This window comes from Pongo abelii, chromosome 11, assembly GCF_028885655.2.
Source record: "Pongo abelii isolate AG06213 chromosome 11, NHGRI_mPonAbe1-v2.0_pri, whole genome shotgun sequence".
Taxonomy (NCBI): domain Eukaryota; kingdom Metazoa; phylum Chordata; class Mammalia; order Primates; family Hominidae; genus Pongo; species Pongo abelii.
Genome location: NC_071996.2, coordinates 145,629,897 through 145,701,985, shown reverse-complemented (window position 1 = coordinate 145,701,985; position 72,089 = coordinate 145,629,897). Strand labels below are relative to the sequence as shown.

The 72,089-nt window shown below is 49.4% G+C and overlaps 2 long non-coding RNA genes across 10 annotated transcripts; both read right to left on the bottom strand.

The window, feature by feature from the left end:
• Positions 1-28,090: 28,090 nt before the first annotated feature.
• Positions 28,091-41,117, bottom strand: LOC129058201 (uncharacterized). Of its 9 annotated transcripts, none has more exons than XR_008523175.2 (9): positions 40,369-41,117; positions 39,952-40,117; positions 39,670-39,765; positions 39,276-39,355; positions 38,196-38,828; positions 36,877-37,000; positions 36,633-36,771; positions 36,160-36,376; positions 28,091-28,628 (listed from the first exon to the last, which is right to left on the bottom strand). It is a non-coding gene; the product is annotated as an uncharacterized LOC129058201 (long non-coding RNA). The 9 variants fall into 9 exon arrangements; XR_008523173.2 differs by having other exon boundaries at positions 38,607-38,828; XR_008523172.2 differs by lacking the exon at positions 28,091-28,628 and adding an exon at positions 32,466-32,911 and having other exon boundaries at positions 38,607-38,828; positions 39,983-40,117.
• Positions 41,118-41,636: 519 nt separating this feature from the next.
• Positions 41,637-57,815, bottom strand: LOC129058200 (uncharacterized). Its single transcript, XR_010136141.1, has 3 exons — positions 57,062-57,815; positions 44,517-44,637; positions 41,637-44,378 (listed from the first exon to the last, which is right to left on the bottom strand). It is a non-coding gene; the product is annotated as an uncharacterized LOC129058200 (long non-coding RNA).
• Between the last annotated feature and the right edge of the window lie 14,274 nt (positions 57,816-72,089).

Here is a 72,089-nt window from a genome sequence, read left to right as displayed (position 1 = left end):
TGCGTGGCCCAGCCCGAGGCGGTGAGATGCAGCCGTCATTCCTGTTTCAAAACAGTTTTCTGTTCGTTTTGCTTTAATCAGTCTCAGTCCAACAACTGACGGGAATGTTGTAGACGTGTTAGAAGTAGAGCCTGACTGACGCTGAAGACGGCTTTTCACTCCCCCCAAAACTCCCCCCAAAACTGCGATTCTGAGGTTAAAATTAGGTATAAAACGTTCTACTGCCCCATGACGATCTCAGAAGAGGAAGGTCATGCTAATGCAATGTTGGCAGGAGAGTTGGAATGATTTAGATGAGAAAGCTACATAAATAAAGAATATTTCACCAACAGCTCAGTGTAAGAAACATGGAAATGGAAGGGCTGGGCGTGGTGCCTCACACCTGTAATCCCAGCACTTTGGGAGGCTGAGGCGGGCGGATCACGAGCTCAGGAGATCGAGACCATCCCGGCTATCACGGTGAAACTCCGTTTCTACTAAAAATACAAAAAATTAGCCGGGCCTGGTAGCGGGCACCTGTAACCCTGGCTACTTGGGAGGCTGAGGCGGGAGAATCGCTTCAACTCGGGAGGCGGAGCTTGCAGTGAGCTGAGATCGGGCCACTGCTCTCCAGCCTGGGCGACAGTGCGAGACTCCATCTCAAGAAAATAAATAAATAAATAAATAAATAAATAAATAAATAAGAAAGATGGAAATGGGCCGTAACCAGCAACGTGGGAGCCACGAAGAGCAGAACTGAAAAACACCCACTTCTTATGCATTCCTCACTTTCAACAGAAGTTTTTGAAATCATCGTTTCTCAACACCCCGGCGGCTGTTCCTCTTCACCGCATCTCCCCGCACAGCCCTTCGCAGAGGCCAAGCTCTCTTCGGTGACACCACCCCAAACCCGGAGCTCGGAGCAGAGCGGTGGCGGCTGTGACCCCCTGTCCCACCATTGCCATCGCCCACCCCGACTCTCCACGGAATGACCCCCTGTCCCACCATTGCCATCGCTGGGAAGCTGTTGGTCAACAGCATGAAGACGTCGGTCCAGCATTCAATCGCCTCGTTCACACCCAAAGTCACCTCGATGTGGGGCACGGGCGTGGAGCTGGGATTATCCACTCCAGCACAACCTCTGCATGGCATCCAAGGACAAAATCCCAAAAGTAGAAAACACCAGACATTAAGAACAAAAGTCAACCATATGCAAGAAGCTGCTAGTAATTTCCACCCACTGGAGCGCCAGCGACGGAAGGCTGCTTTCATTTGCTTTGGGTTGGGCTGGGTTTTGCTCACCAAGTGATTGTTCTTATTCATTAGCTTCCCCAGCCTCGTGGGCCTCCCGCCCAGGGAAGGGGCCCCGGTGAATTAAGCACCTGTTCACCCCGTACCAACCTTGCACCCACAGTACATTCTCAGCAAGAAACAAACCCAGACTGGAAGCCGCCCTCTCTCTGAGCCGGTCAGGACCTGAAACCCAGCCTCCTGCCTCACTTTGCTGGGCTGGACGGAGCTCCTGGTGTTGTCGGCTTCTGAGGCGTCCCCAGCACCTCGGTGTGGACTTTCTGCCTAGTGGCTTGTGTTTTAAAGAGTTTCGTTATTATCCACCGGAAGGTTTAAATAGATAACTGTAAATTTTCTTTTACAAATGTAAACATGGGTTTTGAGTATGAAAGAGACTCCACGGAAAGGCTGGTTATAGAACTTAAAACACAGGGCCCACGATGATGACGAAAACATACCCCATGTAGGAACCTGTGGTCAGAGCATCAGAGAACCGGCTGCACCCCCAGGAAACCATGGTTATAACATGAGGAAACCCACAGCCCCCACACCCTTTCTTTCCGTTGGCATCAGCACTGGTGTCCAGCATCTCCGACGAGTCTCACCAAACCACAGCCCCAAGTCCTTTCGGGACGTTGTTTTATCCCATAATTATCTACCTGGTTGATATTTTCAAAAGTAGACAATCTTGACTGTGGTCCTATTAACTTGCTACCTGAGTAGATAACTAGTAAAAACTTACAGTAACTTAAAAACCTGTGTGCATCTTTAGAGTGATGACATCTATTTATGACGTGTTTGTCATGCGTCTATTTTCATACAGGTATACATACCTTAAAATGTTCTAATTCAAAGAAAAAAAACCTACAAACATAGAAGGCATTTAAGATAAACAGAATTCCAAAACGCCTGACGAATACACTGATAGTAATTAAAGGTGAAATTTTCTGCGTTAGTGATCATTTATGAAAGATATGAAACTCCCTTCAATACACACATTCCATTTTCAGGTTTTGAAAACTTCAACTTTGTATTGTATAACTTTGACTTTTGCTTTTCCTTTTTTTGTGATTTCTGCTTTTTTTTGTTTAATAAAAAGGTTTAAAATGGTTTTAAATGACCATTCATGGTTCCTCCCCTCGATCAGTCGGTCCTTCCCAAAGCACAGTTGTGTGTTCCCCACGTGTGCACTGGCAATCACGCAGCCACACTGTGTGTCCCCCCTGTGTGCACTGGCAATCACGTGGTCACCCTGTGTTCCTTCCATGCACCGTGCACATTGGTAATCAGACGGTCACACTGTGTGTCCCCTCCGTGTGCACTGGCAATCACGCAGTCACACTGTGTGTTCCTTCTGTGTGCCGTGTACACTGGTAATCAGACGGTCACACTATCATGCCCCATTGGCCCCCACGGCCTCTTGCATAAGTACTGCCCGGAGTCCACGGACATCTCGGGCATCAACAGGAGGCGACTCTCCTGGGCCTGGCGTTGGATCTGCTCTGTTCCCAGGGGCGTTCCGTGGTGCCAACAACAGTGCCTGCCCGTGGTACTTGGGAGAAGCAATCGGGAAAGCGTTTGGAGACTCTGATGTGTATGTGGACCACGGATGATAAACGGCTTAGAGGAGACAGGCCACACCTCTCAGGTTCCGAGGCCCCAGCAGGGGTATAGGTTTTTACGGCATTTTTCACTAATGGCAAGTGCAAACTCGGTGGATTTCATCTGAGAAACAAGTATGTTTTCAACTTGAGAAATGCATTTATTTGCACTCTCATTCCAGAAAATAACTGGATTAGATATTATAAATATACAATAATGAAAATCATTTGGTTACCTGTAGAAGCTAAACTAATGTAGCAAGAATAGTAATGGTAAAACATAGCACTCATCCATCTAAAAATAGACACGCAAATTCATTCTATGAAGTAACTGATCTATCTGAATCAATAGAGGCATAGTATGTGGGTATTATACACACGAGCTCTACGGAGACCTATAACTACCCCTAAAGTAATGGGACCATCTTTCTACATCACACGTGAGCATTATATGTAGGTATTATATGGAGATATCTAACTACCCCTAAAGTAATGGGACCATCTTTCTACATCACACGTGAGCATTATATGTAGGCATTATATGGAGATATCTAACTACCCCTAAAGTAATGGGACCACCATTCTATATCGCATGAGTATTATATACATAGTGTACTACCTCTAAAATAACGGGACCATCTTTCTATATCACGTAGGAGTTATTATATACAGGCATTATACAGAGATATCTAACTACCTCTAAAATAACGGGACCATCTTTCTATATCACATAGGAGTTATTATATACAGGCATTATACGGAGATATCTAACTACCTCTAAAATAATGGGACCATCTTTCTATACCACATTAAATCACTTCACAGAGACATCAAAGTGACAAACCTTCTATGGATGATTATTTTATGCCCACTTCTGTGTGTTTCTGTCGTCCCTGTAGAATTGTGACTCCCTGGACTCTGAGACTCAGGGGAGGTGCCGGCACCCCAATCTGTCACCTGGGTGGGGGCACAGCAGCCACCTCCTCCTGGTTAATCGAGGCCCCGGAAGAGGCTGCTCCAGGCTTGTCCCTTGGTCAGTTTAAAAACACTAAGTGCCATTTTGTTTGTCGATGTTCCGTTCAAAGCACAGAGCAAAGGACTTCTCAGCGGGTCGCCTTTTGTTAAAGGTTGAAGGTGGCCTTTTGTTAAAGAGGGAGAGGCAGAGAGAGATTTATGTTTAGGGAACATAAATATATTAGGCTTGCGTGACCGTGGAAGCCGGCAGGTCCAAGGTCTGCAGGGTAGGCCCTCAGCTGGAGACCCGGGGAAGAGCCAGCACTGCGGGTCTAGTCTGAAGCCATCGGACGCCGAGTTCCTTCCTGGTGCGGGGCGTTATCTCTGTTCTAGTCAGGCCTTCAACGGATCGGAGGAGACCCACCCACACTATGCAGGCTCATCTTCTTTCCTCACAGCCCACCCATCCAACGCCTTCCAGAGGCCTCCAGAGTAATGTCCCATCAGACCTGGGCGCCATGGCCCAGCCGAGTGGAGGAACACAGCTAACCATCAACACGCTCAACTCTGTGAAAATCCAGCCGAGTGGAGGAACACAGCTAACCATCAACACGCTCAACTCTGTGAAAATCCAGCCGAGTGGAGGAACACAGCTAACCATCAACACGCTCAACTCTGTGAAAATCCAGCCGAGTGGAGGAACACAGCTAACCATCAACACGCTCAACTCTGAAAATCCAGCCGAGTGGAGGAACACAGCTAACCATCAACATGCTCAACTCTGTGAAAATCCAGCCGAGTGGAGGAACACAGCTAACCATCAACACGCTCAACTCTGTGAAAATCCTCAGGGATTCCAAATGTTCTTTACTACCCATTTTCTCAAGTGTTTCAGCTCTGTGAAATTAGCAGAATTGGTCATTGAATCATTAGAAACAAAAAATAAAACCTATTGAGTGACTGTCAAAATTTACAAAAGCACAGTCAGGCCTCCAGAGCGAGTGCTCCTAATCTGAGCTGGGCCGAGGACACTGTGTGCAGACGTCCCCACGGAGGGCAGTGCTGAGGACATTCTGTGGGTACAGACGTCCCCACGGAGGGCAGTGCTGAAGTCCTGATGAGCGAGTCTGAAGGGAATGGTGCCACTGTTGCAGCACCCCCTCGCCCCAGGCCCTCAGACGTGTGAGGGCTGGGAAATCCCCTCTCTCTCTCTGGAAGTGCACGGGGTCTCCTCCCCTAAGGAGTCACCAGGAAGCCTCAACGGGTTCTCTTCCGCTCTCACCCAGCTCCAGCCTTGGGGGTCCTCTCACGCTGGGACCCTCTGTTGCCAGGGCCTGGGATGTGTCTTCTGCCCTCTTGCTGACTGTCTCCCACGCTGTCTGCCACCTCCACCTTCCCAGGCCCTTCTCAAATGTTAGAACTTCCTACCTGATCCTTTGATCACTCACTGCATTTCTCATTCTTTTTTCTCTCAGGAAGAGCTCTGTATGAGTCCAGTCTCACATTGCTATAAAGAAATACCCCAGACTGGGTAATTTATAGAGAAAAGAGGTTTAGTTGGCTCACAGTTTTGCAGACTTCACAGGAAGCACGGCAGCTTCTGCTTCTGGGGAGGCCTCAGGAAGCTTCCAATCATGGAAGGCAAAGCAGGAGCAGGCGTCTCACACGGTCAGAGCAGGAGCAAGAGTGAGGTGGGAGCTGCCACACACTTTTAAATGACCAGATCTCGTGAGAACGCACTCACTATCTCGAGGACAGTGCCAAGGGATGGTGCCAGCTCATTCATGAGAATCCACCCTGAGATCCAAGCACCTCCCGCCAGGCCCCACCTCCAACACTGAGGACTAGGAGTCAACAGGAGATTTTGTGGGGACACGGAGCCAAGCCTTATCAAGCTCCTACACTTAATACTTGGATAATTATTCTCAGCAATCTGTTCTTGTTCCATGAATGCATATTCCCATCATCTCTTGGAGGGTAGTCATTATATTTTTTGGAAATTATCCATATTGATTATTTGTTTCCTCTGGGCTTTTTTGATTTCTTTATTTTGGTTTTTATCTTGACCGCTACGTGTCTGTACTCATTTAAAAAAGGAAGACTTCGAGTGTGGCTCTACCAAGTAACCCCATACCACCCTCCAACAGAAAACAACTAAAAGTCTGGAAAAAGATGGATGTGAGAAAACATCCTTGAAGATGCGAGAGGGCTGATAGTAAGGAAGGGGCTGCTGAGTCAGAATGTACAGTAGAAAAGGGCCCTGGTGGGGAGAGCTCACTCGGGGACAATCCTCCCCTGGGGCTGTTTCCCAGCTGTAGAGCCGGAGAGGCTGAGCGTTGGTGAGGGGCTTGGGGCCGAGCCCAGATCCACATGACCCCAGGCTGGTCCGCCCCGTGAGCACAGCTCCCCATAAGTCAACTCGGTCTCTGGAACTGGAGCAAGATTACCCCAAAGTTTTAGTAGAATGTGCAGATGCCCTACAGAGAAAATGTTACTTCTTTCTTTCTTCTTATCCCACTTGAGTAAGAAAAATTACCTCTTTGATTTTTCTACTAAAATGCTTGACACTTAATTGATGATAATCAGATACCCAGGAGGAAGGAAGATATCAGCAGAATCTCCTTAGAATAAAAGAAATGAACAGTTTAAGCAGATCCAGTGAGGCTCAATTCATGGAACTATCTCAGATGGACCAACTATGACCATTGGGGCAGCCTGGCATTGGAGGGTGGCCTGGACACAGAGGTCCCCATGGCATTGGAGGGTGGCCTGGACACAGGGGTCCCCATGGCCTTGGAGGGTGGCCTGGACACAGGGGTCCCCATGGCATTGGAGGGTGGCCTGGACACAGGGGTCCCCATGGCCTTGGAGGGTGGCCTGGACACAGGGGTCCCTATGGCCTTGGAGGGTGGCCTGGACACAGAGGCCCCCATGGCCTTGGAGGGTAGCCTGGACACAGGGGTCCCCATGGCCTTGGAGGGTGGCCTGGACACAGGGGTCCCCAGAGCAGGACAGGAGTTCAGAAGTAAACCCAGGTACATATGGTCAATGGATTTTGAACAAAGGTCCCAAGGAAATTCAGTGGGGAATGAATAACCTTTTTAATAAGCTGCACTGGAACAGTTGAAAACTTGAATTCTGAAAGGAAACTTTGATCATAACCTCACATCCTATATAAAATTAAAATATTAGAAAATGAGACATAAACTCATTTTGTTCAAAGATGGCATGATTGTGTTTGTAGAAAACCACAAGGAACTTATGGAAAGATTATGAGAATTAATATGTTGTGTAAGTGTGTTAGATACAAGGTAATGAAACAAAAACACAATTTTTATCAGAAAAAACAAAATGAAATTGGAAAACTGTAAATAGGTAGGAAAAAATCTAAGCAGGATATGTAAGAGCCTTACACAGAAAATCATGAGATGTTTTTGACAGAAATTAAGTCAATCCTAAACACACGAGCGCTATACTCTGTTTTTACATTGAAAGACTCCACTTTAGTCTGTCCACCTCGAGCTGACTGGTAACTCAATCGACTCCTTTCAAAACTCCAGTAGGTTTTGTTGTGTTTCTGAGAAAATTTCCATCCTTTTCTACAATTTTTTCAGGGACACCAAGGAGGATGAATTGCACAGCTCGGGATGAGGTTTACCAAAAAGCTAAACTAATAGGAAAATAGGCCTTGAGAAGATTAAAAAGCGACCGTTTGTATTTTGGGTAAAGAAGAGTTGATGAGAATTTGTTCTTCCCAAGTCTAAAGTAAATGGAGCATCCTTTTTAAAATTCTATTAATGCATTTCACTAAGAAGCATTAACGAGAAGACGATCGGCCGAGAGAAGTGGCCAGGGGATTGTCAGTGCCTCGGTTTGGCGGGTACAACGTTTCACGGTTGTGTTTTCTCACACACCTCTTTTCTCAGGAATGATTCAGAAAGCTGATTTCATCTCTCTACCCTGGAGGTGTTAAGATATCACATAGATATTCACTGTGGAAGGGGAAACAGAGGAAGAGAATGAGGTTTTTAATGACATGTCAAGCTGTCTGACTTTGCTGCTGAGTGCGTCTTTACTTCTCATGAAATGAATTTGAGGTCCATTAAAAATAGGATGAATATAATCCTCGGAATATTAACATAAGGAGAATATAAATCTCAAAAATGTTTCTGAGGCATAAACAATTATCACAACTGTTTTTGAAGGTAGCTAGACTTATGAGAGATTCTTAAAGTGCTACATAAGGAAATCCAACTTTAAGCTTAAATTATTTAATTTGGCAGAGTAAAATATACTCCTAATATTGGAGAAAAGGCTAAAATAAAAAATTGTATTTTTTGAAACTCAGGAGACACTGTTGTCTTTAAAGGTTGAATAATTTACATATAATTACACTAACATGAGCTATCACTTTTACTCCATAATGCAATAGAAATTTTAATGTTTCTATTAAAACAGTCATAAAATACAGTTTTTTAGAAAAAAAGGAAACTAAATGTGACCATAAGATAATTTTTCAGGGTCAGCTTTTTTCAGATGTCTTATATTTTATGTTTGTTATAAAAAGGGGCGTCTTTCTCTGAGGCAAACCTATGCAGTTTCTGATTCTATATGCTCTGTGTTTAGCATTTTTTGACTCAAAAAATGACACTCTTAGGATAATAATTATGAGCCCAAGCAGGTAAATACTTGCCTTTAGAAGACTGACAATTATGAGGTTTTCCATCCAAAATGGATCTAAGGATGATACTTTGGTGTTTATTTGGTTTATATGCCAATTTAGGTACAATGTATAGGTAATCGGCGTGTAGGAAGAACAAGAGCTGGGTCTGGAGTGTGGACTCACCTTTAAAGCACTTTACACATGTGTTCAATATTACATTACACCCTGGTAGAGATGTTAATTTATCCTGAGTCTAGAATTTACATTAAGATATCAACATAGACTATTCTAACACAATTCTGCATACAGGATGTGCTACTACACGGAGCCAGGGGGCTGGCGGCAGGCTCAGCGTCCCCTCCCCGCCACCCCCTGGTAGCACACATGAAGATCCACCATCTGGGACTGGGCGGGGAGACCATGGAACAGGGCGGCAGAAGACTGGGGTCTTCACATCCAGCCCGAGGGTCTGTGCCCAGCGGCTACAAGACTAGGGTCAGCCTCCCAGGGTCAGAGAACGTTGTGGCCACCACACCTGCAGAAGCCTCTTTCATGAGCGTCTCATCCTGTCTGCAGCTGGCGAGCGGGCTCACCTGGACCACACCTGGACCACAGAGCAGGACAGCCCCTGTGCAGCTGTGTTCTCACCACGCTGAGATTGCCAGCCTGCCCAGGGAGAAAATCCACAACGGGATGGGTCAGGGGCCGAGCGCTGGCCTGACCCCTGGGAACCCTGATTCCGGTGTCTCCCAGGGCATGTCCCGCCCAGGCCTCCCAGGGGAAAACAGCAGACACTGAGCAATGTTGAGCAAACCCCAGTGTCATGAACTGGGCTCCAGCTTCCTGAATGCTGCTTCCCATCGACAACCCAGGAAGAAAGCACTGAGAGCTGAGTGTGCACTGCCCGTCACTCAGGAGGAGGCAGCGCAGCCAAAGGAACAGGACTCGTGTGGTGGGTGTACACCAGCCATTATCTCTGGGTTATTTCTGATAGCTGAGTGTAGATTTATACGTACTATCATTTGTAATATTGTTTGTAATATTCAGGACAGATTGGAGAAAGAGGGTTCCTTTTGCTTTCTTAACACCTTTCTGCCTGTTCGTTTCATATATGATTTAATGATCTGAAAGCATTCTCATTGATTGAAAAAATAGTACTCATAATATTATTTTGTGCAAGAGTTTCAAGGCAGTTATGGATACAGTCACATGGAGGATACTACATAATTTTTAACAAATTTGTAAACTTTAAGTTTTGGGTGATGTGTGCGATTCAAGATCTGCGATTTTTGATGAAAGCAGAGTGCTTGTTAAATAAAACTGAGGAAATTTCCTCTAATTGATGCAAAGTGCCATAAAAGAAAAATGACACAGCATTGAGTCACTGAGTATTAAATAACTTTATTCTCACCAAAAAAGTTTAGAAATAAGCAACTCATAGATGTGAAAGCAGGATTTTTGGACAACAGTCACATGGCCAAGTTTTCAGTGTCAAAGGCCTCTTGCAAAGGATTTATAATGCTACTTTCAGTGACTCTTGCAAGGATTGGATTTAGACAAAACTCAGCACTCACTCCCTTCATCCGGGGCCCTGCATTGAGGAGCAGGGAGGCACAGACACATGGGAATCAGAGTGCAGACGTATTGATCTGGCCGCAGTTGATCAAAGTGAAGACGTATTGATCTGGCCGCAGTTGACAACCCCCAACATGGCGCCACATTCTTTCAAAGAAGATACCATCTGATCGGGGGGTTCTGAGCTCCTTCCTCTGAACGCTGTCTCTTCAGGCCTTGTATATTCACAGGAGGGGCTCAGACCCAGGATCGGGCAGGGGTCTTGGGGGGTCCTGCGGATGCTGTGACGCTGTGTCTTCAGGCCTTGTGCATTCAGAGGAAGGGGCTCAGACCCAGGATTGGGCAGGGGTTTTGGAGGCTCCTGCAGATGCTGTGAGAGCTGAGCAGCTTCCTCTGCCCTCTGGCCTTGTGCCTTCAGAGGAGGGACTCAGACCCAGGATCGGGCAGGGGTTTTGGGGTGTCCTGTGGATGCTATGGGAGCTGTGCAGCTTCCTCTGTACTCTGGGAGAGCAGTGGTCTCATAAGACTTCCTTCTGGAGAGGAGCACAGGGTGTCTGGACAGCCACCCACCCCGAGCCCCTGGTCGATAGACTCCAAGAAGAGGTGAATCAATCAATCTATGGAAAGTGACCCAGAAAAGAACAGACAATAGAAATAGAAGATACAGACTTTAAAATAGTGTTCCAGATGTTCAGGAAGGGAGAGGGAAGACAGGACGCATTAAATACAGCCAGGGAAAATCAGAAAGGCCAAAATCAAAGTTCGAAGATCACAACATCAGTGTCAGAAATAAAAACACAACAAATCTGGTGGGGTGGAGAGTGAGTGAACATTGCAAAAGAAGAAATCGATTGACTTGAAGATGGCCACAGAGACCCCTCAAACAGAGACAGAGGACCTGTGAGCTGTGGGAAGCTTCACAAAGCCTCATATACTCAAAGTTGATGTCCACAAAGGAGAGTGGATTTGGGGAAAAATAAGAAAGTGTGTAGGAAAAAACTAGCCAAAACATCAAAATTTCATAAAAACGATCAACACAGATCCAGGAAGCTCCAGCAACCCCAAGCACAAGAAACATGAAGAAAAGCACGTCACGGAACATTCTAATGAAATGGCAAAATCTCCTGCTACGCAGACCCAGAAAAAGGGCACGTTGCAGAGAGAAACAGCCAAGAAACCCAGCAAACGGGCAGAGCGGGAGGCCTCAACTAATGAGAGAATACACGGTGAAATTGGAATATTTTTTCAGTAGGTTTATCTTTCCAAAATGAGGGTGCTACGAAGACATTTTCACAAGCAGAAAAGATGACGACATCTGTGACCAGCGTTGGCAGCGCGCACTTATGGGGGTCGTCCACCGAGCAAAGTCAAGGGCGCTGGGTAAGGAGCTGGCCCTCCAGCAAGAGAAAAGAATACGAGAGATGGCTCCTGCACACTTCGCAGAAAACACTTCTTGTTATTTTAATCTACTTAAAAGATACTTGACCTCCTAAAACAAGTTTAGTATCAGCGCATCGTTGGGTTTATAGTACGCATAGAATGAAACGTACGTTGGTAATAGCATCGTGGCTGCGGGGAGATAATGGAAGGGGATCCTTCCCGGGCCTTTAACTGCCATGAAATGGCACAGCATTGCTCGGAGGAAGACTGTGGTATGTTAACCATGTGTATCAGAAGCCCAAAGCAACCACAAAATTAACGCAGCAATGAGTTTAGCTAGTAAGTTAAAAAAATAAAGTAAAATGTAATGATAAAAATAATTAGCAATTCTAGTGTTAGCTCCAACGCATAAACAGTGTGCCCTCTGTCGCTTCCAAACTCACAGGCAGAAGCAGGAAAAAGCTGAGCGGTCAGTGAACAGGCACAAACGTACAGTGAGATGGAAGAAATATGTTCTAGCCTTCAGGAGCAGGTGAACGGACGCAAACGTATGGTGAGATAGAAGGAATACGTTCCAGCCTTCAGGAGCAGGTGAACTGATGCAAACGTATGTTGAGATGGAAGGAATACGTTGCAGCCTTCAGGAGCACAGTAAGGTGACTAGAGTTCACAGTAACTTATTGTGTATTTCGGAGAGCTGGAAGAGAAAGTCATGTTCCCAACACAAAGAAATCATGTCTGAAGCGGTGGGCATCCCAGTGACCTTGATTTGAACATCACACATTGCATGCGTGTATGAAAACTTCCCATAAATACGGACAACGCGCTGGACAGGTGAGCAATGCTGCCTGGGCTCTGCAGCTTCTGGCCTGGTGCCTACTTGGCTGTGACAAGCAGGCCACGACGTGCGCCTCCTCCGACCAGCTCTGCCTGCAACGAAGGCCACCACCCACTCCCCAGGACGAAGGAGGTCTCACAGTGTCCACCGCAGCTGTGCCATGGGAACCCTGGGGGTCCTGCAAAAGAATATTGTCAAGAAATACAGTGTGAATTCCTCTGAGAAGCAAATTCTGTTTATGACCAGTGTGTCAATTGTTAGACAAGATTCAAAAAATGCTTGTGAGCAAGTTTTACAAAGCACATTGAGAAGGAAGCTGGTGGGCTGGGCGCAGTGGCTCACACCTGTAATCCCAGCACTGTGGGAGGCCAAGGTGGGTGGATCACTTGAGGTCAGGAGTTCAAGACCGGCCTGGCCAACATGGTGAAACCCTGTCTCTGCTAAAAATACAAAAATTAGCCAGATATGGTAGCGCATGCCTGTAATCCCAGCCACTCGGGAGGCTGAGGCAGGAGAATCGCTTGAACCCAGGAGGCAGAGGTTGCAGTGAGCCAAGATCACCATAGAGACCCCCAGGTGTCAGACGCCACATTAGGAGTGCCCTGGATACCAGTTACTGTGTCCTCCTAGGACGGATGCGATCACCAGCTGCATCCTGGGAACACCGTGCAGGCTGAGCTTTGACAGAAGCCAAGGTGAGACCCATGCCCTGCACACAGGGACTCCTCTCCAGCACCCGCCCTTCCCACACAACAGAACTTAGGCCCCACGTGGCCCAGGTAAGCCTGGCTTTGTCCTGCTGCTCTCCCCTAGTAAAGCTGTGGGGCGGGAGGAGGGGATGCTGACCCAGCAACTGCACCTGCTGCACGTGCCCCAGGAAGCGGTTTCACTGCTGACTTATCTGTTTAGATTCTGTCCAGCCTCCCTTAGACGAGGCTTTTTCTCCTCAGGCAAGCAGGGGAGAAGGGAAGGATAGGAAGGCAGTGTCTGCAGGCTGGCTCCGTCCCTATTTTCAACTTTTCCCTGCTTTCTCTTGTTTTTACCCAGAGTCAATCTTGTCCATGTAGAAGCAGCCGGATCAGCAGTAGCTTCATTCTTTGCACCAGACTTGTCAGTGTCTTTGGTTTTATTTTTTAAAAATACTAGAGAAAGACTGTTCATTCCAAGGCAAACATTTGAAAAGACTACTTTGTGTAAACTGAGATCAGCGCTATGTATACTTGCATACACCAATGTGCCTGTGTGTATGTGTATGTATGTGTGTACATGTATGTGTGTATGTGTGTGTGTGTGCATGTATGTGCATGTGTGTGTATACATGTGTGTATGCATGTATGTGTGTGTATATATGTATGTGTATGTGTGTATGAATTTCTCCCCCGACCCTTTTCTAATTTGCTCACGACATTGCCTTTCCTCCTCTGAGGTTTGGCTGCACCAGGTCTTTGCCCAGCCCTGGGCACGCGGGTGGTTCAGAGTGAGCCTGAGTCCTGGCATCCCAGCTGGTTTTGAGAGCCAGGGCGCCTGCATGGCCTTGGCAGGTTTGCAGAATGAGAAAGTGGGCATGAGTCCAGTTGCGGGAAAATACAAAGCAAGGACCCATGGAAGGTGCGATCTGGAGGTGTAGGCCTCAGAGGTGTCAGAGCACGTGGCCAGCAGCTGCAGGTGAAGCTAAAGAAGGCTCTGCCACTCCCGCTCTCAGCCTCACATCTGAGCATCTTGGACACAGAGTGTGGGAGCAGCCGACTCTGAAATAAAAGGAACAGGCGGAGGCACTTTGCAGGTTAACTCTCACAGTTATCACTCTGGTTAAAGTTCCAATTCCAACCGTTTCCCATTGTGCAGGGCACCTTCGGCCCCTGTAGATGGAATCCAATGATGAGGGTGGGCGGTCAGTCCAGGAGACACTTCCACACTTGCGCCACCGCCTCCCCGGGGGGAAATGTTGTCAGGTCAAGCAGATGAGGTGGCGTCAGAGGACCTCGGTGGTGGCGAAGGTCCCTCCTGGACCAGCCTTCCTTCCCTCGGGCTCCTCTGAGCCTCTCCGACACACCTGGACCTTGACCTTCTGTGTCCACCCTGAGCTTGCTGGGCCTGCCCAGCCTTAGCAAGAATCCCGTGACATCCAATTATCCAGAACACTCCACTCCTGGTGTCTGACCAAATTCCCCATCCTCACTCTTCCTGTCTGATCCCGCTGCCCCGCCCTCAACAAGAAACCTGTGCCTCGACATCTCCTCCTGATCATTTTCTGTCTCCCAACGCCCCCACTGTGCTCATTGGCACAAGTTTCAGCTGCCTTTGCTCTATTCAGAGTTGAGTGTGAAGTTTCAGCTGCCTTTGCTCCATTCAGAGTTCAGTGTGACCTTCTCCCCTATTGCAGAGGTACCAAGTGAAGCCTTAGTCACCACCTCAGCAAGAATCAGAATATGAGGAGAACGGTGGGCCCCTCCCCACCCCATCTCCTTCTGCAACTGCCAGTGGCCAAGAGCCCAGCAGGCAGAGTTGGCTCCAGGGGAAGGAGTGGACCCAGCAGAGGCCGCCAGGAGTTCTGTCCTGAAAGGAGATATTCATTGTTCTCAAGAATCCTTGACAGACTCAGAAACCAATTGGATAACTTGGGAAATGTCCAGCAGAGCCCCAGACCCCAGGGGGATGTGTCAGTACCCGGCGTGGTGGTGGGGTGACCGTGGTGCCACGTAAGGGACAGACGCCATAAGCGTGGCCCAGAGCAGGGTCGTGCCGGCTGAGCTGGGACCCTCCAAAAAGACATGCTGGAGGCTGAACCTCCTGGACCTCAGACTGTGACTGTTTGAAGATGGGGTCTTCACAGAGGTCAAATTACAGTGAGTTCATTAGGGTGCACCCTGATCCAGTGTGACTGGGGTCCTCATGGAAAGGGGAAATTTGGGCACAGAGACACACACAGGGGAAAGACAAGGTGAGGACACAGGGGAAGATGGTCAAGCACAGGCCTCCCTTGCAGCCTTGGAAGCAACAAGCCCTTGGGCATCTTGGCCTTGGATGTCCAGCCTCAGGAACTGGGGATGGGGTTTCTGTGGTCTGAGCCGCCTCGGGGGCTGGGGACGGGGTTTCTGTCGTCTGAGCCACCTCGGGAGCTGGGGACGGGGGTTTCTGTGGTCTGAGCCGCCTTGGGAGCTGAGGACAGGGGTTTCTGTCGTCTGAGCCGCCTCGGGAGCTGGGGACAGGGGTTTCTGTCGTCTGAGCCACCTCGGGAGCTGGGGACGGGGGTTTCTGCGGTCTGAGCCGCCTCGGGAGCTGGGGACAGGGGCTTCTGTCGTCTGAGCCACCCTGGGAGCTGGGGACAGGGGTTTCTGTGGTCTGAGCCGCCTCAGGAGCTGGGGACGGGGTTTCTGTTGTCTGAGCCACCTCGGGAGCTGGGGACGGGGGTTTCTGTGGTCTGAGCCGCCTCCGGAGCTGGGGACAGGGGTTTCTGCAGTCTGAGCCGCCTCAGGAGCTGGGGACGGGGGTTTCTGTTGTCTGAGCCACCTCGGGAGCTGGGGACGGGGTTTCTGTGGTCTGAGCCGCCTCAGGAGCTGGGGACGGCAGTGTCTGTGGTCTGAGCCACCTCGGGAGCTGGGGGATGGGGGTGTCTGTGGTCTGAGCCACCTCAGGAGCTGGGGACAGGGGTGTTTGTCATCTGAGCTGCTCCGTCAGTGGTTCATGCAGCGGGTGGCCATCGAGTACAGGGAGCGCGATCTCGATCTCCGTGATGAGAGCAGGAACTTTACACAGGAAGGGCCTCTCATTTGACACTAGGGGAGACTCAAGGGAATAAGCTGGCCTTCTGCTAACTAGGCTTGGGACTAAGCCTTGAGTTGGGAACTGGTCCCAGCTGGGGCAGCAGGGGCGGAGGCTGGGAGAGGCTGAATCCGCCCACAGGTCCTGGGGAGACCCAGCACCCCGGGTGTAAACATCACCAGCGCCAAACACCCTGCCCTCCTCAAACCCCAGAGAGAAGTGTTTTTTCCATCTCAGGTAAGCTGAGTATAAACATTTCCATCCAGAAAAGTTCAAATACAAATGGACAACACAAATCATTTAAGTAATTGTTACACAGCTACGTGATACTAGAGCAATGTGTTTTCAGTATACATAGGATAACTAAAACACTTATTTTATTTTAATAATCCAAATATATCAAATAATTAACCATGTAAAATGATATCCAGCATTTCTTAGATAAAGAGCAAAGATGCTTTTAAAAATATGCATTTTGAAACCATTAGGCAATTCCTAGTACACGTTCAAAAGCCACTTCCACGCACAAAAATACTAAAATATCTAACATATAATTAAAATATTATTTAAAACAGATAAAAGAAAGTGTAGGGTTTTTTTAAAATTATATGCTAGGCATGGTGGTGTGTGCTTGGAGTCCCAGCTACTCAGGAGGCTGAGGTAGGAGGAGCCCTAAGGCCAGGAGGTCCAGGCTGCAGTGCGACGTGACTGACCGTGCCACTGCACTCCAGCCTGGGTGACAGAGCGAGATCCTGTCTTTAAAAGAAATCACATTACATTATATTACATTCAAAATTAAAAATATGATACCTTCTATAGAGCTGGCACTTCCATTTCAGCACAGTGTTAAAAATCCCCCACTCAAGAAGTGTCTTGCTGGCCGGGGTCTTCCTCACCCTTTGCATGTGTGAGGGAAGGTCGTGAACCCTGCGCTGCTTGTTACACATCACGGTTGCAAGTGGAAGAGAAATGTCTTTAATAGAGTTTCATCTATCCCATTTCCTTCTTTTAATGGAAGTTGCATCTATCCCATTTCCTTCTTTTAATAGAGGTTGCATCTATCCCATTTCCTTCTTTTAATAGAGGTTGCATCTATCTCATTTCCTTCTTTTAATACAGGTTCATCTATCCCATTTCCTTTTAATAGAGTTTCATCTATCCCATTTCCTTCTTTTAACAGAGTTTCATCTATCCCATTTCCTTCTTTTAATAGAGTTTCATCTATCCCATTTCCTTCTTTTAATAGAGGTTGCATCTATCCCATTTCCTTCTTTTAATAGAGTTTCATCTATCCCATTTCCTTCTTTTAATATAGTTTGCATCTATCCCATTTCCTTCTTTTAATAGAGGTTGCATCTATCCCATTTCCTTTTAATAGAGTTTCATCTATCCCATTTCCTTCTTTTAATAGAGTTTGCATCTATCCCATTTCCTTTTAATAGAGGTTGCATCTATCCCATTTCCTTTTTTTCTACCAAATGCAAAATAAAAATATTTTAACTTCTCCACATTGGGCACATTGTATATAATATCTCTCTATAGTATCGCACATAATATCTCTCTGTAGTATTGCACATAATATCTCTCTATAGTATTGCACATAATATCTCTCTATAGTATTGCACATAATATCTCTCTATAGTATTGCACATAATATCTCTCTATAGTATTGCACATAATATCTCTCTATAGTATTGCACATAATATCTCTCTATAGTATTGCACATAATATCTCTCTATAGTATTGCACATAATATCTCTCTATAGTAGTGCACATCTCTCTCTATAGTAGTGCACATAATATCTCTCTATAGTAGTGCACATAATATCTCTCTATGGTATTGCACATAATATCTCTCTATGGTATTGCACATAATATCTCTCTATGGTATTGCACATAATATCTCTCTATGGTATTGCACATAGTATCTCTCTATGGTATTGCACATAGTATCTCTCTATGGTATTGCACATAGTATCTCTCTATGGTATTGCACATAGTATCTCTCTATGGTATTGCACATAGTATCTCTCTATAGTAGTGCACATAGTATCTCTCTATAGTAGTGCACATAGTATCTCTCTATAGTAGTGCACATAGTATCTCTCTATAGTATTGCACATAGTATCTCTCTATAGTATTGCACAAAATATCTCTCTATAGTATTGCACAAAATATCTCTCTATAGTATTGCACATAATATCTCTCTATAGTAGTGCACATAATCTCTCTCTATAGTATTGCACATATCTATAGTATTGCACATAATATCTATAGTATTGCACATAATATCTCTCTATAGTATTGCACATAATATCTCTCTATAGTATTGCACATAATATCTCTCTATAGTATTGCACATAATATCTCTCTATAGTATTGCACATAATATCTCTCTATAGTATTGCACATAATATCTCTCTATAGTATTGCACATAATATCTGTCTATAGTATTGCACATAATATCTGTCTATAGTATTGTATATAATCTCTCTCTATAGTATTGTATATAATCTCTATAGTATTGTATATAATCTCTATTGTATATAATCTCTATAGTATTGTATATAATCTCTCTCTATAGTATTGTATATAATCTCTCTCTATAGTATTGTATATAATCTCTCTCTATAGTATTGTATATAATATCTCTCTATAGTATTGTATATAATATCTCTCTATAGTATTGTATATAATATCTCTCTATAGTATTGTATATAATATCTCTCTATAGTATTGTATATATCTCTCTATAGTATTGTATATAATATCTCTAGTATTGTATATAATATCTCTCTATAGTATTGTATATAATATCTATAGTATTGTATATAATATCTTTCTATAGAATTGTATATCTCTCTATAGTATTGTATATAATATCTCTCTATAGTATTGTATATAATATCTCTCTATAGTATTGTATATATCTCTCTATAGTATTGTATATAATATCTCTCTATAGTATTGTATATAACATTTGTATACAAAGTTTAAAAAACCTATTTTGTTACGACACTCATTGGAAAACTCAATGTTTTCATCAAATATAAGAAGAACCAAGGACATATCTAATTTATAAAAATAAAAATTGCCAAAGAATTTAAAATGCACTTATAAATTAATACGCATTATCACAAAGTTAATATACAGCGAGGGTAGGTTTTGTGAGACCAGCGGACAAGTTATTATACTAATACTTAGAATGGTATATTCATTTGTTCTCACCCTGCTATAAAGAAATGCCTGAGACAGGTCATTTATCAAGCAAAGAGGTTTAATTGGCTCATGGTTCTGCAGGCTCTGCAGGAAGTGTGGCGACTTCTGCTCGGCCTCTGGGGAGTTCAGGGAACTTTCAATCCTGGAGGTGAAGGAAGCAGGCTCTTCGGGAGGGAGAGACGGGCTGCGTTAGGGACAAGCGCCTAAGCGTGGCCCAGAGCAGGGTCGTGCCCGCTGAGTTGGGCCCCTCCAACTCAGTTTCAAGCAACCAGGCCTCACAATAACTTGCTCACTCAGTGTCACGAGGGCGTCACGGAGGCGATGGTGCGAAATCGTTCTTGGGAACGCCGGCCTCGTGATCCAATCACCTCCCACCAGGCCCCGCCTTCAACGCTGGAGATTCCACGTCCACAGGGGATACGATCCAAACCGTATCAAATGGCAAAGATCTCATTTAGGTCTGAATTTCAAAACGTGAAACTAACTAAAGCCCAAAGCCACTGGCAGAGGAGCGTTCACTTTCCCTTTCAGTGTTTTACAGCTTGACGATTTCTTACTTCATCTTCCTTTCCCGGATTGATGCTGAATATAGGGGGGATGGAACGTGTCCCCTCAAAACCCACGTGTTGAAGCCCTAACCCCAACGTGATGGGATTAGGAGTGGAGCCTCTCTGGGGTGATTGTAGGACGAGAAAGAGGCCACAGCTGCCTCTCTCCCTGCCATGTGAGGACACACGGAGAAGGGGGCCATCCTCAAGCCACAGAGAGAGACCAAACGTGGCACCTGCCAGTCCTGACCCTTCCAGCCTCCGGACTGTGACAGATGAATTCCTGTCAGATAAGCCCCAGTCTAGGAGATTTCGTTACAGCATCTGAAGCTAATACAGGGCGACTCTGGTCACTTGAGTGCCAAGGTTGCCTCTGTGGAAAACCTTTCAGAGTTTTTTTTTTTGTTTTTTTTTTTAATCTATAGCACTAACCTTGCCCAGCAGTGCCAGATCATGTCTTGATGTGTATAAATAGCTGGACAGAGATGACAGATGGACGGAGGTGGGTGACTTAATGGATGGATAGAAGAACAGAGTGATAGATGCATAGATGGATGGATGGATGGCTGGTGGATGGATGCATGGTGGATGGTGGATGGATGGATGGATGGATGGATGGATGGATGGATGGATGGATGGATGGATGGATGGGTGGATGGTGGGTGGATGGTGGATGGATCATGGATGGATGGTGGATGGATCATGGATGGATGGTGGATGGTGGATGGATAGATGGATGCATGGATGGATGACGGATGGATGGTGGATGGGTGGATGGATGGATGGTGGATGGTGGTGGATGGTGGATGGATGCATGGATGGTGGATGCATGCATGGATGGTGGATGCATGCATGGATGGTGGATGCATGCATGGATGGTGGATGCATGCATGGATGGATGGATGCATGCATGGATGGATGGATGATGGATGAATGGATGGTGGATGGATGGGTGGTGGATGGATGCATGGATTGATGGGTGGATGGTGGATGAATGGATGGATGGATGGTGGATGAATGGATGGATGGTGGATGAATGGATGGCTGGTGGATAGATGGATGGATGGATGGTGGATGGATGCATGGATGGTGGATAGATGGATGCACGGATGGATGGTGAATGGTGGATGGATGGATGGTGGATGATGGATGGATGGATGGATGGATGGTGGATGAATGGATGGCTGGTGGATGAATGGATGGCTGGTGGATAGATGGATGGATGGATGGATGGTGGATGGATGCATGGATGGTGGATGGATGGATGGTGGATGGTGGGTGGATGCTGGATGGATGGATGGTGGATGATGGATGGATGGATGAATGGATGATGGATGGATGGATGGATGGGTAGTTTAATATAGAGTGAGGTGAGTGGAGAGAAGGACAGATGAATAGATGGAGAAGGAAGTTTAGACAAATTCAGAGGTGAGAAATGGTGAACTAGGTCACAAGGTATGGAACTTTCTCCACTGCAGCAGAGCTGAGTCGGACATAGGTCTCACCTCCCTCGGCGCCAGCTGGTGTCAGGTTCACCAGGTGGGTGCAGCGGAGCCTGTGGAGGGGAAAGCGTGTGTCCAGGGCTGCTCTTCTGTGAAGGGAACCAGTTTCTCAACAAAGGCTGGGCCTCTGCTAAGCTGTCAGGGTTTCAGGGGACCTGCTCTTTTGTGGCCCTTGGTCCCAGGTCCCAGGAGTGTCAGTGTCCTGCTGCCAGCCCCATCTGGTCCTAGATTTAGGGATTCTGATGAGTTAACACCACATACCTTGGCCACAATTCAGCATTTCTGATAATTAATTAGATAAATTAATTAAAATGATAGTTTTTTCCTAGACTTAACATGTATGTCCAGTGATTATATTGGCACCATATGAAACTAGCTTAATAAATGATTAACTTAAATAAATAGTAACTCACTTGAAATGCCTGATTTCTTTCTGCAAAAACAGAAATTGCTTTTTCTGAAATCCTTGGCTCCTACATTTAGCAAATCTTTCCAGGACTTCCCTACTCTTTCTTTGGAAATGTGAAAAACGAATAACATTTATTTCATCATCTGCCTTGAGGACCCAGGGAGGAACATTTCAATAAATTAAAAATAAGAGAAACATGCATAAAACAAAAAATTGCCAACTTGGCTTAAAAAATGACAAAAAGCCACATAAAGCACACTTCTTTACTATTACCCAAATATGATAATAATAACAATAAATCGGTGGTTAAATACGTTACGGACGCACGCCATGCCAGGCTGCGCAGCTCGGGGTTTACAGTGCAGATTGCCACGTTACACACACGGCGAACCTGCAATCCATAAAAAAAATCCCAAGAGCACCTTAGCACAGCATTTTCCAGACTCACTTGGCCACAGAAGCATTCGGAAATATCCATTACCGTGTGCCGTAAGCCTGGGGTGGCCAGAGCTGCGGAGGCTGAGAAATAAGAGGCCCCTCCTGCCTCGCCTTAGAGAGACAGGACACTCACCCTAGCTGTGCCGGGGAGGCCACGTCCCCGACTGACTCAACACCAGCTTCCGTGCCCCAGAACCGCCCATGGGCTCTGACCCTCTGGCACCACTCCCTCTCCACACATGGACCCCAGACTCTCATGCACAACCTGAAGACCCCGTCCCTGGCACAATCATAGTTCCTCTTGCAAATGCAAACATCAGGTTGTTTGCTTCATTCACGGGAGCTGGTCTCTGCAAATGGGAGCTGTGAAGTGCTGGCCTCCAGTTTCTCGCGGGACTGGGCCACAGAGGACACGGGCTGCTCCTGCGGTCTCCCAGGTGTGTCCCGGGCACCTGCTGCCTCCGTTCTCTGCGGCTTGGTGCTCTGACACCTGGGGTGGCGCCTGCCCCTCCTCTGGGTGGGTTTCCTTCCCCAACGTTCATGCACAGAATGTTTTCAGCAGGCACAGACCTTCCGAGACGCGGCTGGATGAGAAACACGCCGGCAGACGACAGAGGGTGGCCCCGGACCCACGCTTATGCCCACCTGTCTTCACTCCCTAGAGAACACGACCTTTCTGGAGCACCTGGGGTGAACCCACATCTTCCTGGACAAGGCGTAGAACAGGAGCCACCAACCTTCTGGAAAGTTCTCAGCACCAGGAGCTGCAGCCCAGGGCCTGAAAACCTGTTTCCTAATGAAATGACAGAGGAGTTCAGAACTCTCTGATCCACCTGCAAAAGCAGGTGTCTCCTCATTGACAGCAGTGGCCTCAGCACCCAGCGCAGCCTGGCTGTTCTGGGGGCCACACCCAGCGGTCAGGAACTGCATCTTCCTGACCCCCTATATTCAGCATCAATCCGGATCTCCGAGTACACCCAATGTCACCAACCGGATCTCCGAGTACACCCAACGCCACCGACTGGATCTCCGAGTACGCTGAATGCCATCAACTGGATCTCCAAGTACACCCAATGCAGCGACTGGATGTCCGAGTACTCTGAAAGGACTTGATTGGCACTCTGCCTGTGCACGTCATGATATGTGAAGAATATCTTGAGAAAGCGGCTTTTAAAACCACACCCGACCGTGTGGAGATGCTGGTGTTGGGTGGAGGAGGAGCCCTGAGCCAGGGAGCGGCTCCTCAGTAGGCACGTGGGGAACGCACCCTCCCAAGCACCGGACCCACACAAGGCTGGACCGAGACCGGGGTGCGAGACCCTGTGCCAAGCGAGTGCCTGGTTTCCACAAACGCAGAGCAGAGCGTCCCCACGCCTCGGCGGTCTCCTTGCTGAGGGCGCTTCTTCCCTACTGGAGGAGGGAATCCCGCTTCCCCGATGGGCCTGCCTTTGCCCAGGGAGCTCCTGGAGAAGTCCACCCCGAGTTATCCTGACCCTCTCCTCCTGCCATTGATGTGTGTGGTGATCGGAGTGTGAGGCAACGCTGTAGGAGGACAGGCTGCCTTCCAGGGGTAAAGGAAGGTAACCTGGTCTCCCGGGCAGCTGGGCAGCTCGTGTTCCCTTTCCCACATCTTTTAAAGTGAATCAAAGAGAAACAAAGTAATCTTTCAGTCATTTTCTTCCAGACTGCAAGAACAAGAAATAATGTTTGAAAAATGGAAGGGAGCATGTGATCTCTATTCTTACTAAGCAGAACTTCATGGAAATCCTGTTAATCGAATAACGATGGATCTTTACTTGCTTATCATTGGATTTTGCCTTGTGTTTCCCTGCTCCACTTATTAACTGCACATGCTCAGCAAGTTTTCAGTCCTTATAAAATTGTGCTAACCGTGGGTTGCTGTCATCTTCTGTAACTTTCTTACAGGAAGTCTTACTTTCTGAAAGGTCTTACTGCATGTTCTCACTTTCTGAAGAGCCCTCACCGGGTCTCCAGCCCATGAAGCGTCCCAGCAGGAAAGGGGGTTTGCAGTGAGCCCTGGTTCCACCACAGCTGTTAGAGAGAGTTTGTGCCCCATGCCCAGCTCCCAAAATCCACTTCATCCCCGGAACAGTGCAAGGATAGGAGGTGTGGGTGTGGGTGGGGTCAGAGTCCACCCCCACTCCCAGGCTCCTGTCCACCCGGATCCCGGTCAGTCATTCTGGGTTCTTTATGGCATTCAGGGCCATTCCCACTGCTTGACAGCTGCCTCGGGTCTCGGATAAATGTGTCTTTCTTTCCTTTGCCTAACAGCCGTGGCTTTATCTAGCCAGCATATTTATGGAGCATCAATCATGAATGTAAAAGGTGGACAGCTTTCACTGTACATATGGTTGTAGAATATTGGAGAAAAGAGAAAGTCGGCCAATAGGAATTATTGACAGGACTGCACAGATAATTTGCAGCTTTCACAAAACATCAATTAAGCCACATGATGGTTTCATCCCTGGGCAGAGATGAAAGCCCCGCAGGTGAGCAGGAGCGAGACAGAGAACCACGAGGCACGTCGGGCTGGGGCACCGCCCGTGAGCAGGAGGGAGACAGAGGACCACGGGGCACGTGAGGCCGGGGCACCGCCCGTGAGCAGGAGGGAGACAGAGAACCATGGGGCACGTGAGGCCGGGGCACCGCCCGTGAGCAGGAGGGAGACAGAACCATGAGGCACGTTGGGCCGGGGCACCGCCCGTGAGCAGGAGGGAGACAGAGAACCATGGGGCACGTGAGGCCGGGGCACCGCCCGTGAGCAGGAGGGAGACAGAACCACGAGGCACGTTGGGCCGGGGCACCGCTGGTGAAGTCACAGTCACATGTCAGCTGGTGGCACCCAAAGTGTGCAGAGGATGCCACACCCTCAGAGCGTCTTTCTGAGTTGTCCCATCCGGGAAATCTTTAAAACAAACTGAGCCTGGCACAGGAGGAGAGCTACAATACGTTAAATTTTGGATACAGATCCAACTACTACAAAAAAAGGAATTTTTTTCTTCAACTTCCTTAGGTAGCATCTAAAGAATCAAAATCAGATTCACCTGTTAGGCTGACAAAAAAAAATTGTAAGTGAAAATAGCCAGACACAAAACGTGCGTGTGTGTGTGCACGTGCGTGCGTGTGTGTGGGTGTGTGTGTGTCTATACACATACACATGTGTAGACTTTGATGGAAATTAAGGCTGTGCAGGCAGAACTGGATAAAGTTTTATTGGAAGCTGAACATGGGGATCCACTTGGGAAGACGCCCACAGAACTGAGCATGTTCTGGGGTCGGCTATAAGATGGAAGACTTTATGGAAAAGTTTAGGAGAAGGGAGGGGACTCCTCACAACAGAGGCGTCCTTCTCATGGGGGGACACGGCGGAGGGCACAGCCAGTGCACACAGATCATACTGTGAGGGCTAAAATGTCTCCATGCAAGGCAATCAGAAAGCTTCATGATTCCGAAACAAACCAGCAAAGCTTCGTGATTCAGAAGCAAGTCAGCAAAATGTCATGACACAGAATCAAATCAACATTTCATGATTCGGAAACAAATCAGCAAGATTTCATGGTTCAGAAACGAATCAGCAAGATTTCATGATTCAGAAACAAATCAGCATCCTTTCAGTGTCAGCGGGTGCCGTACTGATCAGTGCGTCAACAGCTGGAGAAGCTGATGGTGAGATTCTCCACTCAGGGGCAGGGTGTGACCATGAGTCACAGACGTCTCCAAAGCCAGTTAATTTGGAAGCAGGTTTATTTTTAAAGTAAACCGCCAAATGTGACCTAAAGGTTACCAAGACCCCCACTCTCCTCTCTCTGTCTCTCTCTCATACACACACACACACACACACACACACATACGCCATCTTACATACTCTATGATTCCACTTATAAGATTTTATCACCCCAGGCTTGGGCCTGAGTCCCTCGACCCTCTCTGCGATATCCCTGATGCCTCGCACTTGGCCATCGGGGTTCACTGACTTACCTAAAGAGAAGCCGCTCCTGAGCAGCCCCCTGACCCGGCATTTTCCAGCTGGCTCCATGCATCTCAGCGTGAGACCCACACTGGGGGTGCCTGCGAGGACTGCAGAGGTGGACACAGGTCCCAACCACCCCAAGGCTGCCCCAAAGCATCTCATGCCATTGTTATGTTTTATGTATGGGGCATTCTGGTAGAAATTCTGTACTGGAAAACTATCTCCCCACTAAAACCAGACAGGCAGCTTTTGGGAGCCTTCGTAACGCCTCCTACCTCACCTCCTAACGCCTCTCCTCACCGGGTTTCTGGTCTCCCGGAGCAACCTGCAAACCATCGGTCCTCAGCCTCCTCCTCACTGGTGCCCCGGCCCCACAGGCTCTGGGGGTTAGGACAGTGCCTGCTGCCTAGTGCTGGTCTGGGAGATGCCCTGGCCAGGGGGCAGGAGCCGCACGAGAGGGCTGAGGGCCAGGAAGCGCCGTGGGGTGGGGAGTGTGGATGTCAGCAGGATGATTTTTGACACTTTATTTACACAGATGTCTCGATTATACCATTAGATGAGTTTGTCAAGTTCCCCTGTAAACAGCACCCCAAATAAATAAGATATGAAATATTTCCAGCACCTACAATTTCCCCATGCCCACCCACGCCAGGGCCCTCCCGGCTCCTCCCACAGCCACAGCGCTGAGTACCTGTGCAAGAAAGTCCTGCTTCTCCCAGATCAGATGGCATGGGATAGCCTGGCACACAGGCAGCCTGCGGGGCCGGCACGGACGCTTGTGTCCGGTGTTTTTGCTCGAAGTATCTTTTGAGATTCATCCACGAGACTGTGGACACCAGAAGTTCATGCATTTTCATTGCCCAGTGGCCTTCCGCTGTGTGGTTAGACACAATTTCTTTAACTGTTTCCTGTTGAGGAACACTGGACAATTCCAGGTGTGGGCTGTTACTGTGAGAGACTCCGCCCAGGACGATGGACAATTGCAGGTGTGGGCTGTTACTGTGAGAGACCCCGCCCAGGACCATGGACAATTCCAGGTGTGGGCTGTTACTGTGAGCGACCCTGCCCAGGACCGTGGACAATTCCAGGTGTGGGCTGTTACTGTGAGCAACCCCGCCCAGGACCGTGGACAATTCCAGGTGTGGGCTGTTACTGTGAGAGACCCCGCCCAGGACCATGGACAATTCCAGGTGTGGGCTGTTACTGTGAGCGACCCTGCCCAGGACTGTGGACAATTCCAGGTGTGGGCTGTTACTGTGAGAGACCCCGCCCAGGACTGTGGACAGTTCCGGGTGTGGGCTGTTACTGTGAGAGACCCTTCCCCGGACGATGGACAATTCCAGGTGTGGGCTGTTACTGTGACAGACCCTGCCCGGGATCATGGACAATTCCAGGTGTGGGCTGTTACTGTGAGAGACCCCGCCCAAGACGATGGACAATTCCAGGTGTGGGCTGTTACTGTGAGAGACCCCGCCCAGGACTGTGGACAGTTCCGGGTGTGGGCTGTTACTGTGAGAGACCCTTCCCCGGACGATGGACAATTCCAGGTGTGGGCTGTTACTGTGAGAGACCCCGCCCAGGACGATGGACAATTCCAGGTGTGGGCTGTTACTGTGAGAGACCCCGCCCAGGACGATGGACAATTCCAGGTGTGGGCTGTTACTGTGAGAGACCCCGCCCAGGACTATTTGTGGAAGACATTTACATTTTGCTGGGCACGGCGCAGGTGTACATACAGTTGTGGGGGACCTGCCACACTATGGTCAAAGTGCCTGTGCACCTCCTCCCCGCCGGCGACGTGAATATTCCAGATGTTCTAGACCCTCCCGGCACAGGGCGGGGCCAGCATCTTCACATCCAGTTATTTCAACGTGCGTCACGCAGCATCCCGTTACAATGTGAATCTGCATTTCCTGATGGCCGAGAATACTGAGCGCTTTCAATTTGCTTATTGGTCATTCCTGTATCACCTTTTGTCTAATGTCTGTCTTGTCTGTTTTTTTAAAAAGGTATATTTATTGATTTGTAAAGGAAGGACCTTTATATTTTGATACGTCTTTCAGATTTTATATGTATGCAAATATTGTATTACAATTTGTTTCTTTTTTGTTTTTTAATGGTGTTTTTATTTAAAGCAGCAGAATTGGTACCTAACAGAATAGTCCCTATGAGTAACATGAAGGGCAAACGTCACATCGCTGTGTTAACACACGCAGGAAGGGTATCTGAAGAAGTCCAACCTCCATTCATGAATAGCAGTTTTCAGCAGACTTCTCTGGGGGACTTCCTCCACCTGTGGAGTCGTACATCCAGAAGCCGAGTGAGCTGGAAGGACCCCAGTGGGGATGGGCTATGGTTGGAGACCCTGGTATGAACCCCAATTTAGCTTGATGTAGACACAGATGGTTCCATGCAGAATATTTATAGACATGTATGTGCCTGAATTAGCATTCACACACATTCCCTTGCTCTGTCAGCTGAGAATAAAAATGAGGATCATTATTACTATTACATTATCATTTAGGCCTTTAAATAGGAGCTCCAGTTGTAAACCTTTCTAAGGGGCTCTGGATTAACTGCGTGAGAGTGATGAGGGGAAAAGGCCTTTCTCTTCTCCATCTGACCCACTCATCTACCAACCAAGCTGGACATTGACTGTCCTTCCCTCCTCTCCCCAGATGAGTCACTGCAAACAGAAGCCCCAGAAAGACTCCATGAAGAATGGTAGCGAGTTTGGTGCAAAGGAAAGATTTAGTGAAAATGACACTTAGTTTATTAACTATTCACCATGGAAGCGACCCACGTGCAGAAAACAAGCCTCGGCCCAGCTGGGCTGTCCCTGGGTCTTACTCCTCCACTGAACCCCCACCGACGCCTGCAATGAGAAGCCCCTCATGCCATGCCTCTCCTGCCCCTTCCCCTCTGCCACCCCCTGCACCACACAGACGACACAGTTACCCTGTAACTCAGCTATCTGTGGACGAAACCAAAGGAATGGCCTGTACTTGCAACTCACTCTTGATTTCTCCCATTTGCAATGCCAGGGAGCTGTGTTAGTCACTCAATAAAATGCCACAGTCTGGGTGGTCCCTTTGCGGGTGTCCACGTGAGCACACTGGCCACCAGCCTTCAACTGAACTCGATGCCACTGCATTCTCTAAAGAGTGACAAGGAGGTAGGAGCACCGGCCAGCAGTGAGTTAGAGTTTCGCACACAGAGATGGTGTGAGAACAGAGATGGCGTGAGAACCAGAAGCTGGCACGTCACTTGGGCGTTTGCTGGAAATGCAGAGTCTCAGGCCCACCTCAGGCCTCCCAGGCTGGAATCTGGATTTTAACATGGGCATCTACACCCTGAAGGGTGGGAAGCTGGGCTTACAGGAGAGACTCAGGGAACGTGAGGCCAGGGTGGCTGGGGCCCTTGTGGGCCTCACGGACTTGTCGTGTCCGTGGACATCATCTGCACCTCAGTCCGTGCCTGCCACTTGTCAGTCCACATCCTTTGTCCTAAGAGTGTGGCCAGAGTCACCAAACAGACCATTCGCCTGCCGCCGAAGCTCACACCCAGGAACCTATGCGGCAGGCTGACTCCGTCACTTCCACACAGAGGGCAGCACTGCTCAACTCCAGGCCCGAATCCATGGTTGGTGTTACAGGCAGAGTCGTGCTCCTCCCGAATTCATGTGTTGAAGCTCTAACCCCAAGCCCCAAAGAATGTGACTGTTTTGGGACACAGGACCTTTTAAAAAGGGTGATAAAGTTAAAATGAGGTGACCAGTGTGGGCTCTAATCCAACCTGCCTGGTGTCCTTATAAGAGGAGATGAGGACACAGACACCCACAGAGGGATGATGCTGTGAGGAAGCAGCAAAGAAGCTCCATGTGCAAGCCACAGAGAGAGGCCTCCACAGAGCCCAGCCCTGCCGACACCCGGATCTCAGTCTTCTTCCCTTCAGAGTGCTGAGAAAATACACTTCTGTTGTTTAAGCCACCCAGACTGCGGTATTTCGCTGAGCAGACCAACACAGCTCCCTGGCATTGCAAAAGGGAGAAATCAAGAGTGGGTTGCAAATGTAGGCCATTCCTTTGGTTTCATCCATGGATAGCTGAGTTACAGAGAAAGAAGGTTTCTGGATGTCTGAGTACTTGCACTCCAAACTCTGGCTCCACAAGGTTATCAGAGAGCCACCTCCGCTGTTAACACTGGTTTCCCCTCGGCCTGCCTTTCCTTTGCATTCCCTGGGCTCAGCAAGCAATGCCGCTTTCCATCTTTTTTGTCTCTCCAAAGAAATGAGAACTTAATACACACCAGCCTTGAACTGGGGATCACGTGTTGCCAAGAACGCTTAAGAGCTGGATGGAACGCTCTTAAAGTACGTGTTAAGACAACGCACTTTGAGCTGGATGGAAGCGCCGCACCCCTGCATGGCCTGCATGCCCCCTGCACACACAGCAGCTGCAATACAGAGGCACCCTGCACACACAGCAGCTGCAATACAGAGGCCCCCTGCACACACAGCAGCTGCAATACAGAGGCCCCCTGCACACACAGCAGCTGCAATACAGAGGCCCCCTGCACACAGCAGCTGCAATACAGAGGCCCCCTGCACACAGCAGCTGCAATACAGAGGCCCCCTGCACACACAGCAGCTGCAATACAGAGGCTCCCTGCACACACAGCAGCTGCAATACAGAGCAACAGCTCCCAAGGTCAACCCGTGCTTCTCCTACCCCAGATGTGGGATCAGGCATTTCCCCAAGGGTCCTGGTCCCAGGGAAGGGTATTCACAATCAAAGGTCTTCATGCTGGACTCCAGGACACAGACGAGGAACAGGGGCCCCTGCCGAGGTGGGGGGGATGGGGGGATGGGGGGATGGGTGGGGGATGGGGAGATGGGGAGGGGATAGGTGGGGGATGGGGGATGGGGAGGGGATGGGGACGGGCTGGGGGATGGGGAGGGGATGGGGACGGGCTGGGGGATGGGGGTGGGGGGATGGGGTGGGGATGGGGAGGGGATAGGTGGGGGATGGGGGATGGGGAGGGGACGGGTGGGGGATGGGAGATGGGGGTGGGGGATGAGGGGATGGGGAGAGGATGGGGGGATGGGGAGGCGATGGGTGGGGGATGGGGGATGGGGAGGGGATGGGTGGGGGATGGGGAGGGGATGGGTGGGGGATGGGGAGGGGATGGGTGGGGGATGGGGAGGGGATGGGGATGGGGAGGGGATGGGGATGGGGAGGGGATGGGTGGGGGATGGGGAGGGGATGGGGGATGGGGAGGGGATGGGGAGGGGATGAGGGGATGGGGAGGGGATGGGGGGGATGGGGGAGGGCATGGGTGGGGGATGGAGGATGGGTGGCACCTCACTCTGGAGAGAGGACAGAAACACTTGTGAAGGCCACAGCAGGGTGGGGGCATAGGCCCCATTTAGTCCAAAGACAAAGACCAGGGAACTGCCCCTCCCCAACCCTTCCCTCTCCTCTAACTGACAAGCTCTGGGATAACTGGGTTATAGCTAAGAGACCTGAGAGACACAGGCTGTCCGAGGAACAGCAAAGGAAAGCCCAAAACCACAAAGGGAGTCCCCTACGCACACAGCTACAGCAAACACAGCCTGGCCCTGGGCAGGGTTAATGCAAATCTCCAATTCAAAACCTATTTATTCAGAATCAATTGCCCTCAGCCAGGTGCGGTGGCTCACGCCCGTAATCCCAACACTTTGGGAGGCTAAGGCGGGTGGATCATTTGAGTTCAGGAGCTCAAAACCAGCCTGGCCGGCATGGTGAAACTCCATCCCTACTAAAAATACAAAAATGAGCCAGGCATGGTGGTGAGCATCTGTAATCCCAGCTATTTGGGAGGCTGAGGCAGGAGAATTGCTTGAGCCTGGGATGCAGAAGTTGCAGTGAGCAGAGGTCGTGCCATTGTACTCCAGCCTGGGTGACAGCATGAGACTCTGTCTAAAAAAAAAAAAACAAAACCAGAATCTATTGCCCTCTAGGAGATGTCCAGCCTGTAAAAAAAAAAATAAAATAAATAAATAAATAAAAATAGGAAAAAGCAAATTGAACCCCAAATGAGAACTACTACCCACCCCAATTAGAATGGCTAAAATGCAAAATTCAAGCAACATCAGCCAGTGCTGATGAGGTTGTGGAGCTGCAGAATTGCTGTCAGAACTGCAAAATGGCACAGCCACTGTGGAAGACAGTTGGGCAGTTTCTTAGAATGTGGAACAGAATCTTACCACAGGATCTGGCCATCACAGCCCTAGCTATTCACCCAGCTGACATGAAAACTTGTTCACACAAAAACCTGCGTGTAAATATTTACAGTTGTTTTATTCTTAATCTCTAAAAACTAGGAGCAACCAAGATGTCTGCTATGGACAGAGGGTTTGTGACTCCCCAGAATTTGTACGTTGAAGTTCTGCCCCATGTGATGTGTCTGGAGATGGGACCTTTGGGGCTGATTAGGTCATGAGGGTGGGGCCCTTGTGAATGGGGTTAGTGCCCTTACAAGAAGAGACACCAAAGCTGACTCTCTCTCTCCAATGTGAGCACAAGTCAGAAGGCCTCACATCAGAAGAGGCCTCAGAATGAATATGCAGCCAACACCTTGAACTTCCCAGCCTCTAGAACAACAAGAAATAAATTTCTGTTGTGTAAGCCTCCCAGTCCATGGTGTTTTGTTCCAAACTGCCCAATACAATGGTCTTCCCCTGAGAAATGGAAAACACGTGCTTCTCAGTGCAGTGGGAGCTGCGGAGAGATAAAAGAAACCAGCTATTGATTCACACAGCAACAATGATGAATCTTAAATGCGCTCTACTAAGTGAAAAACCCAGGCCCAAAGGCTACATATCACATGATTCCATTCATATACTTTGGAAAAATTAAAACTGTAGGAATGAACAGACTAGTGCCAGGGTGTCCAATCTTTTGGCTTCCCTAGGCCACACTGGAAGAAGAATTGTGCCTTGGGCTACACATAAAATATACTAACACTAACAATAGCTCTTGAGCAAAAAAAAAGTCCATGCATAAATCTCATAAGGTTTTAAGAAAGTTTACGAATTTGTGTTGGGCCACATTCAAAGCCATCCTGGGCCGCATGCAGCCCACAGGCTGTGGGTTGGACAAGCTTGGACTAGCAGTTGCCAGGGGCTGGGGAGAGGAGTGCTTGGCCATCGGGGGACACACGAGGAGCTCTTCTTTCTGGCACTGGGGTGGTAACACATGACTCTGTGCACTTATCAAAACCCAGAACTGCACATCACAAAGCATGAACAGTAATGAGGGCAAACTTAAAGAAAAAGGAGGCTGACCTGAGTAACTTCAGAATATGATGTTTTGAGTGGAAATTGTAAAGCTAAAGACAAAAGGACATTAATATCATTCCTTTGTTGGTAAATTTCCCACAGGGATACAAGTTAACAATTCACATACACTGGGATTGAACAGATAAGTCAACGGATGGCAAACCATGGGAGGCAGGCTTCTTGTGTTGGAGGGGAAGGTTATTTATAAATAAGAAAGGAAGTTTAGACTGAACCCTGTGGTACTAGATCAGAATCAGAGACATCAGTGTGAACTCATGTTTAGCTTAGCATCGATATAAGGATGGACAGATCCAGAAATAATCTGAAGTATGTGTTCACACATAGGGTATTATCTGCACGCACATTACACAGTTCTCTTCACTAACAGGGCTGGAGGTAATGACACCTTCGTCCCACTGAGCACACCCAGCACCCAGGTTTTTGTTTCTAAATATCATTCTCCAATGAGGGGAACCACGGCTGATTCTAGGGTGGATCAGAGAAAAGACAAGATGAGCCTGGAGTATCTCATGATATCAAAAAGTAAGGAAATTTTCAAAAAAACAAAAGGATGGGGGATTGTCCAACAGACACAGATGCCAACGTGAAAGGGCTGCCAATGGCCAAAGATGGAAAATTTTGAACAATAAGAGAAATAATATATTGGATGATTGAATTATAATAAAAAATATAAAGTAAATATGCATGAGCCCATACTGGTATAAATAATTGAATAAACAAGTAAATGTGGAGAAGAGTTAAATCTTTCTTACTCCAAATAACGTCATATGTAGCAGCCCCTCCAGGAGATGGAGCTTAACTCTTCCCCAGCCCTCCCCCGAAGGTAGCACAGGCTTCGTGACTCATCCCAAAGAGTGGAACGGTGGAAGGGAAGACAGTGACTTTACAGCGAAGACACCTGGCGGACGCCACCTGATCCAAGTGTTGAAAGATAAACGTAGGCACATGAAAGTGTAAAGAGTTATTTGAGACAGGAATCCATGAGCTGGGCAGCACTGAACTACAGCAGTTTGGGCTCTGCCAAGGAGCACGAGGGAAAAAACCTTTATCAAGTGTTCTTGGAAGGAAGAACAAAAAAAGGATTGATTAAGAGAAACAGCAGTTGTAAAGCTGTTTTGAGGTTTTGAGAGCAGTCAAAAGCTCTGTTTTGAGGTTAGCTGGCAGTTTCTGATTAAACTTGAATTTGCTTTCCTAGGACAGGACCCCTTACCCTGAATGGGGTTTCTGTGTGCAGGAACTGGGTTTGCTTCTGAGGTACCGAAGCCCTCAGCCTAGTGCCTCCCAATTCGTTATTTTCACACAAGTGATCGGGTTAACGCCACCTGTGAAGTCAAGAGGATGTTCTATGTCCCTGAGAGGCTGTGAGGGGAAGGACATTTCACCTCCTTGGTATTATTTGCAAAAGCCCACCATCTCAGGCTAACCATGAGGAAAAGGACAGATGAACCCAGACTGAGAGGCATCCACAGGGTGCCCAGCAGGCTCCTCCACACTGCCAGGGTCGTGGCAAAGGAGGAGAGACAGAAATGTCACAGACCAGAGAAGCAGAGGACACAGGAGGATCAGACAGACACAATGTGGCACCCCAGGTGGGGTCACAGCAGAGAGAGGACACGGATGGAAGCTCTGAAATCCGAAGCCTGGAGTTTAGTTCATGGCGATGCAACGCGGCTTTCTTGGTGGCTGCAGGTGCACCATGGCAATGAAGACGTGGACGCTGAGGGAAATTAGGAGCAGCTTGCAGAAACTGCCTGCGTGATCTTCATAACCCTTCTGAAAATCTAAAATTATTCAAAATTAAAAAGTATTTGAAACTGACAATGACAAACAGGCACTGCCAAGTTTCCGCCGGCCTCACACTCTCTTTGGTTATTCAGTCCATAAATGACGGCAGGAGGGGGATCAGCTGCTCTCTGATCCTGAAAGGCAGAGGGCACCTCCCAGCCTCTTGACCTGGAAGAATTCCAAACAAGCTTCAAGGTTCCAGGCTGTTGCATAAATCAACTGCCATTCGAGTGACTGCAATTCAGACGATTCCAAATAATTAGCAATTACGTCTCCTTTTGCACCCCCTCCAATGACTGAAAATGAGCTTTGATCATTAATACCTACTTGGGAAACTGAGAATTCTCTAAAAGAACTAAAACGTGGCAACTTCCCTATGCAAAAATTAATTAATGATTCAATTAATAAAAATAAAGAGACTCTTCGTCATGTCTTTAAAGAAACATGGCCCAGAGATGGCACCAATGAAGAATACAGCCATGTCCGGACCTGTGGGGCCCAGAGCTCCACCAAAAGTCACATGCCCCTGGCAAGGCCCCTGCCCCAGGAACCTCCCTTCCTGTGTCCTGATGGGACAGCATATTTACTGGGAATGTTAACAGAACCACCACACTCATGGCAAGTGCAAAATGTGCCCTGGCAGACCTTAGTTTGTTTCCTTCCGGTGAGTTCTGCCTGGACTGTGAAGTCTCCTGGGGTGAGGGGGGCAAGTGACCCCACACTGTGCCTGTGCCCACCTGTCCAGAGCCCTGGACTGTGGAGTCTCCTCGGAGAGACAAGCTGACCCCACACTGCGCCTGTGCCCCCCTGTCCCAGAGCTCTGTTCTCTGGTCTCCTGGAGGCTCTGAAGTGCATTAGAAAGATCACCCCAAGCCAACACACCTCCACGCGCAGAGCTCACATCCCAGGGCCCCCAGGGGCTTCGAATTTTCCTGGCATGCCGAGGATTTTTCTGTGGCTTCAGGGGCTGCTCTTATCAGCTTGACCCAGCGCAGCGGGTGGGTGAGTTGGGAAGTCAGCGTCTCACTTTGTGCAGACACAGTGTGGGGGACAGTAAGATTTCTACCTTCAGCTGTGACAGCCGGAGCTCCCGGAGGACCTGGGCACATGGGGAGAGCAGAGTGAAGGGTCTGACCTGCGATGCCCTTGTAGCCGGGCCCAGGTAGGGCAAGGCATTCCACCCACAGTCGCTCTGGTTTGGCCTCTACATGGCACTGGGAGGTTGAAGCCGCTCTCTGTGAATTCCTTCCCGGGGCACTGAGGCTGGAGGGACGTGCCCAAGACCCAAGGTCCGATGAGAGTCGCTGACAGCTTTTGGTGACCAGGAGCTGTGGGACAAGCCTCTTTGTACTTACACAGGGTGGTTTCTCAATGCAACGCTCACTCATGGAGCCCAGCTCTGCCTCGCTTTGGAGATCCTCATCCTGGTAAGGTGCAGGAATGTGGGTGACGACTGCTCCATCTCATCAGTGCCACCTGCTCCTTCTGCCTATTCTGAGAAGGACCCACACTTCAAACAGGTGTGGGGAAGGCGAGGACCCTACCAGGGCCTGCCCAGTGAACAGTTGTTGCAGGAAATTTGTTTAAGCCTGGGCATACTTATTCATTTATTAATTCATGCTTCCTTGGGGGCATTTTATCTTCCAAAATCTTCCACAGCCCTGGGATCCTTCCAGATTCAGTCAAGTGCATCCTCATGGTGATGTGTGGCCAGCACGTATCCCTGTAGACAATTCGAGGCTGAGCCAACAGAGCGGGTGGGAAGGAGCCCTTCGGCCCGTGCTGCCCTTCAGCACACACTCCCAGCACCAGCTCTCCAGCTGCTTGGCCAAGACCCAGGGGCCTCTGACCTCCCGGGTCCCTGCCCAGCTCACCCAGGACCCTGCCACAGAGCTCTCCCGCAGCAGTCACCTGGAATAGCCGGTCACGGCCAGCCCCGCCCACCCAGGTGCGCAATGGAGGCACACGTGCCCTCATGCCCTGGTGACGGGCAGGGACTCAGGAAACACCGTGAGCAGAGGCGGCCCCTTGCCAAATTCGTGACTCCTTCATTAAACTAGTTTTTCCCAAAGATGGCAACACACAGCGTCGCCCAAAACATCCTCCGAGGTGAGAGTGGGGGTCCCCGGAGGTCAGATGTGCCTCTGCCTTTCCAGCAAGGGGGCCTGGGCAGAGGGGGCCATGTCTGTCTCAGGTCCCCTGCCGTCTGTGATGGGGCTGACACCAGGACCTCAGCTGCTGTTCCAGGGACACGGCCCAAACCATGCCTGGAGAAGGACATGGGCCACCACAGCCAAGCCCGAGAATTCCAAGCTGCAGTCGCAGTTCAGGGCCACACAGAGCCTGGGGCTGGCGCTCCCAACTCCCCAGGCTCCGAGAAGCAGTGAGGCTTCAGCTCCCATAAAATTAACTTAGAGCCCGGAGAGGCCGCTCCTAAGCCCGGCTCAGCCTTGGCCTCCCAGAGGCATGTGCTGCTCTCTTCCCACGCCTGGAGGGTGGGGGCCCCCTGCACGTTCCTCTGAATCGGTAATCAGCCCCATGAGTGCCCGTCTAAACGTTTCCTTCATGGAGACCAAAAAATAACTGTGCACATTTTTCCCAAGGCTGAAGTTGTAAATTACAGGCACCCTTCAACCAAGTGGCTCCTCATGAAGGAAATTAACAATCTCTCTGATTGCTGACAGATTTCCTTTCCTCCACCATTTGTTTTCCTTTATCCTGTAGTTTTCCGTAAATGGTTCCTCTAAAGTAGCAAATATGAGTTACGTGGAAAATGACAAAACAGGAAAGAGGCAAATCTCCCTGTGCCCCTCCCCACCGACCCGAGCCAGGTCCAAGTTTGGCTTTGTCCCATGTCCTCACGGCTGTGGATGGTGCTGTGTCCCCCAAAAAGATAGTTGAAGTTCTAACCCTCACACCTGAAAATGTGACCTCATTTGGAAATAGGGTCTTTGCACTTGTGATCAAGTTGAGATGAGGTCATCCATTCGGTATCCTCGTAAGGAGAGAGAGATATGGGCAGAGATACAGGGATAACACCATGGACAGACGGAGGCAAAGGTGGGTGGTTCATTCACCTGGCAACACCAAGGGTTGCCAGGAACAGCAGAGGAAGGAGACCAGCATGGAAGGGCTTCTTCCATGGAGCCTCCAGAGGAACCAGCTGCTTGACCTTGGACTCTCAGCCTCCAGATGGTGAGGGTCACCAAGGACTCCTTCCATAAATTCAAAACCTCAAAGCCGCAGCTTCCAGGCCTCCTGGTTGGGATAGCATCCATTCACAGAAAGAGCAGCTCCGTGCATGTCAGCAAAGGCACTGGAGGGCTTACCCGGGCAACAGAAGCTTCGGGACTGTCTCCTAAAATCCCACGTCAGTGAAGGCATTGAGGGCAACAGAAGCTTCGGGACTGTATCCTAAAATCCCTGACCTCAGGGTAGTAGTGCATTTCTGTTCCCAATGTTGAGTTACTGCAGTTTCTGAGAACAACTCCAAGTTGGCAAAGACAGTTCCCTCATGCCAGCTGCATCTGTATTAGTCCATCTTCATTATGCTGTGAAGAAATACCTGAGACTGAGTAATTTATAAAGAAAAAGAGGTTTAATGGACTCACAGTTCCACATGGCTGGGGAGGCCTCACAATCATGGCAGAAGGTGAAGGAGGAGCAGAGGCAGGTCTTACATGGTGGCAGGCAAGAGAGCCTGTGCAGGGAAATTCCTGTTTATAAAACCATCAGAATCTCTTGAGACTTATTCACTATCACAAGAACAGCATGGGAAAACCTGCCCCCATGTCTCAATTACCTCCCACTGGGTCCCTCCCAGACACCTGGGGATTATGGAAACTACAATTCAAGATGAGATATGGGTGGGGACACAGCCAAACCATATCAGCATCTTTCTGGGTGTCACAACTGCCTATGGAGCAGTTTGGGGGAACAAGCAGGCCTTGGTAACACAGGATATTCCAGAGACCATGGATGATGATGTAGCCACCCACCTTCCCTGGCCACAGAAATGGAAAAGCCAGACATGCTGAAAATGAACTCAGTCCTTCCTATCAGCAAGTAACATGATCAACTGGAAGAAAAATGTATTAAATAATGGATTATAATGAATGTGGACAAATTAAACTACAAAACATAAGGCTGGAAAGGCAACCTTCTTTTTAACAGAAATGTACCAGAAGGGGAAATGTTATAACTTTCTATGAGAATTGATCAATAATTTGGCAATCACAAAGTTAATGAAGCGTTTCTATTTCTTTTTGAATGACTATATAATTTGAGAAATTAACAGGTTGAAATGCCCCCTCCCAGCTTCCCAGGAGGCAGGTCTGGAACCAGTTCCCCCATGCCCTGAGCCCGTAGTCAAAATGGACATTTATTTCTCACAGCTCTGGAGGCTGGAAGTCTGGGGTCAAGGTTGTGGCCAATCCCATGTCTGGCAAGGCTGCTTCCTGGTTTGCAGACACCATCTTCCTCCCTGTCCTTAGCAGAGAGGAAGGGTGGTGAGTAGAACGAGAAGAGGCTGGTTCTGGTGTTTCTTCTTACAAGGGCACTAATCCCCTCATGGGGCTCTACCCCATGACCTAATCACCTCCCGAAGATCCCATCTCCAAACACCATCCCACTGGGGTTTAGAATTTCAACGTAAGGATTTGGGGAGACGCTAACCTTCAGCCCACAGCAGTGCCCTTGGTCCTACCCCTTCCTCTCCTAGACTTCCTTCGTAGGAGTTCGGCAGGCATTCCTGGTCTTCCTTTATCTTCTTGCAGAAAGATGGCTCAGCAGTTCTGTGACAACATTCACACCCACAAGGTCAACCAGGAAGAAAATGAACCTGATGCAAATAGAGACAGAGTCGCACCTGTGAGAAACAAACTCACCCGTCCAAACCCAAAGACTGGACGCAGAGACCCGGAGAGCAGCAAAATGGGGATTTTCAATGACAGTCTTGCAAGATTGGGTGTCTGGCTGGCATGCAGCCACCCCCAGCAGAGTTTCAACAAGCAATTTATCCCCTAGTGCGCAGGTCCCTCCCCCAGTTCCTCATTGGCTGAGTAAATGGGGTTACAATCTTCTGGACATCACCTATTGGTCGTTGGATTAAGGTTTCAAGTACGTTCTTTAGGATCTTTCTGCTGCATTTTATTGCAGTCCACCATGCATTGCGACTGTCTCAGGACTCTTCAAACATTTGACTATGGCCCTGGTGGCTGCACGTAGCTGATAAGAAAGGGTACAATTATTTATGTTGCAAGCTAGCCTAAATTAAATTCTTTGGTGGGGTGAGGAGAGGGTAGTTGAGGGGGCCCTGACTGATAGGCACCTGGCCGCTGGGCGAAAGGGAAAGCAGGAAGGAGGGCGGGGTGGTGACTCAGTATATTTCTGCTTCTTTATTTCTCTATTTCCACATAGCCCGCTTAAACCTATAAGAAGGCACTTAGAATTGAAAATGGACCACCACATATAGGTTATTTTCTACACACCTACCTGTCAGCGACCGATCTTGCTCAGACGCATCCTTAACCAGCATGACCAGTCAGAGCTTCAGCCCCACAGCGGCCTAGGGAGCTTCTTCATGCCAACATTCCTTACCTCTGTTTATTAATCTACCTACTTACCGGTAGTACTTCATCCATCTGAAGGTCTTAGGAAAAATGTCTTGAGATTTTGGTCATGCTCATCCTTATGTTTTGAGGAAAGGGGTGCTCAGGATGAGTTGATGTGGCTTCGTCTGAAACAAGTTGTCATAAACCCCATGCCCCGTCATCAACCCCACACCCCGTCATCGACCCCACGCCCTGTCATCAACCCCAAATCCCATCATCAGCCCCGTGCCCCGTCATCAACCCCACGCCCCGTCATCAACCCCACACCCCATCATCAGCCACACATCCCATCATCGACCCCACACCCCAACATCAACCCCACACCCTGTCATCGACCCCGCGCTCCGTCATAAACCCCACGCCCCATCATCGACACCACACTCCATCATTAACCCCACACCCCATCATCGACCCCACACCCCGTCATCAACCCCACACCCCGTCATCACCCCGCGCTCCGTCATAAACCCCACGCCCCATCATCGACACCACACTCCATCATTAACCCCACACCCCATCATAGACCCCATGCCCCATCATCAACCCCACACCCCATCATCGACCCCAAATCCCATCATCAACCCCACGCCCCATCATCAACCCCAAGCTCCGTCATAAACCCCATGCCCCTTCATCAACCCCACATCCCATCATCATCCCCACGCCCCGTCATCAACCCCACGCCCCATCATCGACCCCACACCCTGTCATCAACCCCACACCCCGTCATCATCCCCACACCCCATCATCATCCCCACACTCCATCACCCATCATCATCCCCACACTCCATCACCCGTCATCATTCCCACACTCCATCACCCATCATCACCCCCACACTCCATCAGCCATCATCATCCCCACACTCCATCATCATCCCCACACTCCATCATCATCCCCACACTCCATCATCATCCCCACACTCCATCACCCGTCATCATCCCCACACTCCATCATCATCCCCACACTCCATCATCCATCATCATCCCCATATATGCCCCGTCATCAACACAGCAGCACAGCATTTCCTCCAGGAGAAACACCAAGATCTCACGTCCCATCCACAGGCTGAGGCTGCTGCTCCTGCAGGAAGCTGGTGCAGTGTAGCAATTCCACATCCTGAAATTTCTCATCAAAACTCGTATTAAAGTGTCAAACAGTGAGTAGCTAAAATACCACTTTGCTTGAAGAGGTTGGAAGGAAAACGTTAATTGTATCAGAGAATATGGACTCCTAAGATACAGGGAGTCAGGTTCATTTTTAAGTCACTCTTCTTCCAACAGATTCACTAAGGCTCTTTGTCAACACAAATTGAAAACCATTAAAAAAGTAATTATGATGCTTCCTGCTCTCCATGAAAGGACCACATACAGACACCACACTCATATCTGTGGCCCTGGGGTGGCCTTTAATGGCCCAGCAGAATCACCACATTCATATCTGTGGCCCTGGGGTGGCCTTTAATGGCCCAGCAGAATGGCCAGAACCGTTAGAGGAAACATTTAATAAAGTCTGGACGTCAGAGCCCTGCGGGTCTAGCTGGATTCCTGGAGGTGCGGCCCAGAAGCCAGTGGGAGGGAATTGGAGGCTGGAGGCTCAAACTGTCCCCACTTCCACCAAGGGCTCCTCCTCCAACAGCTTCCAGGCTGCCAAAGCCCCTGCATCGCCTCCAGGGTCCCCTGGGTCCAGCCTCACGCTTCCCATAATGAGTTTTTAAACCACAATGCTGCATCAGGTGACATCTGTTCTGCAGGCTGTGTGCGTCCCCAGAGGGAAGGGGGCTGTGTCTTTGGGACAGTTTGTGCTCTCAATCACTTGACTGCTGACAGGCACCTCAGCTGAAAGGTGTGATTTATGCAAAGATTGTGCTGAATTATTTAAAACATTCTCTATTTAAAGAACAGAGAATATTTAATTAGCATTCTGCTGTGCTTAACTGAAGACTCACAAATCAATTAAAACGCTTACCTTTTGGCAGTTCAGTAACTTCACAGAAACCTCCCAGGAAATGCAGCCTCTTCACAGCTGGGTTCATCCTACACCCAGCAACCTGTGGCCAGTATGGCGCTGTGATTAGAGGCAGCTCAGCGCCTTCAGAGGAGTGGCCTGGCTGTGTGCACATTAGAGAAAGGCTTCCATCGTCGTTGGTCCTCTTTCTCACAGGGACTCTGGGGTCTTGGTGCTGGGAGATGCAACCGCCTCTGGCAGCCCGGCTTCATTTTAGGGACAGTGACTATGGAGAAACCAGGTCTGACCCATTTTCTCCAGAGGGGAGGGAGCCACAGGGAAAGGCCCCTTGTTGCTCTGTTGGCCCTGAGTGCCTCCCAGGAAAGGTCAGAGCACGGACTCAGCCCTGGGAGGGCCAAGAGATCCCGCTGGACCCTGCCCTCCTCAACACTCCGGACAAGATGCAGAGAGTGGGGTCCTGGCAGCAAGACCCCGTGGGAGTGGGGCCCTGGAGCTCAGGGCCAGACCAAGGGGTTGCTCATTGCTGGCTCCAGTCTGCAGACACGTTGACATTGGCACCACACGGGCCAACTGAAACCCTAATAGAAAACCCAGCGTCCCCTGGCCAGACCCACCAGAGGACAGAGCTCCCAATGAGCCCAGCTGCTAGAAAAGAGGGTGGAGTCCCAGGCAGAAGAGTTCTTCAGGCTGAATGGAAATGATTCCAGAGGGAAATGCAGATGAAGAAGGAAATAAAGAGCTCCAGAAATGGCAAACAGCAGGGTGAGTGTATGTGACTTCTCTAACGGAGGAAATTACCTTTAAAACGCACGTGCAGGCTTAGAGCAAAAGAAACCGTGCTGTAAGGTGTCAGTAAGCGAAGTGCCTATGATACCCACAGGTCAGAGAAGCAGGGGCCTCCGGGAGGGCGAGGCAAGGTTGCCCCATTTCACATGAAGTGCACAATCGTCATAAAAGAATGCATTAAATATACACATGTATGCATTCAAAATACGCTAACATCACATATATCCATTAGACTTTATCAAAATTAAAATCTTCTGTTCATCCACATAAAATGATGTCACTTACTGCAAAAAATATTCTCAAATATTTATCCAAGTGCTGACATCCAGAATAACCCCTAAAATTTCATAATAAAACAACTTGGTGAAACACCGGTCAAAGGATTTGAACACTTCGCCAAATGATGGCAAATAAACACAAGAAATAGTGCTCGACAGACTTGAGCACCAGGAAGATGCATCGCAAACACCAACGAAAACCACCACACACCCACACTAGCCAAAGTCTATAAAACTGGTGGCACCAAACATGAGGGAGGATGTGGCCCACCCAGCACTGTTGTTGTGCAGTCTTGGTGAGAACATCTAAGACGTCCCCTCGATGGGATTAGAAAACCACAGGGCAGGCAGGTCAGCTGCTGCACTGCACATCACAGTGGCTGGTGAACTCTGCACACAGCAGTGGGCCGTCAACTGAAACAACAACAGGCAGCGAGCAGCTCTCAAAATGAAGGCACTCTGTGGAGAACAGCAGTGGATTATCAGCCAGGATGTGTGAGCCATGACGGATCACAGGCATTACCTGGGAGGCTGGGGCAAGAGGAAGCTTTTAAAGGCAAAAGAAGCTCGAGGAAGTGGTTCTGAAACAAAACTTACCAGCCTGAGAGGCTCATTGCAGGGGCTGGCAATGACTCATTGGAAACACCGACAGCTGCTGGGAGACATCCTCATAGAAGCAACTTCTGAGCAACGTTAAGCCTGGCATTCCAGTCAAAACCTGGTAATATAACCAATATTTTCCATTGTATGCTGCTGTGAAGAGAACAGGCTCTTATTGAACCTACACAAATGACTGTATTGCCAAAAACATAATAATACTCACAAATAGTTCACAAATTTTGGAGTGATAAGGTAGGGAAAGAAGCCTATGTTTCGATTTTTGTTCACAAAGTTATACTTTACCAAATTGGTGTAAATTATAGGTAGCTTAAGAAAAATATTTTCCTTAAATCTGGAAAACAAAACATTAAAATAGAGAACCAAAAAAATTTTAAATTAAAACTGTAAAAACCGATAATTCCTTTTCGTCAGTTCATTCAGTCCCATGTAATTAATTCTCATTCTGCTTGATCTAGGTTAGCAGATTTATGAACCCATCAGTTTCTTCAACAGAGTCCTGAAAATATCTACTCTGTCCAACGGTATGATCTTAAAGGTATCAGCAATCAGAGTTCAAGAGGACTGCCAAAGTCATTTCATTAGAAGCAATTTGGACTGTAGTTGATTGCAAATGCTTTTAGAGAAACATCAAAACAATAATTTGGATGTGGATTTTTATATGGATGACAAAAACATAGACGGGTCATGGTTAAAAATCTGATAAGAGTTCATTATAATGAGAAATTGACAAGGAACTTTGGTTATTTCCATAGCATAGAACATTTTAACACAATAATTAGAACTACTACTGATAACATTATACCAAGATACATCAGATATTTAAGAATTTTATATAACTTTTTGAACACACTAATGCTGTATCCATACAAATATAACTTAAAGGTTAAACATCATTTCTTATTTTTACAATGCTTCCCACATATTTAATAATTTAGCATGCCAAATAAACTTAATATATCTCTTTTCAAGGTAAGAATAAAAAGATTTAATTTAGAATTTGATCTTGGGAAAGCTTGTCAAAAATGTCAAAGATTTAAAACAATTAAAACAGGATAATAGGTCATTGTGAAATAATAGTCATCCATTTAACTATAGTGATAATTATAAATACTTTTAAAATACTTTAAAAGCAAATACAGAAAGTTATGCAGATGAAAAAAAAATACCCTTAAGGAAGAATTTCTCCAAGCAATCAAAAACCTAATAAAGATAGCGCAAAGTACATGACATTATCTTGATAAATTTTTCTAGGCCAGTTATTGTGGAGTCCTCATTACGGAGGGGGAGTGGGGCTGGCGGGACTGAAGGAAGCAAAAAGAGAAGGCACATAAGCTTTGAGTCTGCCTTTCTTCATGGTCCAGAACACATAACTCTCCTGCACAAGGCCCTGAGGCCTGCCCGGAAGCAAATGCTGGCACTATGCTTCCTGTACAGCCTGCAGAACCATGAGCCGATTAAATCTCTTTCCTTATGAATTACCCAGCCTCAGTATTTCTTTACAGCAACGCAAGAACAGACTCACATGCAGGATCTCACCCTGTCGCCCAGGCTGGAGTGCAGTGACGCTAAGCTGTGGGCCACATTACCGTGGCCCAGACAGCCAGGACTTGGTCGATGACTGTGGCTTCCTGAGTTGGACTCCTCATCGCCTTTCAATTCAAGACCAAGCTGGGAAAGCCACATGTGCTCCATTACCAAGCCCGTAGGCCGCCCCCACTCCCCCCAGCCACAGCCTCCACCAGGGCATACCGGGGCTGTCTGTTCCACTGTGAAACTCCCCAGCCCAGCTGCCTTCAAGTCTCTATCCAACACAAACGATGTGGCCAGGCCCTTGCCCAGCCAGCCCTGGGTGAGCCCTACCTGTGCTCGTGCGGGTCTTTGATGACATACACTGCCTGGGCCAGACCCCCGACACTCTCCACCTCCCGTCCTAGCTGCCCCTCACATCGAGTGCCCCTAGGCACCCCCCAAGAGCTGCAGACCCCTGCCTTCCTTCTCCACATCTGCCCCTCACAGGCCTCCCTGCCTGTCCCCTCCACTGCCGCCCTCGCCCTGACCCTGCCACGTCTGCCCATCATCCTCACATGTGCGCTGTTGGTGGTGTCTAGGGTGGGCCTCCTCACGTGTGGCCCCTGAAGGCAGACTGTTCAGCAGTTGGCCTATTGCTGTTCCTCATGCTTCAAAGTCTGTAAACGAATGTTCCTGGCAGCAGGTACACGTATGTTCCTGGCAGCAGGTACACGTATGTTCATGGCAGCAGGTACACGTATGTTCATGGCAGCATTATTCACAGCCAACGAAATGTGGAAACAGCCCAAATGCCTAACAGGTGTGAAAGGAAAACAAATCTTGGGCCCCCAAATCCCTAAGCTAAAGGGAAAAGTCTAGCTTGGAACTGCTTAGGTCCAACCTGCCTGCCATTCTCTTCAAAGTCTCCCCTCTGCTCACTGAGATAAATGCGTATCCGACTGCCTCCTTTGGAGAGGCGCATCAGAAACTCCAAATAATGCAACCATTTGTCTCTTATTTACCTTTGACCTGAAAGCCCCCTCCCTGCTTCCAGTCTTCCTGTCTTCCCAGACGGAACCAGTGTTCATCTTACATATGCTGACTGATGTCTCGTGTCTCCCTGCAATGTGTAAAACCAAACTGTGCTCTGACTATCTTGAGCATGTTATCAGGGCCTCCTGAGGCTGTGAGACCTGTCTCAGTTACTTTAGAAAGTTTATTTTGCCAAGGTTGAACTCCTCCCATGAGGAGGAAAAAAAGGATCCTAAGGGGTGGATGTAAAGAATTACTGTAAATAACAGGCCAATAGCTTGTCCAATCAATCGGACACCAAGACACTTAATGTCTCCTTTCCGCAAAAACCCTCACCCCAGGCGAACCAAGGGATGGCCACTCTAAGCTTCCTGCAGCGTCAAAAAGATTTCCACCCCCTCCTATCCCTGGAAAGGGGACAGGTCGATCCCATTCTTCCCCGGAAAGGGGAGGATCAAGAGGAGGTGGACCCTTGTCCTGCAGCGGAGCAGCCTCCTCCTGTGCATGTACACATCTCACACTCACACCTCTCTCCTCCACACACACGTGTCTCTCCCCCTTGAACACCCACGTCTCCCTCTCTTGAACACCTGCCTCTCTGTCCTGCTTGTTCCAGTACTGGGGAGACAGGGAGCCACCAGGCTCTGGATTGGGACCCTGGGAAACCACCCCGAGGGGCAAGACAAGCTTGGGTGAGCCTCAGTGCAACAGAAAGTGCAGCTCGCTCTCACCAGGCTCCATTCTCCACCGAGAATGATCAGGCCTCATTCCTCAGAAGAGGAAACGGTGAGTACTGTATGCTTAAAGACAACATGGCTTGGAACCACCAGGGCACTGCTGTTATGATAATTCACCAGCTTCAGCATTCGGTACACATGACCAGAGTGTGTCAAGAATAAAGACCATGTGACTGATAACAAAGAGGGAAAGAAAGAGCAGAAAGGGACCCACGGATGATCCAAAATGGTGTTGCCAGAGAAGGACCTTAAAGACAGCTGTGATGAATGAGCTCAGTAACAAGAGGTGGGAAAATGAGGGATTCCGACAAAGAAATGGAAACGTTAAAATAATAACACGGACATTCTTGAAAAGTATGATATCTGAAATTAAGAATGAAATTGGTGGGTTTAATAAAAACTGAACACAGCAGAAGATAGAATTTGTAAACATAAATGCAAGTCATTAGAAAATACCTAAACAGAAGTAATAGAAAATACTCAAATGAAAGTAATGGGAAAAAATAAATAGAAAATCCAGAAAGAAAAAAATAACAGATGAGACATAGTCAATAGGTCTGACATATGCGTAATCCCAGAGAGAGATCAGAGTTAATGGGACAGACAAAATATTTGAAACGATAATGGGTGGGAATATTTGAAAACTGTTGGAAGACGTTAATCCACAGATTCATAAAGATCAGCAAATCCCAAGGGGGATACATGTAAATCTCACCTTGCAGCACCCTACTAAGAGTAATGAGAGCCAAATACAAAGAGAAAAATCCACAAGCATAGGGGAATTGTCACGTGCCTTTCTCGGTAACTGGGATAACATAAAATTAGTCAGGATAAGGAAGATCTGAGCAACATAATCAACTAGAGTGGCCCAATTGTTCTGCCTCAGACCTTGTATCCAAAATGGCTTGCTTCCTCTTCTTCTTAAGTGTACATATAACATTCACCAAAATTTCCATATGTTGGGACATACAGAAAGCCTCAAATAATTTCAAAGGATCTAAATTTAAAATTCAGAGCATATTTTCTGACTTCAGTAAAGTTAGAAGTGAAAAAAAATTACTAAAAAATGCTAAACTTCCTGGAAATTAAACAATATGCTTCTAAATAATCCAGTGGCCAAAAAGAAATCATAGCAGAATTTGGATATATGTTGAATGACTGGTGATGAAGAAAAGACACATCAAAACTGCAGGATGCAGATAAGCCAAGAGAAAATTATATTCACTGGAGCCTGCAGGGCAGCCACCCCGGCACAGGAGAGAGAGGACAGCGACGGGCCAGCTGAGACCTCAGGACAGCCACGGCCTGGGCACATCTGCTCCAGGCCTTTGCAGACACGGCGGCCGAGCACCTCCGGCCGGGCTCTGCGGCTGAGCACTTGGTCCTCTGCTCTGGGGGACAGCAGCGTGGCTTTTCCAACAGCTGGGGTCCCTGCAGCATCACGGGGCCAGAAGTGGGGGTGGCTTGCCTGCTGCGGGCTCCCTGGGTCAGACGCCCTCAGAGCCTGGGTCCTCCAGCTTCCACTCCCCACAGCCTCTGGCCACAGATTCGGCTGGAGTCGCTGCTGAGGCCACAACAGAGGGCAGCGGCCGAGCGTCCACCAAGACAGGGGTCCGGCCTCCTGCCCGGCCTGGCCCTGAGCGGAACCACTGCAGCCCCTTCTCACCCTCCAGGAGCAGCCGCGTGCGGGGAAACAGCATCCTGTGGGAGGTGGAAACCGGAAGAGGAACCTCCGCACGCACCTTCGGGTGGACCCGGAATTGCGCTCATTTATGTGGCCGCTTGGAAGATGCCCCCGTGTGCTGAGCCCCCCGTCCCCTCGGTTCCCCCCCTTCTCCTTCTCCTCCCCCTCCCCTTCCCCGCCCTCCTCTCCTCCCCCTTCTCCCTCTCCTCCCCCCTCCCCTTCCCCGCCCCCCTCTCCTCCCCCTTCTCCCTCTCCTCCCCCTCCCCTTCCCCACCCCCTCTCCTCCCCCTTCTCCCTCTCCTCCCCCTCCCCTTCCCCGCCCTCCTCTCCTCCCCCTTCTCCCTCTCCTCCCCCCTCCCCTTCCCCGCCCCCCTCTCCTCCCCCTTCTCCCTCTCCTCCCCCTCCCCTTCCCCACCCCCTCTCCTCCCCCTTCTCCCTCTCCTCCCCCTCCTCCCTCTCCTCCCCCTCCCCTTCCCCGCCCCCTTCCCTTCCCCGCCCCCCTCTCCTCCCCCCTTCTCCCTCTCCTCCCCCTCCCCTTCCCCACCCCCTCTCCTCCCCCTTCTCCCTCTCCTCCCCCTCCGCTTCCCCACCCCCCTCTCCTCCCCCTCCCCTTCCCCACCCCCGTCTCCTCCCCCTTCTCCCTCTCCTCCCCCTTCTCCCTCTCCTCCCCCTCCCCTTCCCCACCCCCCTCTCCTCCCCCCTTCCCCGCCCCCCTCTCCTCCCCCCTTCTCCCTCTCCTCCCCCTTCTCCCTCTCCTCCCCCTCCCCTTCCCCACCCCCCTCTCCTCCCCCTTCTCCCTCTCCTCCCCCTTCTCCCTCTCCTCCCCCTCCCCTTCCCCACCCCCCTCTCCTCCCCCTCCCCTTCCCCACCCCCCTCTCCTCCCCCTCCCCTTCCCCACCCCCCTCTCCTCCCCCCTTCTCCCTCTCCTCCCCCCTTCCCCCCCCACCCCCTGCCTTGCTCTTCCCCCACCCCTTTTCCCCCGAGCCTCACTCCCTACTGAGCCGGCATCCCTGAGCCTGTATCTCAGGCGCTGCTTCCCGGAGAACCAGCTAAACACTCTTCACTCTGTCTGAGGGGCTGCTGTAACCAACACCACAGAGGCGGCGCACACAGACCTCCATTGCTCACAGTCTGGCGGCTGCGGGTGTGAGGTCGGGGCCGGCCGGGACGGGTTCTTGCTAGGGCGGCTTCCTGGCCAGCAGGCGGTGGAGAGCGAGCGCCGGTCTCCTCCTCTTCCTAGGAGGGCACGAATCCCCTCACGTGGCCCCACCCTCATGACCCCATCTAACCCGAATCACCTCCCAAAGGCCCACCTCCAGACGTCATCACAGTGAGGCTGGGGCTTCCACAAAGGGCACGGTTCCCTCCCCGGTAGACAAACATGCAAATGACAGAAACTGTTTAAGGCTCTCAAAGTCATGTCGTGGAAAACATTAGATTTCCTTAAACGTTAATATGCATCTTATTTGTATTTAAAAGGGTTTAACAGACAACCCTCTCTCAAAATGATGCCAGGCAAGCCGAGAGAGATCATCACCCATTCTTGTAATCCAAAGCTTAAAAAAGTCCTTTCCTGGCCGGACGCAGCGGCTCAGGCCTGTAATCCCAGCACTTCGGGAGGCCGAGGCGGGCAGATCACCTGAGGTCAGGAATTGGAAGCCAACCTGACCAACATGGTGAAACCCTGTCTCTACTAAAAATACAAAAATTAGCTGGGCGTCGTGGCATCTGCCTGTAATCCCAGCTACCACAGAGACTGAGGCAGGAGAATCACCCACACCCCGGGGGGCGGAGGTTGCAGTGAGCCGACATCTCGCCATTGCACTCCACCTGGGCAACAAGAGTGAAACTCCGTCTCAAAAAAAAAAAAAAAAAAAAAAAAAAAAAAGTCCTTTTCTTCTCTGAATGTGCAAGGAGCAGGAAACTGACCACAGACAGCCAGAGCCATTTCCAGGTCCCTCCGCTGAAGCGCTCCTGAGCACTCCCTACCTTCCCTGCCCAGCACCCACCCCTCCCGAGTCCCACCTCGATTCTCTTCCGGAGACACGCAGCCTGGGCTCCGTGGGCTGCCCCGCCCTGCCCTCCGAGATGGTCCCGTGACCCAGGCCTGGCCGATGAGAGCACCCAATGCCCCGCTGCAGTGATGGGCTCAGAGGTGGGCGCAAGGCCCCAGCCAGTGCAAGCGTCTCAATCAGAGGCTCGTGTTTGAACTGCTGGGAAGAGGAAAGAAATCTCAGAGTAGACTCGAGGCTGCAAAGAAATGACCGTGGCTGCCAGGAGCTGGCAGGAGGAGAAATCTGGGGGACTCATTTCAGAGGAAGGCATAGGTAAGAGGTAGAGACCACTGAAGCCCCTAGATCCACCCATTCCTGAATGCCGCTTTGTAGTTAGTAATTGTATACATCAACAACCCCTGCCCCTTCAATGACATTCTTTTTCTGGCTTTTATCAGCTTGAATTGAGTTCTTGATGACTGCAAACAAAAGAGTCCCACTCAAGTAGTTGTTGGTGCCGTTTTTGAGTTTAGAGCACTTCTGACTTTGAAGTTAAATAGTTAAACCCTTGAAAGGAATGCAGTGCGTATGGAGGTTTTTGTTTTTACTTATTTGTTGCTGTTATTTTACACAAAACAGGAGTTTCAAACATCTGGAGGCTTTTAAGGATGGGGATAATTTCTCACAGCAGCCTTAAATGCTTTAGGGTGAAGCCTCCTGTTTCTCACTAAACTTATTTTCTCAAACATCTGGGCAGCTTTAAGCATTGCATTTAAGCAAATACTCTAAACTTGTGAAGCAGGAGAAGAAAATAGGAGGCTCAATGCCCCATAGGATTTACAGGGCAGGGGTAACTTCTGGGGGTGAAAGGAGGGAGAATGCGGCCGAGAGCTAGTGGGGCCCAGCTGCTCCTCACCCCATCACCTGCTACAAACGTCGAGGCTGCCACGCGACCAGGTGAGGCCCCGCCCTGCAGCACACGGCCCTAACCCCGCTCTGGGCTCCACATTCTGCCCGGAGAAAGGTCGCGGGGGCTTGCAGGCGGCAGCCGCATTCCCACAGGGAATACCCCAATGGCATCGCCATTCCATCTCAGCCCCAGCAGCTCCAACCCGCACGGGCCCCGCCTGCTGACCAGCGATGCGCCTTAGCCTTTCGCCAGCCTGGGAACGTCCAATGCTCCACGATTTCATCGCAAACAGCACGCGCTCCACCTAGTGGACAGAAGCCGGAGCTGCCTCCCGAGACGGTGAGGACCAGCCGCAGGGTTCATCCAGCCGGGACTGGAGCCTTTGCTTCTTTCTCCAGCGAGTCCCACTCCCTTCACTGACACGAGGAGGCAGCGGCATCACGAAGACGTCACCGTGGTTCTTCAAACCCAAGAGTCCAACCTGTCCACAAGGTCGATCTCGTTTCCGTAAACTGCCCATATGCCAAGGTTTATTTACTCTAAAGAGGTGCGGGGTCCTGGCAGCAGGGGCCCAAGGAGGCGTGGATTCCGCCGGGACAAGGAACGCCTCACCTGCGTCTCACGCTGGCTTTGCAATCACGGGTTTGTGAAAATAAATGAAACACATTATTCACTGCGCGCATTCGGCTCCAAACAGCAGGCTAGTGTTGTGCAAAAATGACCCAGAGGATGGCAGGGGAGATGGCGAGGCAGGTCAGACACGTCCTAAACAATGGAGCATCACCCACCCCAAACACGTGCACACACAGACACGGGAAAACACAGACAGGCATATATGCAGACATGCAGGCACACACGTGTTTTCACACACAACCATGAAACACAGAAAGACACTTGTATGCACAAACAAGTCCTGAGACAGCATGCACACACAGACACGTGTGCACACACGCATGCACACCTGTGCTCACACACGGACCCATGCACACAGACACACATATGCACACCTGTGCTCACACATGGACCCATGCACACACACATGCACATCTGTGCTCACATACGGACCTATGCACACAGAAACACACACAGAGAAACACACCCACACAGCCGCATGTGTGCACACATTCATGCACACACACACAGGGACACGCTTCCCTCACACACACTCCTCCTTTGGGCCCACCCTCCCAGCCTCCAGCACAGGCTAGGTGGAGCACCTGTGGTCAGGGAAGATGCAGACAGGGGAAGCACAGCCCCTTTCAGGGAGGGCAGGAGGACGAGGGATCATGGCCTCCCTCAAGGAGGATTCAGGGGGGGATGGGAGGAGCCGGGCTCCTTTCAGGGAGGACGGCGGTTGGAGGGGAGCCTGGCTCCTCTCGGGGGAACAGGCTGTGGGGGAGCAGGCACCTCCCAGGACAGGGGGTGCTGGGGCCCCCGCAGCTTCGTGCTGGTGCTGGTGGCTGGTTCACACAGCCTTTCTGGAACTTCAGTCCTCCTTCAGAACAATTTGGGTTCTACTGGCAACCAGCCCACCCTCCGGGAGCCGCCCCCTTAGCATCAAAGAGCAGGAAGATCCAGAGTGGGAGCTCTGTGCCCACAAGTCGGACAGAGACTGCGTCTCCTTCTGTGATGTCGCAGCACAGCTGTCCAGGGAGGCCACCATGTCCCTGCCCACCAGGGCTTCTCCAGCCTCCGCCAGCCAGGGACCAACACCCACATGCAACCTTTCTCCTCTGCCCTGTGCCCCGCAGCCCTGTTCGCCCACCTCACACACACGTACAGTCACACAGACACACAATCACACACCATCACACAAAATCACACACACCCCCATCACACACAATCACACACAGACACACACTATCACACACACATGCAGTCACACACACCATGCACACACACATCACACCAGACACACCATCACACCAGACACACCATCACACATACACAGACACATACACGTGCAGCCACACAGACACAGTCACACACCATCACACACAGACACAATCACATGTGCAGTCACACACCATCACACACACAGAATCTCACACAGACACACGCACAATCACACATACCATCACACACCAAGACACACACACCATTACACACAGACACATGATCACACACACAGACACACAATCACACAGACACACACACACGATTACACACCACACACAGACACACACGGAGACACACACGATTATACATTATCCTACACACACACACACATCATCACACATAGACACACACATGATCATACATAGACACACAATCACATATAGACACAGACATACACACCACACAGACACACACATGATCACACAGACACAAACACTTCATCACACACACAGACACGTCACACTCCCAGACAGAGGAACACACCTAGACTCCGCTGTCCCCACCTACGGTAACACACGTGTTCCAGACACAGGAAAACACAGACTCCACTGTCCCCACCTATGGTAACACGTGTGTTCCAGACACAGGAACACACACAGACTCCGCTGTCCCCACCTATGGTAACACGTGTGTTCCAGACAGAGGAACACACAGACTCCACTGTCCCCACCTACGGTGACACATGTGTTCCAGACTCAGGAACACACACAGACTCTGCTGTCCCCACCTACGGTGACACGTGTGTTCCAGACACGGGAACACACAGACTCCGCTGTCCCCACCTACGGTGACAGGCATGTTCCAGACACAGGAACACACACAGACTCTGCTGTCCCCACCTATGGTGACACGCGTGTTCCAGACACGGGAACACACAGACTCTGCTGTCCCCACCTACGGTGACAGGCGTGTTCCAGACACAGGAACACACACAGACTCTGCTGTCTCCACCTATGGTGACACGCATGTTCCAGACACGGGAACACACAGACTCCGCTGTCCCCACCTACGGTGACACACATGTTCCAGACACAGGAACACACACAGACTCCGCTGTCCCCACCTACAGTGACACGTGTGTTGCAGACACAGGAACACACACAGACTCCGCTGTCCCCACCTACGGTGACAGGCGTGTTCCAGACACAGGAACACACACAGACTCCGCTGTCCCCACCTACAGTGACACGTGTGTTGCAGACACAGGAACACACACAGACTCCGCTGTCTCCACCTATGGTGACACGCGTGTTCCAGACACGGGAACACACAGACTCCACTGTCCCCACCTACGGTGACACACATGTTCCAGACACAGGAACACACACAGACTCCGCTGTCCCCACCTACAGTGACACGCGTGTTGCAGACACAGGAACACACACAGACTCCGCTGTCCCCACCTACGGTGACATGCATGTTGCAGACACAGGAACACACACAGACTCCGCTGTCCCCACCTATGGTGACACGTATGTTCCAGACACGGCGATTTCTCATTGCTGACACACAGATCATAAAGCTTAGAAAACGTCAGCTCCCCGGACTCGGCCAGAAAAGCGTCCGCTTCAGCTCTGCTTCTCATTTCCTCGCCTCTTCTGTCATTTTTCAAGTGGCACAAAATCAGACTTTAATTCCTGTTAGAGCTCCACGTTTTTGATGTGGATGATTTTTAGTCTCAGGCAGAATGTACTGCAGTGCCCCCCACATGGCAGTCGCCGAAGCACTGCTCAAGTCCCATTCGGGGCTGGAGCCCTCGACCCTCTCACAGGAGGCCGACGTGGCCGCCAGGCTCCGCTTCCCCGTGCACAGCTCACCGACCCCAGGTGAGGGCCCTGGGTGAGCAGACCCGGCCTCCCGTGCAGGGGGAGAAAGAGGCTCCTGGGGCGGCCTCCACCACCCAGGTGTGGACGGAAGACCAGGCTCAGCAGGAGACTCTGCAAGAACCAGATGAGAACCCTCATCTGACTCGGAGCCAGGGTTCAGGAGGCTGCACACAGTCCAGGGGTCACTCCCCACGCAGTCGAGAGAGAGTGGGGAGCAAAGCTGGCCTCATCCACAGCAGGGCAAGCCCCAGAAGCTGCCCTCGGGGGTTGGCCATGAGGTGGAGGTTGTCGCTGGAGGGCAGGTTGAGGGAATTCCCCCTCACAGTGACAGGGTGGCTTAGAAAAGGCTCGGAAAGCTGCCCCGTAACCGCTGCCAGGAAGTGCTTTCTGATGTCTAACCTAAGTCCTTCGTGCTATGGTTTTCAAATTTTATCCTCAAATAGTAACAAGCCACATGCCTCAAATATCAAAGCCTATGAAGACAGCACGTGACCTCCTTCCCTGCCCCCAGCCCCATTCCACGGGCCTCGCCCCTCCCAGCCTCCCGAAACCACTGCTCATGATTCCTTTCTCCGTTCCAGGACGGTAAGCCCAGGTCTGGGCAGGCCCGCGGGCAGATGGCCCTGCATGGGGAGCCTCACCCCAGGCCACAGATAAGCAGAATGCTTCCCATCGCCCCGCGTCACACACACATGCAAACAGTAAATGGAAACACCGTGTGAAATTCTGAAACCTCTACCCGTGGACGCTGGATCTGGGCAGCGACGTGAGTGGACGGCGGGGGGTGGGGGGTTTTTCACTGTGGCGGGGAGGGGGCTGCAGGGACAAAGGGCGGGGCCAGAACGATCCATGGGGCGACCGACGGATTGGAGCTGGAGACACTGGAAGTATTTGTAGTGTCAGAAAGTGAGGAAATGCACAAACACACACCACAACGACGGGGCTCGCCGCGAGGACACTGGGGCTCGTGGAAAGCGCTCCCGAGGCCAACGCTGGAACCATTTGAACAAGAAAACACAGCAGCGCTGGGCGGTAACCCGAGGTGTAACATAAGCATCCGCAAGTCCACACTGATAGAAAGAAGCTCTGGACAGATTTACCGCTGGGCGAGGAGAACCCAGCACATGATCCAGCTCGGGGTCAGGGATGGTCCTGTCGGTGCACGAGAAAACCCAAACCCCAAGAGGGGCGTTCCGCAGAGTTCCTAACAGAACCCCTCAACCCTCAAGGTCGTCAGAAACAAGGAAAGCCTGAGAAACGTCCAGCCAAGGGCAGTCCCAGGGGTCGGGTGACTAAACGTCACATGTAGTCCCGGAGGCGGGGCTGGCACAGGAGGGAGAAAACTAAAAAACCGGAATGAAGTATTGTCCTGTCGATAATGATGGATCAGTGTGGGCTGGTCAGTTACGACACATGCACCAGTACTGGGACGTGGACGTGGGGTCCATGGGACTCTGCCTTCTTCTCCGTCCTCCTGTAAATATAAAAACTCCACTAAAATTGTTTGGAAGTTTGTGAAAATAGGGAAGCTTAAAGAACAGCTAAGTCCGGGATTTAGGGACACGGGGGTTTAGACGCTCTGGGGTTTAGGCACTGGGGTTTGGGCGCCCCGGGGTTTATGGACACGGGGGTTTGGGCGCGCGGGGTTCTAGGAGTACCGCACTCAGTGCTGCCCTCCAGTGGCTGTGCTTCTGCTTCCCACACACGCTTCCACTTTTGTCTTTTTGTCTGTCCCGCGGGTTTGTCCTTTCCCATCTCTTTAGACAGCCTTAAACTTCCTTAGTACTGTGGATGAGTGTTGATTTTGCATAATAAAAGTACATTGTGAGATATTGGGGTTTTTTGTACTTTATTTTTAAAAAAAAAGTGAAGTTAGCTGCCTATCTCAGCAAAGCCCATGTGGAGTGGGTAACGGGTGAGCTGCAGACCCTGCGCGTCCTGACATTAAAGGCCTCTCGGGGCAGCCCAGCTCACTGGCATGAACTTCCTCCACGGCCACACACTCACACACATATGCACACTCACGCACACACACATGCATACACACCCACATGCACTCACACGCACACACAGCACACATGCACACTCACGCACACACACAAAGCACTCACATGCACACTTACATGCACGCACATGCATACTTTTACAGGCACACACATGCACACATGTGCACAGACACGCACACCCACACGCACGCACACACACACACGTGCATGCTCATTTCACCCACACTTCCTAATTCAGATCACACACATCCTCTCACAGTCAGTGACGTCTGTAAAACGGGTCAGGGGTGACCATGGTCCATGGGTGCTGCAAACTGCTGAGACAATATTTTCCTGAAAAAGATCATTTGAAGCCATTTTGGCCGCAGTGTCCCCGCACCTGTGCAAATCCCATCAGGCCTCGCGGTGCATCTGAGAGCTGTTGTGCACTGTCCCTATGTAGGGACCCTCGGGAAGCCACGGACGCCCACTGGTGCCACGGCAACCCGTGGGTGGCGCTGGATGACTTGGTTCCACCTGGACACACTCCCGCCCTGCACCCTCTGCCCCGAGCCCCACCTGCCCGGCCCACTCCCACCGCGGGCTCCGGCTGGGGCTTGGCTTGGGTTTGTCGGGCTGTGCCCAGAAGGCCTGTGCCAGTCCATTTTCACATTGCTATGAAAGAACGCCCCAGGCTGGGTGAAGTGTAAAGAAACGAGGTTTAACTGGTCACTGTACTGCAGACTGTGCAGGAAACCTGGCGCCAGCAGTGGCTCCTGGTGAGGCCTCAGGAAGCTTCCTCTGGTGGTGGAAGGTGAAGGGAGCCCGTGCCTCACAGGGCGAGAGCCGGAGCAAGTGGGGGCAGGTACCAGGCTCTTTAAACCACCACATCGCGCATGAGCTCCCATGGCAAGGACGGTGCCAAGCTATTCATGAGGGATCTGCTCCATGGCCCGCCACCACATTGGACGCCACATTTCCACAGGAGATTAGGAGAAGACACATCAAACCATACCAGGAGGGTGGGAGCAGAGCTGTGAGTGGCGACTGCCTCCAGGCAGGTGGGGTGATGCCCACCGGGGCCGCCTTGGTCCTTCCCTGGCCGTGGTTAACCTATTTCCTGCCAGGACCGGGCAGATCACCAAGTGGGAACCGAAGGTGCTGAGTCTAATGGCTCCTTTCCCCGTGGCCGCGGTGCAGTCTCTGCTGGCCACTCAGGGCTGTCAGTCTCTGCCAGGTGCTCCAGGGCCATTGATGAACGCTGGATATTCCCCCAAGAACACAACAAAACTCTCTTGTCTACACAGCTTGCCTTGGCTCACTTTCGAAACAATGTTCGGACTTTCTATGCAAATTCCCATCAATCAGTTACATGATGACCACCACCAGCTGCAGGCCTCTGTCCACGGCTCCCCATGAAGTTATCCCTTATAAATAACATTGTAATTCCATGATAAAATAAAATCATAATGTTTTTGTAGAAAAATAGCTATTCTATAAATAAAAATATAAATAAGAATAAGCTGTTCTCAAGGCAAACATCGCATGGATTTTTCTGTTCCACGCATCCTGGAAAATGCACTCCACGTGGGGTAGGGACAAAGCCTAGACTGTGAGACTGTGTGCAATGGCCTCTTCGAAGGCCCCTCATTACCCGTGTCCCTCACTTGCCCTGCAGTCTCCACGGAGCTCCCGGGAGCCATCTCACCCACGCCACCTGTCAGTATGACCTGGGCATGGCTTGGCATCAACTCCCCTGCCTATTTCAGTAGAACGCCATCTGCTCTGCACCTCAGAACGTATGTCCTGCTTTTGATAAACTCATTGGAATCTACATAACCCCTGATATGCACAGTTTACACAACAACTTCTAAACGGAGAAACTGGGTTTCGCCCACACTTCTCCACAGGCTTCCACCCTCTGGGAAGCGACCTCAGGTTGGCAGCAACTCCCAACCGCCTGCGGGACCAAGTCAGGCCCCAGCTGCAGGATGCAAAGACCTAGTGCCAAACACACACCCTGGGTGCACCCTGAGCCACCCCTCCTCACTCACCGTGTGCAGAATATTGTCAAGTATTCTCAGTGATAAAAATGCTGTCTACAGAATAAATACTATCTACAGTCCCAGAATCTCCCAGTCTGAGGGTTTCTCGGAGGGCATGTGGCTTGAATATTCCCACTGGAGTCCCCGCTTCCATATTCTGCTCTGGGATTCTGGGACTGAGATCTGCAAACCTTTCCCAGATCACCGCCAGCAGGGAGGTTCCAGAAGATTCTGCCAAACAGCAGCACTGGCAGAGACCTGGAAGGTGGGAGAGAGGAAGGCCACCCTCCGTTCCAGCACCCGACCGGCTCCAGCTTCTGCCAGGTCTCATGTCACCACTGCAGCCTGGCCTTGGGGCTCAAGACCTCCGAGTCACGCTCCCCCACCCTCTGGGCCTGCGTGCCTACCAGGGAGTGCCCTCCTCTGAGCTCTGCAAGCTGGGAGCCCAATCCCCCTCTTCACTCCCAGGCCTCAGGGCAGCTGCTGCCTCTCTCCGGTTCTGATATCAGGGCTGCCCATTGCCCTGGGATGAATGCCCCCCAAAATGCCCACACTCCAGTCCCCATAACCTGTGAGCAAACACTGTCCCATGGCAAAATGGGTTTTGCAGATGTGAATAAGGTTACTGACCTTAAAACAGGGGGAGTGTCTGGGACTATCCAGCAGGCAGAGGAATGACACGGACCCTGGAATGCAGGGAAGCTTCTCCAAGCAGACACGGAAGAGTCTGCAGAAAGGGACTGCAGAGGGTTTGAAGCGATAGAAGGTCTCAAGCCACTCCTGATGATTTGAAGACGTCGGGTGGGGAAGGGGACATGAAGGGGAGTGCAGACGGCCTCATGAGGCTGAGAGGCTGAGAGTGGCGAGGAAGGGGGACCCCTGTCCTGCACCACAAGGACTGGACTCTGCACACTCCCTGGAGGGCCCTGGAAGCAGGTTCCCTTCTCAGAGCCCCCAGATAAAGCCCAGTCCAGTCAACGCCTCGATTTCATCCTTGTGAGACCCTTAGCAGGGGACCCAGCGCAGCCCCTGACCCCTGGCCCACAGAGCCATGGGTGATGAATGTGAGTTGCTGTTGGCTGAGTGAGGGTCACCAGTTACCCGGCAATAGAGAACCAACACGCCCAGTGCCCTCGCCATCCTCCAGTGTCTATGCAAACAACGCCCAAGTTCAACCTCACATTCATTTGAAATACCAGGGTGGTTTCTGTTTCCCAACTGGACCAATATGGAGGCAGCCATCAAATTCAGACCTTGAACAATAAAAGGGCATCTCTCACTGCCTGCAGGACGCCTCCTCCCCAGCAGCCACAGGCGGTGCCTAGCTTCTCTCCCAGGAAGCTTCGTGTCGCCAAAGAGTCCTGCTCCCAAGAGAATTATCCTCGTGTGGCTCTGAAATCCACCTTCTTGCCAGTTCTAACTTGCGTGGTGTGCCAGGCCTTTGGGCTCCCCAGTATGTGAAACCCCACCCTCTCTCCATCAGAAAGTCCCCTCAGACTGAGCCCCACAGGCCCCCTGATGTCTCCTGGCTGATAAAATCGTGAAACGCTCTCCGCTCAACTCTTCTCCCTGGATGGTGCCGTCCAGTCTGCAGGGCAGGTGCTGGCCAGTGGGAACCCTCAGACTGAACAGATGTCTCATGATTTTGTGGCCGTTTCATTTGTAATAGATTTTTCCCTATTAAGTCCGTAATTTCTCAGTGGTTAGACATTGGCGTATATCCTGACAAAGCCCTTCTTCATGAGAAAGAGAGTGCAGTCGTGAAGCTTCAGCCCTCGGAAGAGAAGGCAGGACCCGACTGCATGTTGATTCTAAAACACACAGAAATAAAACAGGCACATAGCTCCACAAAAGACAGAGCCTTGAGGGCTGGCAAATTCAATGTGAAAAAAAGATATTAAAGTTTTGTAAGTGCAAAAAAGCATAAACGAAGTCAATTAATGGGATTAATTATTATTAAAATATTCATAATATGGATACTTTAATATGGATGTAGGTGAACTGCAACTCTAGTAATCAAGAAATTTTCAATACAACAAGCACCTTAGGAAGTCTCCAGTGATGAAAACATATACATTCAACTACCGACCCACCTGCCCATCCACCTACCCATCTACCGTCTACCTACCCATCTCCATCTACCTACTTATCTGCCATCTACCTATTCATCCACCCATCAACCTACCCATCTTCTCATCTATCTACCCATCTACCATCTACCTACCCATCTGCCTACCCATATTTCTGCATATCTACCTACCCAGCTGATATGGTTTGGATCTGTGTCCCCACCCAAATCTCATGTTGAAATGTAATCCCAGATGCTGAAGGTGGGGCCTGGTGGGAGGTGATTAGATCCTGGGGGCAGTTTCTCATGAATGGTTTAGCACTGTCCCCCTAGTGCTGTTCCCTTGATAGAGTTCTCACGAGATCTGCTTGTCTAAAAGTGTGCGGCACCTCTCCCCCCTTTCATGGTGCTCCTGTTACACCATGAGACTCCATGCTCCCCTTTCACCTTCTGCCATGAGTGTAAGTTTCCTGAGCCCTCCCCAGAAGCTGAGCAAATGCCATAATCATGCTTCCTGTATAGCCTGCAGAACTGTGAGCCAATTAAAACTCTTTCATTTATAAATTACCCAGTGTCAGGTATTTCTTTATGGAAGTCCCAAAATAGACTAATACACTGTCTACCCATCTACCTAACCCTCTACCATCTACCCATCTACTCATCTACCTACGCATCTATTTATCCACTTACACATACACTCATCTACCTACCCATCTGCCATCTACCTATCCATCTCCTCATTACCTACCCATCTATTCATCTACTTACACATATACTCATCTACCCACCCATCTGCCCGTCTACCTATCCATCTCCTCATCTACTTATCCATCTACTCTCCCTACCCATACATCTGCATATATACCTACTTATCTATCTACCCATATCCCCATCTACCTACCCATCTACTCATCTAACTACTCATCTATTCATCTTACACATATACTCATCTACCTACCCATTTGCCCATCTACCTACCCATCTACTCATCTACCTGTGCATCTCCTTATCTACCTACCCATCTCCTCATCTACCTACCCATCTCCTCATCTACTTATACATATAGTCATCTACCTACCCATCTGCCCATCTACCTACCCATCTACTCATCTACCTATGCATCTCCTTATCTACCTACCCATCTCTTCATCTACCTACCCATCTGCCATCTACCTATCCATCTCCTCATCTACCTACCCATCTCCTCATCTACTTATACATATACTCATCTACCTACCCATCTGCCCATCTACCTACCCATCTACTCATCTACCTACCCATCTATTCATCTACTTACACATATACTCACCTACCTACCCAACTACTCATCTACCTACCCATCTCCTCATCTACCTACCCATCTCCTCATCTACGTACCCATCTCCTCATCTACTTTTACATATACTCATCTACCTACCCATCTACTCACCTACCTACCCATCTGCCTACCCATGTATCTGCATATCTACCTACCGATCTATGCATTTACCCGCCCATCTATGCATCTCTTAACAATCTACTTACCCATTGATCTATCTCTCTACACATCTATTCATCCATTTACCTACCCAGCTATCCATCTCTCTAACCATCTACCTACCCATCTACCTGCCTATCTACTCATCTACTTACCCATCCACCTATCTCTTTAACAATCCACCTACCCATCTACCCATCTCTCCACACATCTACTTCCCACCTATCTACCCATCCATCCATGCTCCTGTCTATCTGAATACACACATTCACACACAGGAATCATAAATCAAGTGTGGTATGGTGGTAACCTTTGGGAAATCTGAATAAAGAGTAATTACTTGTACTATTTTGGGAATACTTTTGAACTCTTATAACTATTTCAAATCCAAATTTTAACATGGCCCAGAAACTCAGAGCCTCAAGCAGAATGAACAGCTGGAGCACTGCCTTCGACATTCTCTGGTTCCCACCACACTCTGCTCCGTGTCTGGGGACTGTGGGCTGAAAATGAGCACAGAGTTGAGTGACTGCAGCGGCGGAATCTGGGCTGTGCCAGGCTAAGCCTGACACATCTATTACTGATTACAGAGTCTTCATGGAAAATGGTCTCTGTGGCACCACATGGCATAGGCGTCACAATGGGCTGAGACCTGGAGCAGGGGCAGTGGCTCTGGCGGTGCCTCCCCCACACATACTGCTGAGTGGACACAGCAAGCTGCCATTTCCTCCCAAAGTCAATGTTAAGATGTGGAGGTGCACCATGCAGACCTCCCTACAGAGAGCACATGCTGCTGGCTGCAAGGAGGCCACTGCGCCCACAGCCCCTGCCAAGCAGGGCCACACTCTTCCCGGCAGCCAGCCAGCAATGGAGCTTGACAGGGCTTCCCCAGGGCTCCCCTCACTGGGGGCCCAGCCTGGGTTCCCTCAGGGCCTGTCGCATCCGCACCTGCCACATCCGCACCTGCCACATCCGCACCTGCTGTCTGCACTGCGATGTGAGGCTTCCCTTGTCCAGTCTCCAACCTGGGCCTTGGCCTGACCTTCACTTTCTCTCCTCTCCTGACTTCACCTCAGTGTCTCAGTCCACCAGAGGACTTAAAGTCACCTTCCATGTCTGTCCACATCATTTATGCATTTGCTTTTAAAGTGCTTTCTGAGCAATAATAATATGCTGGCAGGTAAGAACCTGAGGTGTGAAAATCAGGCCCTATTGGTTTGGAAACCTTCTGATTATCCAAGGCTCTTGAGATGATGTGTGACGTCACAGTTCCGGAAGGGAAGACCTGCATTCGTGCGTGCTTGATACCTGCTCCCTTTGATTTGGGTGATGTAGAGGGCATTTTCATCTTTGATGGAGATGACCTGGCAGCAGAAGGGGCCACCCCCAGCTGACCCTGAGCTGCTTCTGAGCTTCAGTAAAATGACCAGTTCATGCAGGTGCCACTGTCCAGCCTCAAGTTGCAAATGAGACATTTCATACATTTTGCAAGGGTAAGATGCAGAATTGTCCTTTAACAGGATTTTAAATGTATAGCATTAAAATTATGATATAATAAGAAAAATAAACAGGAACATGATCACAAAATAGTATAGGTTTTGAAGAAAACCCTGACCTCATGTATTTTGGAGCCAAAATGGCCTCTTTCTCTTTCAGAATCATCTGCTTACTCTCCATTCTCCAAACAATGGCACCTACTTATTCTTGAAAATGTGAGGTCTTTTAAGAACTAAGAATTTCCAAAATATTAATTCACAAATTAATTTAACTACCTGAAGAAATGGTAATTTCCATCCCTTGTATATAAGTGTAATTTTTGGTCAAAAAAGTAAGGAACTGTTGTCTTTTTTGTTTGTTTGTGTTTTTTGAAGACAGGGTCTCGCTCTGTCACCCAGGCTGGAGGGCAGTGGCACAATCACAGCTCACTGCAGCCTCCATCTCCCAGGATCAAATGATCCTCCCACCTCAGCCTCCTGAGTAGCTGGGAATACAGGCGCATGCCACCATACCTGGTTAATTTTTGTTTTTGCTTTTTTTGCACAGACTGGGTTTCACCATGTTGCCCAGGCTGGTCTGGAACTCCTAGGCTCAAGTGATCCTCCCACCTCGGCCTCCCAAAGTGCTGGGATTACAGGCATGAGCCACCACACCTGGACAAGCCATTGTTCTCTAATAGCATTTTCATCTTGCAGATTTCTCGTATGTGATAAAAAATAATTAACTTTTATAAGAGTTAGTTTTTTTAATAGAAAGGCATAATTGGATTTAATCTGTTTTAATCTGATGTTTGAATCTCAGATCTACCAAATATCTTATAAAGGAATACAACCTGTAAAACTTAATATGTAGTCACACAAAATTAAGTCTGAAAACCATAATAGATTGTTTACATTCTCTCCTTGGCTGTAAAAGGTTTCCTTTGATTAATCCTATTCTTTCTTCTGTAACAATTGTTATTTCTCATTGGATTTATTTTTCTTGTTTCATTGTGACTGCAGTTGTCAACTTTATCTTTTCTATTAACTTTTTATGTCTCCCTGAAGCTTTATTTTTATACATAATTTTGTTTTTCTGTTAAAAGCAAGCAGCATTATGAGCAATAAATTTCACGCCTTGGCATTAGACACCGTTATTGCTGTCTTCACGCTTCCGTTTTTTCCTGGGTTAGCACAAAGTAGGTAGTATTCCTTAGGGAACCACGAGGAGCCAGGCAGAGGAGCAGCCTGGAAGCCCAGCTGGGCTGTGGGGTAGAGGGTCCCTCCATCCAGAGGCTCCTCCATGGCCGGCCCTCCTGAGCAAGTGTCTCAGGCGTGAGGACCTCGCTCCCGCTGGCTGGCACTCACCCCTCTCGCCATCCCTCCCCCTCCCTCACTGGTGCACCTGCAATTGGCACTCCCGAGGCCCACGCATGACAGGCAAGGCCTGGGTCTATGTCTTGAGAACACCAAGGGAACAAGCAAGGCCAAGCACTGCCCTCCTGGAGCTGACACACTCCTGTGTGCATATGTGTACATGTGTGTGCATGCATATATGTATGCTACTGCCTTTAGGTACATATGTGTTTTAGACCATAAACCTCCAGTGGCAAAAGTTGCTATAGAAAAGGACAGTTCTTTTATAAAAGCCAGTACATACTACATGGTTTTGTAACTTGCCCATTTAACTCCATAGATATCAACAATTCTTACTGGGGTACAGTCACCAAACAACTTGAGTTCTCCTCATGTCTGACCCAGCAAACCTACTCCACTCTCTCTTCACCGAAAACTTGGCCAGCCTCAGACATTTTTCATCATATTCAAAATATTGGCCAGGCACAGTGGCTCACACCTGCAATCCCAACTTTCTGGGAGGCCAAGACAGGCGGATCTCTTGAGTCCAGGAGTTTGAGACCAGGGCGGCATAGCAAAACCCCATCTGTACAAAAAAAAAATTTTTTTTTAATTAGCTGGGCATGGTGGCAGGCACTGATGGTTCCAGCTACTCAAGAGGCTGAGGGGAGAGGATCGCTTGAAGGAGGTTGAGGCTGCAGTGAGCTATGATCACACCACTGCAATCTAGTCCCAGCTTGGGCAACAGACCAAGATCCAATCTCAAAAAAATAAAATAAATAATCTCCAAGAAGTTGTAGCCCCATAAGAAACACGTGGCACGGCACAGAGGGCACTTTGGCCAGAGGGTCATGGGGCCTATGTACACCCAGGTGCCAGGCATGACCCGGACACCATCTGCCCAAAACCATGGATGGCAGGGGCTCCCGAATTACCAAGGAGACATGTGGCCTCTCAACCTGCAAGTGAGGCAGCAAAGTCTGGCTTTGCAAATGCCAGGGAAATGGAGGCTGTGCCCTTCCAGGGTCGCCCGAGCTGGGGCTCTGGATCCCAGTGGGCACTTGAGGGGTCAGAGGCAGCAGGAGGGTGTGGTGCCTGCCCCAACCGGCCTCCACCACAGCAGACGCACCCTCTCCCTGAGGTTTACAGGCCTGCTGTGAAGGGGGCGTCAGAGAGGGCTGTGGCGGGTTCCGCCCCGGCTCCCAGACCTCAACACTCCTGCCTCCTCTCCACCCTGCTGGCTGAGTCCCTGTACGGTCAGGACATTCCCATCCCCTCCTCCCTGGGCCACACCCGCAGCCTCTTGCTGTTGGTCGGGGACCCCAACCCATCAGACTGCCCTCGAGGCCCATCCACATGGCTCCAACTCCACTGCCATACATGAAAGGCGTCTACACAGGAGGCTCAGGCCCTTGTCATGCCAAGTGGTGATCACTCAGGGCCCCCCTATCCTCCCCCTCTCCGGGGTCCCGGTGACCTTCTCCACAAAACCTCCACGCCGCTGAGTGCTGGACCAAGGGAGCACCGTAGCGTCGATTTTTGCTCCCTGGGTCCCCAGTGCTGCTGCAATGGCTGCGCGTCTGTGTCGCCGGGAGCCCTCCCGTCCACATCTGCCCTGAGGCTGCTGGGGTTCTGACCAAAACCATAGCATGGTCTCATTCCATAGCTTTCTACGTTGTTAAACATTCTTCTACAACACAATGTGAACAGTTTAACATAATCCCAACACCGAAAACAGCGCAGTGATTTGGTTCAATCTGAGCATACATTCTGGACTATTTTGGGGGCAAATTCCCAGATGGGGAGTTGCAGGTCAGTGGGAATGAAAGACACAGCCCTGTCTTCCTTTTCACCAGATCACTCAGCTGAGATGCTGTGGTGCGTGGGGTCATCAGCCCTGTTTCCTCAGTCCCGTGACAAAGGGTCATTTGTTTGGTTGGTTGGTTTAAAGCCTATCAGGTTGACAGATGGACAGCTCTTACAAAGGTTGGTGACTCTTTTGGGGTAAGGAGGGGCTAAAGCCAGAGCAGATCAGAAGCCGGCACGCTGTCATCAAATGGAGGAGGGAGGGGCTGAAAACACTTTTCCCTCCTGGCATCTCAGGGGACCCTGCAGCCAGGTCACCCTCAGCAGAGCGAAGCCAGGCACGCACTCCAGGAAAGGAGCCTCTGCCGGCACCGCCGCTCACGCCTGGAATCCCAGCACGTTGGGAGGCCAAGACGGGAAGATGGCTTGAGCCCAGGAGTTTGAGACCAGCCTGGGCAACATGGTGAAACCCCATCTCTACAAAAAATTAAAAAATTATCCGGGCCTGCTGGTGCGTGCCTGTGGTCCCAGCTACTTAGGGAGGCTGAGGTGAGAGGATTGCTTGAGCCCAGGAAGTCGAAGCTGCAGTGAGCTGCAATTGTCCCTCTGCACTCCAGCCTGGGTGACAGAGCAAGACCCTGTCTCAAGAAATTTAAAAAAATTTTTTTAAAAAGAACAGAGCTTCTCCCGTCACCGTGACACTGCACACAGCAACTTTCATCCTTCATTTTCAGCTTGGGAGTCAGCGGTCCTTGGTGTTGTGCCAAGCTCTGCACAACAACTCTGGTTTCAATCTCGCAATGTCCAAGTGTTTCATAATTCAGACGCAGTACATATTGCCCCAAAATGAATGATTTTATCACAGCAGTTGTCCGACTTATTGTTTACCATGTTTCTTTCTGCAATCCATTTTTCTCTATTATTTCAATAAAACAGGGTTCATTCTTGTCATAAATTCCAGGCTCTAATATTTCTGGAACAAGGTGTATTGAGTACTGAAACACTGTTCACTATGAAAATCAAAATTTAATGCCCTCCATTAATATCTGGTCAATAGTTTCAACAAGATAAAAATGCTTTACTTTTAAGTAATCTGAAGGTGCTTACTAGTTAGGATTTTTTTTGCTAGCATTGGCTACTGAATTCAGTGAAAATGCCTACAAGCTGTAATGAAATTTCATTATTGGCCTTGATTAAAATTGAATGGATTTTGAAGTCTTATAAGCAAAACACCATAGTTGCTACATGGGCATTGAGGTTAACAACATTTCAGTGAACAGGAAAAAAGACGGGCTCTTCATAGGGCATATTGGAGAGGGAAAATGTTCCATCAAAAGTATTTGCCATGAGTTTAATTATAATCAACTACTCAGTTGTTTCATACCACAAAGACTTCAGCTTGACATATCAACAAATATGACTAAGCAATATTCTTGGCAATGTTCTCCCTCTTGGAAGATGTGGTGACTACTGGGTTGTTCAGCCTCTGCCCACAAGTTCCAGCAGGAACCCCGAAAGCCACTGAGCTGCCAACCTGTGCCCACACACATTCCTGAGCAGCCAGCCTGCACCCACACACATTCCTGAACAGCCAGCCTGCGCCCGCACGCATTCCTGAACAGCCAGCCTGCACCCGCACGCATTCCTGAACAGCCAGCCTGTGCCCGCACGCATTCCTGAACAGCCAGTCTGCGCCCGCACGCATTCCTGAACAGCCAGCCTGCACCCACACACATGCTATCAGCTGCTGAGACACCCAGGGCGTGCTGATGGTTTGAAGTCATGCTTTTAAAAACTCCTAGCTCCATTTTGATTTTGCAAATAGAAAAAAATGTTTAAATACTTGCATTAAATGTCATTTTTGAAAGTTCTGCTGCTCTCTATTTTTTTTTTTTTTTTTTTTTTTTTGAGATGGAGTCTCACTCTGTCACCCAGGCAGGAGTGCAGTGGCGCAATCTCAGCTCACTGCAACCTCCACCTCCTAGGTTCAAGCAATTCTCCTGCCTCAACCTCCCAAGTAGCTGGGATTACAGGCAGCTACCACCACGCCCGGCTAACCTTTTGTATTTTTATTAGAGATGGGGTTTCACCATATTGGCCAGGCTGGTCTCCATCTCCTGACCTCAAGTGATCTGCCCACCTCAGCCTCTGAAAGTCCTGGGATTACAGGCATGAGCCATCACGTCTGGCCTCTGCTTTCTTCTTGAGGTCCTGGGATTACAGGCATGAGCCGCCATACCCGGCCTCTGCTTTCTTCTTAAAGCTTGATTGCTTCACCACTCACATGTAGACCTACAGTGCACCTGGGATGGGGATTTGTTTGTATGGAATGTGAAAAAGGGCAACATTCATTTCTTTTCTATTTTACCCAATTGACTCAGCATGTTTTATCGTAAAAGTGTCCTTACCTTTTTTGCAAGACCCCATTTTGCCATGCATCAGGTGATGCCTTCTGTGGGTCTGCCTGTCCCGTGGTGGACTCACCTGCCTTTACATCAATGCCAACTATTTAATCACTGTGTCTCTATAGCAAACTTTCCAGCTCAGTTCTCAAAATTGCTCGGCTATTCTTGGCCTAATACATTTCCATATTCTATTAGTTATCTATTGCTGCAGAAGAAATTATCCTAAAACCTAGCATTGTAAAACAACAAATATTTATGATTTCTAAGTTTCTGTGGGATCAGGAATCTCACTGGGGCAGATCTGAGTTTCTCTAGCCCATGGTTTCTCAGGGGGCTACACCGGGCTGTGTGGTAGGGCTGTGGTCAGATCCAAAGGCTCAGCTGAGGAGGGTCCTTTCAGAATTCTCTCATACCTCTGCTGGAGGTCCCAGCTCCACACCACATGGGCCCCCTGTGGGGTGCTCAAATATCCTCAGGACCTGACAGCTGGAGATCCAGGACAGCCAGCCAGGCAGCACCCAAGGCAGAAGGCTAGGCCTGCTATAACCTAGCTCAGAAATGGACTCCATCACTTGCCATATTCTATTCACTGCAAGTGAGTCACCAGGTCCAGCCCCCACTCAAGAGACGACCGAAGAAGGGCGTGAAATCGGGAGTGCACATCACTGGAGAATGTCTCAGAAGCTGACTACCACACAGGGGTACATTTTAAAATAAACTTGTTGATTTCCAAGAAAAGAACCTACAGAGGGATATTGATTACAGTTGCATTAAATTTATAATCAGTTTGGGGAAAATTGATGTTTCAAAAATATTTAGTCTTTTTTTTAGGTTTTCTTTAATTTCCTTCTGTGAATATATGCAGTTTTCAGAGTAGAGGATGTGCACATGTTGCTGTATTTTTTTGTGTGCACTATTGGAAAGGCTATTGCATTTTTTATCACATTGTCTATTTGTTGCTGGTATATAGAAGTACAATTGATTTTTGATTATTGATCTACAGATCAATTCTTACTAATTTTAAGACTTTTTTAATGGATTCTTTTTTCTATATATACAATCATCAGTGAAAAATGACAGTTTTATTTCTTTTCTTCAAACCCCCATGCATTTTTTTCCCTATGGGACTATTAAATAGACGCGATGGTAGCATTTACTCATTCACTATTAAATGCAAAGTTTGCTGCAGGACATTCACATGTACTCTTTATCAAATTAAGGAAGTTTCCTTTCATTCCTAGAGTTTGTTAAACTTTTTGATAATGAAAGCCATCTGTATTTCATCAACGCTCTTTCTTCATCTATTGAGAGAAGGGGTGTTCTTCTTCATTTTAATAATGT